Source organism: Vicia villosa, linkage group LG5 (genome assembly GCF_029867415.1).
Source record: "Vicia villosa cultivar HV-30 ecotype Madison, WI linkage group LG5, Vvil1.0, whole genome shotgun sequence".
NCBI classification, from domain to species: domain Eukaryota; kingdom Viridiplantae; phylum Streptophyta; class Magnoliopsida; order Fabales; family Fabaceae; genus Vicia; species Vicia villosa.
This window is the reverse complement of record NC_081184.1, coordinates 83,506,447-83,578,535: the sequence shown is the minus strand read 5'-3', so window position 1 is coordinate 83,578,535 and position 72,089 is coordinate 83,506,447. Positions and strand designations below refer to the sequence as shown.

General features: G+C 37.2%; 4 protein-coding genes across 5 annotated transcripts; 3 read left to right on the top strand and 1 right to left on the bottom strand.

The window, feature by feature from the left end:
• Window positions 1-3,486: 3,486 nt before the first annotated feature.
• On the bottom strand, window positions 3,487-6,363 carry LOC131606794 (peroxidase 5-like). Of its 2 annotated transcripts, none has more exons than XM_058878920.1 (6): window positions 5,674-6,363; window positions 4,858-5,580; window positions 4,583-4,700; window positions 4,295-4,432; window positions 4,007-4,198; window positions 3,487-3,931 (listed from the first exon to the last, which is right to left on the bottom strand). In XM_058878920.1, exons 3-6 carry the CDS (start codon window positions 4,616-4,618, stop codon window positions 3,782-3,784), a joined length of 516 nt encoding a protein of 171 aa, XP_058734903.1. In that variant the 5' UTR covers window positions 4,619-4,700; window positions 4,858-5,580; window positions 5,674-6,363; the 3' UTR covers window positions 3,487-3,781. The 2 variants fall into 2 exon arrangements, with proteins under 2 accessions (XP_058734903.1, XP_058734904.1); XM_058878921.1 differs by having other exon boundaries at window positions 4,858-5,815; window positions 6,126-6,363.
• Window positions 6,364-25,645: 19,282 nt separating this feature from the next.
• On the top strand, window positions 25,646-27,586 carry LOC131606793 (uncharacterized). Its single transcript, XM_058878918.1, has 3 exons — window positions 25,646-25,995; window positions 26,613-26,670; window positions 26,795-27,586. Exons 1-3 carry the CDS (start codon window positions 25,758-25,760, stop codon window positions 26,832-26,834), a joined length of 336 nt encoding a protein of 111 aa, XP_058734901.1. The 5' UTR covers window positions 25,646-25,757; the 3' UTR covers window positions 26,835-27,586.
• A 24,535-nt stretch (window positions 27,587-52,121) lies between these two features.
• LOC131604917 (uncharacterized) lies at window positions 52,122-52,751 on the top strand. The gene has a single exon (XM_058877333.1). The coding sequence runs from the start codon at window positions 52,122-52,124 to the stop codon at window positions 52,749-52,751; it is 630 nt and encodes a 209-aa protein (XP_058733316.1).
• Window positions 52,752-70,289: 17,538 nt separating this feature from the next.
• On the top strand, window positions 70,290-71,026 carry LOC131606792 (uncharacterized). The gene is made up of 4 exons (XM_058878917.1): window positions 70,290-70,395; window positions 70,495-70,576; window positions 70,669-70,764; window positions 70,850-71,026. Exons 1-4 carry the CDS (start codon window positions 70,376-70,378, stop codon window positions 70,952-70,954), a joined length of 303 nt encoding a protein of 100 aa, XP_058734900.1. The 5' UTR covers window positions 70,290-70,375; the 3' UTR covers window positions 70,955-71,026.
• Window positions 71,027-72,089: the final 1,063 nt, after the last annotated feature.

The window sequence follows — 72,089 nt, the reverse complement described above, 5'->3', positions numbered from 1 at the left end:
CCTTTTCCAACATTCTGATGTCAAATGTTAAATTGTATATTTGATAGTGAACTTATATCTTGACGCAACATAAATCATTTCACTCTTTTGTATGGATTAAGAGCAACTTCTAATTTATTTAAAAAAATAGAGTATGAAATAAATGACATGAAATGTATTATTTAAAAAAATAATAGCATAAAATACACCAAAAAACACGATAGTGAAGAATATACTAATGAATATAATGTTTTAAAAAATAAACATTATAAACTGATCATCCAAACCAAATCAAACTGAACCAAACCGGTTAGTTTGGTTCGATTCCATTTTTGAAAATTGTTGAAAATCGAACCAAACCAAATCGATGGAAATATCATCGGTTCAGACATTTTTTTGACTAAAAATCAGTCCAAACTGATCCGATTACACCCCTATATTTACTATTTGAGATATCCTATACTAAGAAAAATTAAAAATAAAAAATTATATGAAAAATAATAATTATACTTTTGTAATTGTAAATAGAATTCTCATATAATCACTTAAAAGTAAACAATACAAGCAATGAATAGATGTCTAAGTATGGTAAAATGAAATAATACAATCTCTACAAATATATTCTTTGATAATTTTTACATTATCGCAACACACATTTCTATAATTTATTCCAAGCTAACATCAATCCATTAAAAATGGCTAAAAATTAAGGTAATAGATTACCAACAAAATTAATATGTCCACTAAATTTTAACAGTTACAATTCTGAGATCTCCCTTACAAAAGCATAACTTACCCTAACGGAATTTTTATAAAAACTTCCATCAACATTTAAAGAAACTTAATTATTCAAAATTAATTTTTGTTTCACTTACTTTAACGACCATGAATACAAAATATCATAAAAATTAGATAGGCATAACTATGACATCTTATATATTGCCAATATTTTACTTATACTTTTAAAATTATATGATACATTAAATCGAACTTCCTCATTAAAATTTAAAAATTATAATAATTTATTAATGTGATATATTCAATAAGAAATATTTATTTGACGATTAAATTTGTAAAATTTATTATTTTCGTAGAGTTATTATGTTATTCTTAAAGTAACTTGATTTGTCATTTAAATATAAATTAAAATATGATTGTCCTTTTTTTAATTAATCAAATTTAAAGTTTTAATTTTTTTTAATTCATAAAAAACAAATACTATATATTTTTCAATTTGTAATTAGGGGTGGCAAAGCGGGTGGCCCGCCCCGTTTAGGTCCGCCCCATTTAAGCCCGTCCAAAAGCGGGGTGGGGCGGGGCGGGCCTACTTAGGTGTTCGAGCTCAAAAGTCATGCCCGCCCCGTTTACTAACGAGTTGGCGGGTTGGCGGGCCGGCCCGCCAATTTTTATTAATTTTTTTATTTTACATTTTGATTTACTACATAATTAACAAAAAAAATTAATTATTACCAAAAATGTCGATAAAATATTTTTTTAATAACGCACAATAGAACTTCAACATGTCTTAAGTCCAAACAGTTCAAAAAATAAGACAAATAAAGATCAATTATAACAAAATAAACTCGACCACAATAAAAAAGCGTATCAAAATAAATAAATAAATAAATAATACATATCACTCTAATTCTATTTAAAAACTAGCTACTAGAAAACCCAATTAAGAATTTACATAAGACAGACAATGATAACAATTACACCGCATAATACATCTCGGTGCATAAAATATCAACACCTAACTTTCTCACTAATTACTTCATATAAACTTTTATATTAATCGATTCCTTAATAGTTGAATCCAGAATTTGTCACACTTATAGACTCATCAAATCCCTCATTTACTTAAAATTCTAAAGAAAACATGTGAGATAATGTATTAACAACTTAATAATTATGCATGTTATACAACTGTTCTTTTATTTCAAACTTTTCCAATCTAAGAGAAGAGTGTTATATTTATAGTTAAAGTTGTTTTAATTCTAAATAAAAAATAATTTTTTTTAACAAAAAGCCCGCGGGCAAAACCCGCCCCGCCCCGCCTCGGCCCGTTTTTTTAAGCGGGTTAGGCGGGGCGGGCCAACTTAAGGTACCGAGCCGAAAACCTCAGCCCAGCCCGCCTAAAATGGCGGGTCAAACGAGCCGACCTGGCGGGCCTGACCCGTTTTGCCACCCCTATTTGTAATGATTAACGTTTGAGATATTAGCCGATGTTAGGCCGAATTTAATTTTTTTTAATAAATATTTGGACATGATTATTCAGTTGGAAGTCAAGATTAAATATTGAAACAAATTAGTAAGAAAATATTTAAAATAAGATTTCAAAAAAATTCAGTATACTACGCAACCGAACACCAAATAAAAATACAATTTTAAATCTGCTGCTTATATTATAACTACTTAATTCAATATATATATATATATATATATATATATATATATATATATATATATATATATATATATATTACTAAATATTAAACTTTAACTCTAGCTTTTCCATTTCAAGTAAAAATGAATTAAAACTATATAATATTATATAATATGATTAAATTATTTTTCGTGATTGTGTGATAGACTATTTTACATTTAGGTTTACTAGTTGCTTGTCATGTGCGATGCAAGAATATATCTGGAAATCACATATTCTTAATTTGAAATTATAATAATATAATTGTTTTATTGTTAAATTTACTTAAAAATATTCTTATTTTTGTTAATATTCATAGACAACATAAATATTATTAAAAAATAAATATTATAAAACTAAAAATATATATATAAAAAAAAGTTATACTTATTATTATCATTAATATAATGATATTTAATCATGGTTTTTTTTTAATAACTAACGTAGTTAGTGGAGTAATTTAAATATTATTATTATTATTATTATTATTATCATTATCATTAAGATAATTAAGTAAAGTATATTAATATAAAAAATTTAATATTGGTTGTCTTGTAACTTAAAGTATAAGGTAATTATTTTAATGCTTCATAGTATGATTTCATTATTTAAAATGAAATTAGCATAAAATTAGTAAAAAAAGTCAAATAGACAACTTATTGTATTATATTTTACATTATTAATTTAAATAAAGAAAAGGAAGGAATGTGAGTTTAAAATAAATGATAAAATTCACCGAGATCAATGCAATAATTTACGACCTATCACTACTAGAAATACACGTACACTACTAGAAATACTCTGTTTTTCCTGCGGATTTAAGCTAAATTTCCGCAGGAAACACATTTCCTGCGGATTTTCCTGCGGTTTTGTGTCCCCAGCTAAAACCTTCATGGATAATATTTTCGGCAGGAAATTCCGCAGGTAATTCCGCAGGAAAATCCGCAGGAAATATTCCGCAGGTAATTCCGCAGGAAATATTCCGCAGGTAATTCCGCAGGTAATTTCTATCTTAAATTAAAAAAATAATTTAATAAATTTTTAAAACATTATAAATTATATATTAAAATAACCATGTCGAAGAACCTGTCCGAAACCACGACTTAGACATCAAGTGTGAATAATAATATAATAATAATGAAGTGATGATAATTGAAAGTAACCTTCATCAAATGTGAGTTTTGAAATGAATCAGGGCCCAATTGGAAGGCATCTCTAGAAGAAGCAATGAAAGAGGAATCAGAATTAGTTCTCTTGTTCCCCACTAGTCTGTTGGTTATCTCATTGGCAGAAAAATCAGTTGTTGGGCCATAGTATGGAACTCCCTCCAGATGATTTGATACCTGCTTTTCTACCAAATTGATGAGGAGGAAAACATTAACTTACCATAAATAATGTGTGTTGCAAAGAGTTGAGTGAGTTGGTTAACATTGAAAGTTGGAGGAGGTAAATCTGATCTGTATCAGAAGCTAGTGATATTTTTCCATCTCTTCTTCCTGCAGGAACATCATAGCCAAGTCCTCCAGCCTGCATATGATGTAGGGTCATTTTGAAATAAGTATTTACCTTCAAAAGTTTCTAGCACAAAGTAGATGGACTTACCAACTCTACACTGTCTCTTGCTGCAAATGCAACTATGTCGGCGCATGAAACAATTCCTTTGCATGCTTCTTCAAGTTTAGCTTTGGCATTATCAATAACTTCAAACCCTCTAAGAATCGGTTTATTGGCTGGAGAGTCTGTCTCTGTAGTGTTTGAGGAAGTCGAATCAAGAAGTACCGACGCATCACACCCCTACAAATAACAACACGATTAAAGTTAAGGACTAAGATGATACCATCTATGACCTCTATCTTAATCAAGTAGTATTATGACTGTATCATGACTTACTCTGATAAAGGAATCATGAAAATGCATTCTTACAAGTCCAGCAGCAATTCCAGGATTCTTATAGAAACTTTTTCTGACCTCATCTTTTACCATGAACTCAGCCATACCACATGAATAACTATAAAACCCAACATCCAGCTGAGAACAAACACTTTCAAGTTAATCAAACAAACAAGGTTGGTATACCATACACACTTGAAGGCCAGTTTGTCACATGTACTGTTTTATTCACACATATAACTTAGCAACTTGAAATAATTTTAAATTTCGGTTAGAAGTGGATTATACCAGCTCCTTTAGCAGCAGCAGATTTGTAAAGAACATGTAATCTGGAGATGGCTTGCGACATGTTCCCTAATGATTCCTTCTACATTCATCAAAGCTACTATTTATCTCGAAAGAGCCTCTGCAACAACAAAGCCGAAGAAAGAATCTTGTATTATAAAGCGTTAGTTTCTACTTAATTTCATTAAATAATTCATTAGACAACAAAGAAAATATCAATTTATTCATACATAACCACCACAAGGACAATGAGTTTCTAGTGAAAACAAAAGAATTACCTTTGACAAAACATCAGAACCAACAATGATACCAGATATACCAAAAGTTTGTGTCAACGCCTCTACGCCACTTGCATTATTACCCTGAAGTAAAAAAAAAGCTAGCAAGCTCACTGCTATAAACAGCATTCCAAAACAATTGATTCTAAAGTCTAAAAAATACAAAAGAACCGATTTTTGTAGCTTGTAATGCTACACGCCTGGAAAATCATAGATAAAGAAGACCAAAGTAGAGTTGTATTCAGATGCATATATTTACCACCAACATGATAAAGAAGACCAAAATAGAAGTCAAGAACATTTTAAAAAATAAATTCAAGTGCTATGTTCATTTCTACTCACATCATTAAATCACAACCACACTTGAGCATAATAAAGATAACGTCTATATTTCATGCCCAATGAAGGAATCATGAAAGCCATAGGCTCGTAGTATAGTTGTCATTTAACCCAGAGCTGCAAGCCATAGGCTCGTAAAAAACAAACCCAAACAAGCTGATTAGAACCAGCACACCCAACCACCCCAATGACCCCACCACCTCGCAGATTCAGGAGAAAATGAGTGCCACAGTATGCTCGAGTTTGAATCTCCAATTAAGAATCTTGAACAGGTGTGATGCAAACATAGTTGACAGATGATAGATAATTCACACAACGTATAGCAAATTGCCGACGGCATTTCAGAAGTAGAAAGAAAAAACACATGTGCGGATGCTCTGGTTCCTGTCAGAAAATGGAAAGCCAAGCTGATAATATGGTAATACCAGCAGCAAGGCTGCCAAAATAGCTTGAAAGCATAAACTATCCACATCAGACCTGCACCAACACATCAAGCAAACAACCCAGCTAAAGTGGAAAAGCTGGACAACAAGAAGCCTCCTCTGCACTATGAGTTGCCAAAATATTTTCATGTCATCTTCGGAAACACTGTAGAGAAGCTTGCGATGCGCAGGTTAAACTGAAAACGAGAAACCGGTAATTTTCTTCGTGATAATAGAAGCTATTTAACAACACTGAAAACAATGGTTCAAAATGGATTGTGGAAGGAAAGTATAAACAAGTTATACTCAAAATCAACATAAGTAAACTCATTGTGGCATTTCAACAAGCACCTTGTTCACAAAAATACCTAAGTTTATAATCAATCTAACTTAAAATCAGTAAAAACCCTACCAATTGAATTAACTCAGCAACTAACTAGGCTCAATAATAGATATAAAAAACAAAAACGTCAAACCGAAACTAAGAAAATCAAAAGATGAATTTACCTGAGTTGAAAAGGGAAAAAGTACAAGCTAGGGTTCGGAGATTCGTTCAGTGGTTGCAACTGCAAGAGTTCAGATTGTTATGAAGAAGACTGGTCGTGGTGGAACTGGTGATGGCTTCGTCAACTCCAAACGTGACCTATGCTCTAAGGATTCCGCATTTTCTGGGTTACGAAGTCTTTGTTTGAGAGAACTCCAAACATTTGTTAGGTTAGGGTTGAGTTGAAGTATATAGGCTTTTGTTTACTTGAAGCATTTGAGAATTTAATTTTAGTATATTGTTTAACTTGAATCACCATTAGCTTAATGGTTAATATTCACACTAAGTTATAATATGATTTTGGTTTAAATAAAATTTATATACACCAAACTTTTCATAAAATATCTATAAAACATTTCTTTAAATTTCATGTTGCAAATTTTAGAGAAGGAGTCTAACAACGAGTCTAACAATTCTCACCTCTATCCTAGATCTCATCAAATTAATTTTTTTTTATAGTTTTTTAATTTTATTTTCTAAAAACTTTCATACCTATTATTTTTTTATAGTTTTTTAATTTTACTTTTTAAAAACTTTCATACCTATTATTAAAATATAAGTTCAATAATTAATAACATTGAAAAATTAAGATTAAAAATTAAAAATAAACGAAATATAAAAACACCATAAATATAATTAATAAAATAGAAAATATAATGGTTAAATTTTTTTAAAAATCTAATTAATAAAATGTCAAATCCGCAGGTAAATTCGCAGGAACGTTTCCTGCGGAATTACTTGTGAATATTGCATTTACAGTTTGGTGTTAATAGAAGTTGATAATCGCAGGAAGATCCGCAGGAAAGTTTCCTGCGAAATTACCTGCGGATTTTATATTTTTGTTAGAAATTTTGTTTAGAATATATTTTTCGCAGTAAAATCCGCAGGTATTCCTGCGGAATTTGCTTCCAACGCTGGATCCGCGAATTTTTTTTTGAATAACCAATTTTTTTTAAAAAATTTCAGAAATAACCAACTTTTCAAAAAAATTCCCCAAATGTCCATTTTTTGCTAAAAAATAGACGTTGTCGCCAGGGGGGGTGGCGACAACACTGGGCTTTAAGAGAACTCGCCAGGCCCACTGGCGCCTATGTGCATTTTTTAGGTGTTGTCGCCACCCCCCCGGCGACAACACCCCCCCTTATTTTTTTTTTCTTTTTTTTTTTGTAATTTTTTTTCTTTAACATTAATTTCTCTTAATTTTTTTCAGTATTTTTTTTTTAATAACTACAATTTTTTAATAATTTTTTGTTAGTTTTTTTTTTAGTTTTTTTTTAACAACAATTTTTCAATAATTTTTTTATATTGTTTTTTTTATCTATCTTGTTAAAATTATTTTTGGAATATAAATGTTAATTAACTTATTTATAATTTAGTGTCTGAACATGGTTAATAATATATATTTTATTGGTCAATGAAGTAGTGGAAGTAGTTAATGAATTATAAGTAAAATAATTAATTAATAACTTATATTTTTGTGGTTAATATAGTTGTGAAGTTGGTTAGTAAAACAATGTTATATCTATATTATAAAATAAATTTTAAGATTAAATATTTTTTTAAAAAAATAATATTATTTTAAAAAATATTAAATACATTAAAATATAAGTTGGACATTCGTTAAAATAATTATATATTAAGATACAATAACGATACATTGACGATAGAAATACATTAAAATTAAAGACATTTCAAAAAACATTAACGATACAAATACATTATAATTAAAAACATTACAAAATACATTCAAGATACAAATAAAAATCTTATTGCGCGCCACGTGGACCATGGTACGATCCACATTGAGGTTGCCGAATGGGTCGTGTAGACGGGTCACGAGTTGGTAAAGCCCCCCTATTCCCGCGACCACGCCCCCTTCTATTTGGTACGTCTTGTGCCATAGTCGACGGTCCCTGAATGAAACCTGGGTCTTCAACATCTTGACCTATAGAATTCCCTCCATAGGATAGGCGGGTGCCCGCGGCGCTGTCGAAGCTGTGTCTAGGCGGATTAAAATTTCTCCTAGTGGGTGCAGCCTGGAAGTTTTGGAAGTTGGTGGTGGATCCGGTTTGGTTAAAATACAATGGTTGTGGCGGTGTGTTGAAGTCAAATTGTTGGCTGGGGTACTGTGATGTGTGTTGGTCGAATGTGGTGTATTGCGGGTATTCTTCTTCTATGCCCATGTCGGGGGTCATTGGTGGTGATCTTGAAGAGCCCCCCGCATGGAATTCCTGGAAATGTGATCTAGAAGAGCTCCCTGCATGGAATTCTTGATTTTGTGGTTGAGTTTGGGATGAAAAAAACGGGTGGAGTTGTTGGGAATGTTGTTGGTAAAAAGGTGTTTGTGGTTGCATTGGTTGTTGGTGGTAACTTTGTTGTTGTTGTTGTTGGTGTTGTTGTGGGTAATGTTGTTGTTGGTAATTTGGTGGTGGTTGTTGTTGTTGTTGGTAATTTGGTGGCGGTGGTTGTTGTTGTTGTTGGTGGTAATTTGGTGGTGGTTGTTGTTGTCCTCCAAAATATGGAGGTTGTGCTCGCGGGTCAGCTAAATAGAAAGGGGCAGACACAATCATTTCAGGATTTGTGACGGACCTGTACCAGTTTACATACTCAACATTTGGCTTCATTTCTCCCGGCGCCACAGGAAATTCTAGAACCGTTTTTGATCGACGAGCCCATATTTTACGCTGCTCTATGGCAAAGGACTTGTAATTTTGTACGTACCACTGTTCGCTAACCTTCGCAAGATGCCAACGTCCCAAACAGTCAGGCTCAGGTGGGTCAGGGATACCTTGATGCATGCCGAATTGGAGCTTCACACGGTCACTCGGGTGCATCTCCACAGTGGTGAACCGTATGATGGGTGATTTTGCTGTCCAAATAGCCGCCTCGTCAAGGTCGGGTACGTGGTCCAATTCCAAGTAAGGACGCCAAATAAATTGCAAAGCAAATAATATTAATTTCAGAATATAGAAGATAGTTATTTTTAAAAATATATTTAGAAAATGGACATTTTTAGAGGTATTACTTCTTGGGGTCCTAGTCGATCTAATAGCTGGCGGTAGAAAATGATTTTGGAATCAGGCGTTTTGGACCAATCCATTCCGAGTGCATTGAACCTAAACACATTAAAAGATATAAATCAATATAGTTACAAATAATAATAGAATAAAAAGCAATAATTAAAATAAGATCCAAAAGTTACCTTGAAGCGTAAGGGAAGGCGTAACTGTTTGGATTTGCAGGGGCCAATACCGGCATCCTCCACCATGCCCATGCTTGTAGCAAGAATGCACATCCACTAAATGTACAACTATCCTTTTTTGCACATTTGCATAAGGAACTATATAGGTATGCCAACACAGCCGAACCCCAACTATATGTCTTTATTGCATCAATGTCCCCAAGTAAACACAAGTACATAAAATTAACACTATTTCCCGTGCCTTCGGGAAATAGAAACCTACCAAACAACAACATAATATACATCCTAGTTTTCCGCAGTATAGTTTCTTCGTCAGAAAACTGATCCAATTTAAGCCCAACATAAGCTTCCTGAAGGCCAGCAAGCTTTATACCTTGGCCCCTACCCCTTTGTTGCCCCTCACCCTCTATTAAATCCACACCCAACAATTCGACGCATAGGGCGTTTGGTTGTTGGACATTTCCATACACTGCCTTTCCATTTGTTTTGAGACCCAACAACATGTACACGTCCTCTAGAGTGACGGTACATTCACCCATTGGAAGGTGAAAAGTATGAGTCTCAGGCCTCCAACGCTCACACAATGCTAATATAAACTTCATATCAACTGAGGTATGTGTTAAGTTCATTACCTCACAAAATCCCGCACGTTTAACGTAGTCCACAATCAAAGGGTCAGGAGCATTCATCTTACCAGCACGGGTCCTAAATCTCGTGACATCCTATAAAAAAAACACCTCCCATAAGTATTTTGAAATTAGTAAATTTAAGTAAAAAAAAATTAAGTGTTTACTCAAACTTACATAAGTGGCAATGTTTGCAATGGTGCCTCGATGCTCTTGACCCATAGTTAGGAGAGACATGTTTGTTGATGATGAAACACAAAGTTGCTCTGATGATAAGTTGCTCTGATGAAAGTATAAGAGGTGATGAAGAAAATGAACAAGTTTGGGAACATATTTATAGCCAAAATGCATAGGTTATTACGAGATTCCCTGCAGTGTCTTGTCCCGTCAAGTCTGTGGTGGGGACGAGATTCCCTGCAGTGTCTTGTCCCGTCATGTCTGTGGTGGGGACGAGATTCCCTGCAGTGTCTTGTCCCGTCAAGTCTGTGGTGGGGACGAGATTCCCTGCAGTGTCTTGTCCCGTGAAGTCTGTGGTGGGGACGAGATTCCCTGCAGTGTCTTGTCCCGTCAAGTCTGTGGTGGGGACGAGATTCCCTGCAGTGTCTTGTCCCGTCAAGTCTGTGGTGGGGACGAGATTCCCTGCAGTGTCTTGTCTTGTCATGTCTGTGGTGGGGGGACTAGATTGCTATAGAGGCATGCATTCTTGTCATGCTAAATTATGTTAAACCATTGCATGCACCGATTTATCATATACTTTTATTTTTTATTTAGATGTTGAGAATTTTATATTATAATAGATTTTAATTCATTATCATAATTTGTGACATGCATTATCATAATTTTTAATTCATTTAAAACATACAATTATAATAGATTTTGAGACTTTTATATTAAACTAGCGCAGATATATATTATGGAAAACATTAATTCATTCATTAATTAAAAAGGTACATTGACAATAACCAACACAGAAACCAAAACATCTAAGAAAATAACACATAACAACTTGTAGTACACGCTCGATCATTGCAACAAACACAACAACACTTAATCTAAACTACTCGAGTATCACTGCAAGAACAAGTGGATTTTCAACGCTGTTAGAACAAGATTTGTTCTGATCAATTATCTTAGTTTTGATGATAACAATAATATGAATTTTGCTTAAGATAATATGGTACTCTAATCCAATGCAATTTCCTTTTCAGGAAATATATAAAGAGTATGCATAATTCAACGCTCAGAAGCTTTGTCTCAAGGGTTCAGCATGCAACATCAGAACATGGTCTGGCAAGACATCAGAAGATGGTCGAAGCAGAATCAGAACATGGGTCTATGGAAGCATCAGAAGAACAAGAGAACAGAAGCACTGAAGTTCTAATGGTATCACGCTCAGAAGCACTTCAAGGTCAGAAGATCAGAAGATGCTTTGCACCAAGCTGTTTGACTCTGATGATATTCAAACGTTGTATTCACAAACATCAGATCAGAAGGAAGTACAAGTGGCAAGCTACGCTGACTGACAAAAGGAACGTTAAAAGCTATTAAAGGCTACGTCAGTAGACACAGCGTGTACAAGGCTCGAGGTAGTTGACAAAAGCGTATAACATTAAATGCGATGCTGTACGGAACACGCAAAGCATTAAATGCACTCAACGGTCATCTTCTCCAACGCCTATAAATATGAAGTTCTGATGAGAAGCAAGGTTAACTAATTCTACACCTATTCTGTGAACATCAACTTGCTGAAACGCTGTTCAAATCAAAGCTCAGAATCTTCATCTTCATCAAAGCTCACTACATTGCTGTTGTAATATATTAGTGAGATTAAGCTTAAACGTTAAGAGAAATATCACAGTTTGTGATTATAGCTTTTAAGAAGCAATTGTAATACTCTTAGAATTGATTACATTAAGTTGTAAGGAACTAGAGTGATCGTGTGGATCAGAATACTCTAGGAAGTCTTAGAGGTTATCTAAGCAGGTTGTAACTAGAGTGATCGTGTGGATCAGTATACTCTAGAAAAGTCTTAGAGGGTATCTAAGCAGTTGTTCCTGGAGTGATCAGTGTGTGATCAGAAGACTCTGGAAGACTTAGTTGCTGACTAAGTGGAAAACCATTGTAATCCGTGCGATTAGTGGATTAAATCCTCAGTTGAGGTAAATCATCTCTGCGGGGGTGGACTGGAGTAGTTTAGTTAACAACGAACCAGGATAAAAATAACTGTGCAATTTATTTTTATCTGTCAAGTTTTTTAAAGCTACACTTATTCAAACCCCCCCTTTCTAAGTGTTTTTCTATCCTTCAATTGGCATCAGAGCGCCGGTTCTAAGGTGCAAGCACTTAACCGTGTTTAGAAAAGATTCAGGAAGAGAAAAACGCTTCAGTAAAAGATGGTTGATGAAAGTGAAAAGTCTACACCTGCATCTACATCTGGCTCTGCTGAGCAACACAACGGTAACAATGGTTATACTAGACCGCCGGTATTTGATGGTGAAAACTTTGAATACTGGAAAGATAAACTGGAAAGTTACTTTCTTGGTCTAGATGGTGATCTATGGGATCTTCTGATGGATGGTTACAAACATCCAGTAAATGCCAGTGGCGTAAAGCTGACAAGGCAAGAAATGAATGATGATCAGAAGAAGCTTTTCAGGAATCATCATAAATGCAGAACTGTTTTGCTGAATGCTATCTCTCATGCTGAGTATGAGAAGATATCTAACAGGGAAACGGCCTATGACATATATGAGTCCTTGAAAATGACTCATGAAGGAAATGCTCAAGTCAAGGAGACTAAAGCTCTCGCTTTAATCCAGAAGTATGAAGCCTTCAAGATGGAGGATGATGAAGACATTGAAAAGATGTTTTCAAGATTTCAAACTCTTACTGCCGGATTGAGAGTTCTTGACAAGGGATACACCAAGGCTGATCACGTAAAGAAGATCATCAGAAGCTTACCCAGAAGATGGGGTCCTATGGTGACTGCATTCAAGATTGCAAAGAATCTGAATGAAGTTTCTCTGGAAGAGCTTATCAGTGCCTTGAGAAGTCATGAAATAGAGCTGGACGCAAATGAGCCTCAAAAGAAAGGTAAGTCTATTGCATTAAAATCAAATATCAAGAAATGCACTAACGCTTTTCAGGCTAGAGAAGAAGATCCTGAAGAATCAGAATCTGAAGAAGAAGATGAACTGTCCTTGATCTCCAGAAGGCTAAATCAACTCTGGAAGACCAAGCAAAGGAAGTTCAGAGGCTTCAGAAGTTCAAAGAAATTTGAACGTGGAGAATCTTCTGATGACAGAAGATTTGACAAGAAGAAGGTCATGTGCTATGAATGCAATGAGCCTGGACACTTCAAGAATGAATGTCCAAAACTTCAGAAGGAAAATCCCAAGAAGAAGTTTCATAAGAAGAAAGGTCTTATGGCAACCTGGGATGAGTCAGAAGATGATTCAGACTCTGAAGATGAGCAGGCCAACTGTGCGCTGATGGCGACAGAAGATGACGGATCAGAATCTACATCAGAATCAGATTCTGAAGAGGTATTTTCTGAACTTACTAGAGATGAGTTAGTTTCCGGTCTAACTGAACTTCTGGAACTCAAGTCTCAGATCAGTCTCAAATACAAAAAGCTGAAAAAGCTATTTGAATTTGAAACAAAGAAGCTTGAGTTGGAGAATTCTGAATTAAAAGAAAAACTTTTAAAATTATCCAATAATGTTGGATCTCCTTCTGATTCAGAAAAATCCACTCCTAGTCTAAACCATATTCTGAAAGAATATGATTTAAGTTTCAGGAAGTTCTTATCTAGAAGTATTGGCAGAAGTCAGCTAGCTTCTATGATATATGCTGTGTCTGGAAACAAAAGAGTCGGCATTGGTTTTGAGGGTGAAACCCCATACAAACTTGAACCTGTTGATGAAATGAAATTCACATACAAGCCATTGTATGATCAGTTCAAGTATGGCCACTCCCATGATATTAGGCACACTTCACATGCTCAAAATTTTCACATAACACACACCAAAAAGCATGTGACACAACCTAGGAAATATCATGAAACTCACATTAAAAACTATCATGATGTTCCTCCTATTGCTTACAATGTTAAACCCAAGTTCAATCAGAACTTGAAAAAATCTAACAAGAAAGGACCCAAAAAGATGTGGGTACCTAAGGATAAGATTATTCCTATTGCAGATATCCTTGACTGCAAAAAGGACAAAGCACAACATGTCATGGTACCTGGACTCTGGATGCTCACGACACATGACAGGAAGAAGGTCTATGTTCCAAGACCTGGTGCTTAAGTCTGGAGGAGAAGTCAAGTTTGGAGGAGATCAGAAGGGCAAGATAATTGGCTCTGGAACTATAAAGTCTGGTAACTCTCCTTCCATTTCTAATGTACTTCTTGTAGAAGGATTAACACATAACCTCTTATCTATCAGTCAATTGAGTGACAATGGTTATGATATAATCTTTAATCAAGAGTCTTGCAAGGCTGTAAATCAGAAAGATGGCTCAATCCTATTTATAGGCAAGAGGAAGAACAACATTTATAAGACAGATCTGCAAGATCTTATGAGTCAGAAGGTGACTTGTCTTATGTCTGTTTCTGAAGAGCAGTGGGTCTGGCACAGAAGATTAGGTCATGCTAGTTTGAGAAAGATTTCTCAGATTAACAAACTGGATCTTGTCAGAGGACTCCCTAATCTGAAATTCAAATCAGATGCTCTTTGTGAAGCATGTCAGAAGGGCAAGTTCTCCAAACCTGCATTCAAGTCCAAGAATGTTGTTTCTACCTCAAGGCCATTAGAACTCTTGCACATTGATCTGTTTGGCCCAGTCAAAACAGCATCTGTCAGAGGGAAGAAATATGGATTAGTCATCGTAGATGATTATAGCCGCTGGACGTGGGTAAAATTCTTGAAACACAAGGATGAGACTCATTCAGTGTTCTTTGATTTCTGCATTCAGATTCAATCTGAAAAAGAGTGTAAAATCATAAAGGTTAGAAGTGATCATGGTGGTGAATTTGAGAACAGATCCTTTGAAGAATTCTTCAAAGAAAATGGTATTGCCCATGATTTCTGTTGTCCTAGAACTCCACAGCAAAATGGAGTTGTAGAACGAAAGAATAGGACTCTGCAAGAAATGGCCAGAACCATGATCAATGAAACCAATATGGCTAAGCATTTCTGGGCAGAAGCAATAAACACTGCATGCTATATTCAGAATAGAATCTCTATCAGACCTATTCTAAATAAGACTCCTTATGAATTGTGGAAGAATAAAAAGCCCAACATTTCATATTTCCATCCTTTTGGATGTGTATGCTTTATTCTGAACACTAAAGATCATCTTGGTAAGTTTGATTCCAAAGCACAAAAATGTTTCCTTCTTGGATATTCTGAATGCTCAAAAGGCTACAGAGTATACAATACTGAAACATTGATTGTAGAAGAATCAATCAATATCAGGTTTGATGATAAGCTTGGTTCTGAAAAACCAAAGCAGTTTGATAATTTTGCAGATTGGGATATTGATATATCAGAAGCTGCTGAGCCAAGAAGCAACGCATCAGAAGCAGAGCTTCACAGAAGCAAAGAATCTGAAGATCAAGTATCAGCTTCTCTGGAGAATCTAAGCATTTCTGAAGAACCACCTGTCAGAAGATCATTCAGACTCATCTCTGATCATTCAGAAGATGTCATTCTTGGAAAGAAGGATGATCCAATCAGAACAAGAGCATTCCTTAAGAACAATGCAGACTGTCAATTAGGTCTTGTATCTCTGATCGAGCCAACTTCTGTTAATCATGCTCTAGAAGATCCAGACTGGATAATTTCTATGCAAGAAGAACTGAATCAGTTTACAAGGAATGACGTTTGGGATCTTGTTCCTAGACCAGATGGATTCAATATAATAGGTACAAAATGGGTCTTCAGAAACAAGCCCAGAATGAGAAGATGAGAAGTTCTTATGTATGACTATCTTCTGAAATGAAATTTTTTTTAAGAAGTTCTGATTGAAATCTATTAGAAATTGTGATTCTGTTATTACTAACGTTTCATTGTCTAAGTTGATTCAGAATCTCTTTAAAAGCAAAACAGCTGTAACTGGCTATCCAGATGGTAAACACGTGTTCACTATTCCTGGACAAGCGTGCGTGCAGTTGAGGGGACGTCTACTTAGGTAACTGTGCAAATCACGTCTTTTGTCATTATTATCTCTCCTCACGTCACGTAACATTAAATGCTTTTCATCATTTACTCTCTTTCAGTTTTCTTTTTATATTCTTCAAACGTTTCTTTTCCCTCTTATATTTCTCTCACTTTGCATTCAGTTTCTTTTTCGTCTCTCTCTTTACATTCATATCATAAACCCTAGCAGTTTCCAATATCTGCAACTTCATCATGATTCCATCGTCAAGCTCTGGGAATCAAGATAATGATCGGAAACAAAAGAGAAAGGCAACTGCTGAACCAGAAACCAAACCAAAAAGAGTAAGGATCACTTCCTCTTCAAAGACCTCCACCACCTCTTCCTCCTCATTCATCCTCTCGGAACCACCTTCTTCACCATCTGATATCTCCTCTCCTTCAACCCATCCATCAGATATTTCTTCATCTCTCTCACACCCTTTTCCCACCAGAACACCTAATCCCTATAGTGTTGTTCTTCCCGACTCCAGGTTCACTGTCAACCCTCCAACCCCTACCACTCAATCATATCTGGAGCTGTTACATTCTGATGTAAATGGCTGGTTGGAGATTCTGGGTGCTGCTCACCTTAACCATTTGGATGAGTATGCTACAAGCAACCTTTGGAATACCTTTCGTCAGGATTTTCTGGATAGGGCTACAGACACTCAGAGAAGGATCATGTCTGAAGCTCTTGGTATTCGTAGTCTTCGGTTGGAAGCTGGTGAAAGCAGCTATCACCATCTCATCAGGAACAGAAGTGTTCTTGAGAAGAAGATACCTGCAGATGAGTTGGAAGAAGAAAATCTCTGTAGAGACATCGTGGTGTGGAAACCATGGTTTCCAGTGCTGACTGGAGATTTTCAGTGGCTGTTTAACTGGTTCAGAATGAACCCTTCTGAAAAAGCACCTCACATGGTCTTTCCAGTAGTGGTTTATCCTGCTGAAGTTGCTGGTCCTACTCCTCCAACAAACCTTGCAGCTATTCTTCAAGCGTTGGAAGCTGGAACCTCTGAGCTGCCTGAACCAGAATATGCTAAGGCTAATTCTGAGTCAGACTCAGATGAGGAAATGGAAGATGCACAAGCTGAAGATCTTCCAGAAGATCACCCGGCTGAGATTGCTGTCCCTTTTGGCAGAAATACTGGTGCCTCTTCTTCTGGTGAAACCTCAGCTCTGATGGAGACCTTGGAAACTCTTCATCAGAATCAAGCTATGCTGGCTTCTCGTTTGGACGCCCAAGAAGTAGCCAATGCTGAGTTTCGCTCCTTCATGGCAAGGCAAGCTACAAGCACTGACGGGATTCATGATGTTCTGGCGCGGATTTTGCGTAGGCTAGGATCTTAGTCCTTTGGTCTTTGTAGTTTTCTTTCCTTGTTGCATCTGTTTTCCTGCATTCCCCTCTTGTAATCTTTCTTTTGATTATCAATGAAAACTTTCTTTGTTTTTACATTTCAGTGATTTTATTTGTCGTTTTATTCATCTGAATCTTTTGAAATATTCTTTTTGATGTTATGACAAAAAGGGGGAGAAGATAAATGATAAATGATTTGATTAATCTATCAGTTGCTGGGTAAAGCTCCCACACATTTACTAACAAGAACTGCAAGTTCTATATGGTTTAAGTGTTTTGCAGGTATAAAGAAGTGAAGAGAATCTTCAAAGCAAACACAACAAGCAAAACCATAAGAAGTGTTATTCTGTAAAAAGAATAAACTCATGGAAACTGAAGCAAGCTGAGTGCTGTCAAGCTTCAGGAATCAGAAGCAAGAAAGAAGAATAAATCAGAAGCACTGATAATAGAATTTGATCCATATTTGTCTATTTGCTTTGACAAAATTCTATTTGCTCTGATACATTATTTTAGCCTATATGGCTCTGATACATATAATGTGTTCTAATATACATTTTATGTTCTGACTCGTTCATGCTGACTTTTGTCGTTTAGTTTTTGTTCTGTAACATTTCAGGATGTAGAGATGCTCTGATGATGCTCTGGTACATTCAACAATGTTCTGATACAAATCTAGCATGAAGTGATGTTGGTAGAAATTCAAGCTCTGAAGTTATCCGAGGGAAGCAGAAATCAGAAGCTGTGAATGTTCTAAAAGGTCCAGAAAACTCAAGTTCTGAAGCTGTCCTAAATGGAAGCAGAAATCAGAAGCTGTGAATGTTCTGAAGATCAAAGAAATTCAAGCTCTGAAGCTGTCCTAAATGGAAGCAGAAATCAGAAGCTGTGAATGTTCAGAAGATCAAAGAAATTCAAGTTCTGAAGCTGTCCTAGATGGAAGCAGGAATCAGAAGCTGTGAGTGTTCTAGGGATCCAAAGAAATTCTAGTTCTGAAGCTGTCCAATGGAAGCAGAAGTCAGAAGCTATGAATTCTCTGAAGACAGAAGCTTATGTGATCGTCTCTACCGAAATAATCAGGGAAGTCTTTTATTAAAGTTCTTCGAGTATTTATTTCAGGGGGAGATTATTTATCTCAGGGGGAGATTGTTAATCTCAGGGGGAGACATATTCATATGCTTATGCTATAGCTGTGTAATTTGTCTTTTGCCGTCTACTCTTTCTGATCGCAAATTCATATCATTTATATATGTTTTTGTCATCATCAAAAAGGGGGAGATTGTTAGAACAAGATTTGTTCTGATCAATTATCTTAGTTTTGATGATAACAATAATATGAATTTTGCTTAAGATAATATGGTACTCTAATCCAATGCAATTTCCTTTTCAGGAAATATATAAAGAGTATGCATAATTCAGCGCTCAGAAGCTTTGTCTCAAGGGTTCAGCATGCAACATCAGAACATGGTCTGGCAAGACATCAGAAGATGGTCGAAGCAGAATCAGAACATGGGTCTATGGAAGCATCAGAAGAACAAGAGAACATAAGCACTGAAGTTCTGATGGTATCACGCTCAGAAGCACTTCAAGGTCAGAAGATCAGAAGATGCTTTGCACCAAGCTGTTTGACTCTGATGATATTCAAACGTTGTATTCACAAACATCAGATCAGAAGGAAGTACAAGTGGCAAGCTACGCTGACTGACAAAAGGAACGTTAAAAGCTATTAAAGGCTACGTCAGTAGACACAGCGTGTACAAGGCTCGAGGTAGTTGACAAAAGCGTATAACATTAAATGCGATGCTGTACGGAACACGCAAAGCATTAAATGCACTCAACGGTCATCTTCTCCAACGCCTATAAATATGAAGTTCTGATGAGAAGCAAGGTTAACTAATTCTACACCTATTCTGTGAATATCAACTTGCTGAAACGCTGTTCAAATCAAAGCTCAGAATCTTCATCTTCATCAAAGCTCACTACATTGCTGTTGTAATATATTAGTGAGATTAAGCTTAAACGTTAAGAGAAATATCACAGTTTGTGATTATAGCTTTTAAGAAGCAATTGTAATACTCTTAGAATTGATTACATTAAGTTGTAAGGAACTAGAGTGATCGTGTGGATCAGAATACTCTAGGAAGTCTTAGAGGTTATCTAAGCAGGTTGTAACTAGAGTGATCGTGTGGATCAGTATACTCTAGAAAAGTCTTAGAGGGTATCTAAGCAGTTGTTCCTGGAGTGATCAGTGTGTGATCAGAAGACTCTGGAAGACTTAGTTGCTGACTAAGTGGAAAACCATTGTAATCCGTGCGATTAGTGGATTAAATCCTCAGTTGAGGTAAATCATCTCTGCGGGGGTGGACTGGAGTAGTTTAGTTAACAACGAACCAGGATAAAAATAACTGTGCAATTTATTTTTATCTGTCAAGTTTTTTAAAGCTACACTTATTCAAACCCCCCCTTTCTAAGTGTTTTTCTATCCTTCAAACGCCTCGGTTAACCTCTCCACTGTGTGTCCAAAACATTAGATCCACGTCCACATCGTCTTTCACACGGTCCCAGTAATACATGTAGGTGCCTTCTGGATTATTATCCGTCAACGTAATGTATGGACAACGGTAATCTATCTGTTTAACTTTTCTGCTCGGACCATCTAGTTGACGAAACCCAGTGTTGATGGCTCTAACAATTCTCTGGAAATTCCAATGGGGGTTAAGGCAGACACGCATGTGACTACCTTCCTCAAAAAAAACGATAGCCCAAACTGAGTTCATTTTTAGTGTTTGCAGTAAGAATGAAGAAAGAGTTGGTACTTCAACTCCACACACACACACACCTTTATTTATAGTGGGTGAAATACCGCGGAAAATAATTTTGCTAATTATTAATAACTTAAATACTAATTGGAAACTTTGTAATGTTAACAAAACATTTCATTAATATATGCTCAGAGCATTTAATTGGACGGTACAGAAGTAGCTGAAATGATAAAGAAACTGCAACATCTAGGATATTACAACGGTTAGGACAATGTCTTCTCTGTCCTCCATCATTCGAGTGCATTGAATGTCGTCCTCCATTGTCTCCCACCAACGCTGTCTTTCAAGAAAAGCACCTCCCCTTGTTCTAAGTCTCTTGATAGATCTGATTTGTTCGCCTTGACTCCACTCTCCCTCCAAAAACCTGAGAAGGGTTCTCTTAAGCTGGTCCATGGATTGAATGTTCCAAAACATTACCTGCATGGGAGGTTTGACGGCAGAGAAAATAACGTATCCGTTTCTTCGAACAATGGGAGGTTGATAGTCCAAACGCCTTACAGGTGGTGGAGGCTCAGTAGTCCGGTGCGTGCTATCTGGCCTTATTCGAGATCTCATTTTTTTCGTGTGTGTACTGATGCACACAAGAAACCCTAATTTATAGAGGGACAATTAGGGTTTCATTTACAAGGGAAAAACATAAACAATAATTTTGAAGAATAAAAATTAGGGCCCCACATGGTCCCCATCTGTTTTCTGTCCCTAGCATGCGTCCGAAACGAGTTCCTATACCCTAGCATGCGCCTGTAATGATTCCTGAAGCGATTCCTGATAGATTCCTGCAACGATTCCCCCTATCTTCATGCATGCAGCCCTATCTTTTGTGGCATGCATTAGTCATGTCAAAGTTACTATCTTGTGCAGAATTATTGGTTCATTTCTTGCATGCATTACCCTTGTGTAAGAGGTGGGGACGAGATTCTCTTGTGGCATGCATTAGTCATGTCAAAGTTACTATCTTGTGCAGAATTATTGCTTAATTTCTTGCATGCATTACCCTTGTGTAAGATTTCTTGCATGATATATAGGAACTACTTCACATACTATTTTTTACAACCATCACAACTTTCCCAAACATTTCTTCCTTTTACAACACAACACAATTCTCACATTTCTTCTTTCACAAACACATATCAAAATTATGGCATCCACCTCGCAGTTCAAAGTTCGTGTTCATATGAATGGTGAGACATACCACTGCGACACAAACGGTTTTCTATTTAGAAACACAAACTCAACACGTTTTGCTCTAAATAGACAATCAGATTTCTCTTATCTAAAAAGGAAAATCGAATCCAAAATAAGAGAACAAGTTTCTCAGATATTTTACCGACAACCTCTTCTTCAACCTAACAACTCAGTCATATTTTGTCAATCACAGATAACAACTGACTTAGAGGTTCAAAACATGTTCCTCACCCATGAGCATTTTGGTTATGATTATCTGGAACTGTACATAGTGGTTGAACAAAATGCTCCTTCGCAAAATATTCAGTCACAAGTTATTGATCCTGTTGTTGATGACGAACAACAACCCGAGCATGTCATTGACGAAGAAACTGATATAGAAGATGTTGTTGATGAGTTGGTGAATCGTGAATCCGAAGATGAAGGTGACGAAGAAGTTCCAGTACCGGATCGAGTACCGGATACACATGCATATTCACCTCCGGCACATTTCACAACGCTTAATTTAGGAGAGGACGAGCCATCGTCCGATATGTTCTACAATCCATACATGAGGTCGAGCGAGGAGTTAAAAGAGGGTGACACGTTTCGTTCGAAGGATGATTGTCTGTTGGCTATAAAAAATTGGCACTTAGCAAATTGTGTTGATTTTAAAGCCGATCGATCAAATCCAGAGAGAGTCACTATTGCATGCAAAAACCCGGAATGTGGATACATGCTGAAGGCATCGTTCAGAAAGAAGTTTAACGCGTGGGTGATACGTTCGATATCTCAAGCCCACACCTGCGTCACCACTAACATGGCGCAAGATCATCGAAAACTCAGTCATGACATGATATGTCATACCATCATTCCTCTGGTCGAAACTGACCCATCCCTGAAGGTGAAGACAATTATTTCTCATTGCGTTTCTGTGTTCAAATACAGACCTTCGTACAGAAAGGCTTGGTTGGCGAAACAGAAAGCAATTGAAAGAGTCTACGGCAACTGGGAGGAATCGTACCAACAACTTCCTCGCTACCTGGCTGCACTGCAATTGTATTCACCTGGGACTGTTAGTATATTGGAGACACTGCCGGCACAGTCCCAGGACGGAACCCCTCTCGAAGGTAATGGAATCTTCCATAGACTATTCTGGGCGTTTCAACCATGCATCGTCGGTTTTGGTTTTTGCAAGCCGATTATTCAAATTGATGGAACGTGGCTGTATGGGAAATACAAGGGAACTTTGTTGATGGCGGTCGCGCAGGATGGAAATAGCAACATTTTTCCAATAGCATTTGCTTTGGTAGAAGGCGAAACAGCTGCTGCTTGGGGTTTCTTTCTGAAGAATCTCCGAGCTAGAGTCGCTCCACAACCTAATCTTTGTTTGATTTCTGACAGGCACGCTTCTATTGACAGCGCATACAACAATCCGGCAAATGGTTGGCACAACCCTCCGTCTAAGCATGTCTACTGTATTAGGCACATAGCACATAATTTTATGAGAGAGATCAAGGATAAATTTTTGAAGAACCACTTGGTGAACGCGGGGTATGCCTTAAACCAACCTGGATTTCAATACTACCGCCGAGAAATAGCATTGACAAATCCAGATGCAGGGAGGTGGATTGACAGCATTGATAGAGCAAGATGGACTAGGTCATACGACGATGGGGCTAGGTGGGGCCACATGACTACAAATCTTGTGGAATCAATGAACGGGGTTTTCAAAGGCATACGAAACCTACCTGTAACTGCCATTGTTAGTGCTACGTATTTTCGGATGGCAACTTTGTTCGCCACACGAGGTAAGAGGTGGAATTCAGTGTTACAAACACAACAGGTATATAGCGATGTCTGCATGAAATATATACAACAGGAATCTGCCAAGGGTAACACTCATCGGGTGACCGAGTTCGACCGTCATGGCCACACCTTTAGTGTAAAGGAAACAATTGACCACAACCAGGGACTTCCACGACAACAGTATCGCGTCAATATCCCAGATCGTTGGTGCGACTGTGGCCAATTTCAAGCATATCGCATGCCTTGCTCCCATGTCCTTGCAGCATGTTCACATACTCACTTTGATGCATTATCTTTGGTATCAGAAATTTACAAGGTATCAACGTTGCTCAACGTATACGACAATTACTTTCCGGTGGTAGCAATGGAAGCATATTGGCCTGTGTACGAGGGGGAAACAGTTTGGCATAACGATTTAATGCGTCGGAATAAAAGCGGTCGACCAAACAGCAGGCGTATTAGAACCGAGATGGACGTAACTGAAAAAATGCAGAGGAAGTGTAGTATATGTCGTGAGGTAGGACATAATAGGACCAAATGTCCCAATCGTGGATCTAGTTCCACAACATAGTTATTAGTTTCGATGATGTTTGTAATTTACTCTTTCAATGAAATGAACTTTTTTTTTTAAATATTTTTTATGGGTTACAACACAAAAAAAATTACTAAATAAAAAAAAGTTCATGGTACATATTGAAAGAAATTACCAAATATTACCATGGAAAAAATATTTGGAACCAATAAAATTTACAAAGATTTAAGAGAAAATAGTACCGAAAACATTAATATTGAAAGTAAAAAATTACCGAAAACATAATACCATGAAAAAAAAATTATTTAAAAAATCCATTTTGAAATAATAATTGAAAAGTATAACATAAAAAAAATTAAGAGAAAATAATGTTAAAGAAAAAAAATTACAAAAAAAAAAAAGAAAAAAAAAATAAAGGGGGGGTGTTGTCGCCAGGGGGGGGTGGCGACAACACCTAAAAAATACACATGGGCTCCAGGCCCACTGGCGAATGCTCTACAGGCCCAGTGTTGTCGCCACCCCCCCTGGCGACAACGTGTATTTTTTAGCAAAAAATGGACATTTGGGGAATTATTTTGAAAAGTTGGTTATTTCTGAAATTTTTTTTAAAAAAATGGATATTCAAAAAAAAAATTCTGGATCCGCAGGAAAGTTATTTTATTTATAAAATTCCCAGGAAATTATGCAGGTATACCTGCGGAATATTTTCCGCAGGAAATTCCGCAGGTAATACGTGTATTTCTAGTAGTGGTATTACCTGCGGAATTTTCTGCGAAAAATATTCCGCAGTTTCACTGCGGATTTTGCTGGGACTTTCTTAAATAAACTAAATTTTCCTGCGGATCAAGAATTGGCAGGAAATTCCGCAGGAATACCTGCGGATTTTTCTGCGATTTATACATTTCAAACAGAAAAGGAAACTATAAACCAGTAACCGCAGGTAAATCCGCAAGAAAGTTTCCTGCGAATTTTGCTGCGAATATCTATTTTATTAAAATCAAACTATTATAAAAATATCCACAGGTAATTCCGCAGGAAAGTTTCCTGCGGATTTTACTGCAAATTTTACTACTTTCTTGAAATTATAGTAATTTTTGTCTAATTTTTTTTTAAAATTAATTATTTTATTTAATATTATTATATTAATTAATGTTTTAATGTGAAGTGTATTATATTAACAAATGAAAGATTAATTATTATTATTTTACTACAAATTAAAATTATAGTTAATTTCAATTTAATAGACAATTATTTGTATAAATTACCATCTATTTAAACACTTTTATTTATATATATATATATATATATATATAATATTGTTTACATTTTATTTAAAAAGTATGTACCATTTTTTGGTTATTAATATTATTATTATTATTATTCTTATTATTATTAATAATTAATAATAATAAGTTACATTAGTGTTTTTTTTTAAAAAACAAAGGTTATATATAAATAAAGGGTCATGCTAACGAGTGCCCCAGGGGCACTCTTTAAGCATTCCATATAAAGAAAACATTCCATAAATAAATTAGTCATTTCAATTTTCAATGTATTGAATACAAGTAATTTTAATAAAACAAACTTTGTTATTCCTTAAAAAAAGTCAGATATTTCCATTTTTAAAATATTAAATACAAGTATTACTTACCTTTTTAAACTCTTAACCAGTGCCCCTGGGGCACTCGTTAGCATTTCCCATAAATAAATTATAAAATATTTTCTATATATTGTTTATGGGTTTAGTTTGTATAATGTATCTCCCCATGTTAACTTCTGAAAATATTTTCTTTCCTCCACAAGCACTTATGAGAAGTGCTTTTTCATTCTAAAAAACATTTATTTTTAAAAGTCATTCTCTCTGCTCTCCTGATCATCATGAAACAATGCTACCAAATAATCAATCAGTTGATTCACTCCAAAAGAATGATTCACTCCCAAAGAATTATCGGCGAAAAATATGGATGATGGGTGACGGGATTCCGGCTGGGAGACGTTTCCGACGGCACGTTCAGTTTGTGGAGCCGCGGAAGTCGAGATTGAGAGTGCGGCGGAGCTATGAGGTAATCGCGGAGGTCGCGATGGAGTTTCAAGGTTGTTCTCGTGTTTTCGTCGACAAATCCGGTGAGACAAGTATTCTGCGTTTTTGATTTTCTCTTCTTCTCTTATGTTCAATTCTTGGTCGCTTAATCATAGCTGTGTTATCATTGATGATTGTTGCTCAGTTCTTGCTATCGAATTCTTTCAAAGTGAAGAGTTTTTCATCTTACACAGAAGGTGTTTGATGAAAAGTCTCAACCAAGCTCTTAGTCTTAGCATGTAATATTAGTATAAAATAAATTGCTTGGTTTGCTTAATAGGTTTGTTTATTTAAATTATTTGAATGATTGTTGTCTAATTTGAGATTATGGACTGTGGTTTTAAAATGCGGCCGCGATTACATTGGGGCTACAACACTTGAGTGCAACAAAAAACTGTATATACATTGTAGTGAGAAATTAAATTTCAGATGAACAAGGTCTTGCAATTGGATTCTATCAACATAAGTCACACACAAATAGACCAACAATAAAACAAAACTTTAATGTAACATAATTTATTTAATTTCAGTTCTTATTTCTCAAGGCATTCTTACTAACTAAAATGGTATTCAACTAATTCAAATGTTTTGCATTGTTTGAAGTTCAATAACTAGTTTTGGAATACTTATATCTACCAAAAATGTGCACACATTCTTACAGATCTCATCAACCTTGATCTCTCAGACACCACCGAGAAAATCATCTCTGAATACATATGGTTAGTTAGTTATCACTTTCTTCACTCTTTCTAACACAGTATCGATGATGTTGTTTTTGCTTCTTCCGTACGTACGAAAGACACTACTAAAAACTAGTTTGTTCGATGTCTTTTTCTGTTTTAGTTACATTATGACAGGATTGGTGGCTCTGGTTTGGACGTGAGGAGCAAAGCAAGGTTAAAAATTGGAATGAAAATAAATGGTTTACATTTGTCAATTTTTGAACCAACATACTGAAAGTAAAAAATACTAGTTTATCCTTAGTATTGCTATTAATCTTAGCTCTGAAATATCCTATACTATTGCAATTTTTTACGAACTAGTGTAAATTGAAGACTAGCTACAATAATTGCATATTAACTTTGTGATGTTAAGCATTATCCTACTGATAAAACTATGAATATCAATTGTCATTGTGTTAGATGCCTTGTAATTGTCATTGTGTCATATGTGTGTAGGTTAGAGAACTTTAATAAGAAGGAAGTTTTATTTTTACATGTGTGTCATATGTTTCTTTTATATTCATCAATGTTGATTTATTAATATCTTTCAATATTTTGCATTTGGTTACTGTCATACCCCAAAATTTACCCGGTGCAATTCCCGTTTTAATTTATTAAGGGCGTTAAAAATTAAGAGCCATAGGGTTTAACATACCTATTATTAAACTCGCTCTCTTATGAAATGCCCGTATAAATTAGTGGGGGTGTGAATGGCAAATATTTGAGGTCCAATTTATTTTGACCCATTTATTCCAATTAGCCATTCCATGTTTATATTACTACTAACTATGCAATTATTAATTCCTATTATTAGTTCTAAAAATAATATTGAGGTTATTAAGATTAATCAAACATTATTATTAGTACTAATTAAGTGGTGTTAATCATTATTATTAGAGTAGTATTAATTAGTTTGTGGCTAAGAGTATATCATTAGTTAATTAAATTATTAATTAATTAATTAATTAAATGATTCATTTGAAGTCATTGGATTCATTTGTTTCTTTTGTTTTTGCTGTGAAAAAAAAAAAAGAGAAAACGAGCTAATGGAAGCATTGGGCCAAAAAATGAATCAACAGCAAGATGGGCCATAGATTGGATTTGGGCCACACATGTGCCAGACTCGATCGGGTTTGGACCGGGTCAAGGACCGACCCGGGTTCCTGTGCATCCTCTTCCTTTCAGCGCTGCAGAAACCCTACCTCATCTCCATCCGCGCCGCTGCAAACAAGAAACCCTAATCATCTAGCAAATGCCCAGGCCCATGGATTGATTGAATCACAAATCAAATATTCACATTCGTAATCAATCAAATCTTAAGACAAATCTTCAATCAAACATTGAATCACATCTTAACAAATATAAAGTAAAATCTGATTATGTTTTATTGAATCAAAAGTGTAATTTACACAATCAATGGCAAACGAATCAAAATCTAATCTAATTTTTCCTAAAGCAAAAATCGAAAAACCTAACTATAAATTGAAAAGAAATTAGATGAGGAGGGAGGAGATTTTCTGAAAAAAAGATTCTTGGAGCGCCGCAAACGAAAGAAACCTTGAGCCGTATTCATTCAACCGAACCTGCAAACAAAAGAAAGAAGGGAATCAGAAGGGAGCTTACACGATCCAACCGTCAAGAACGAAAGGTAAACCTTGATTCACTTAGCTTTGAGAACCAAATAATAGCTTGTTGTTTGTTGTTTGTGATTCCGGGTGACCACGGAGATGACGCCGCCGACCGTCGTGCCTCACCATGAGCGCCGCCGTGCGTTCTTGATTTCCGCCGCATGTTCATAAGCCTTGCCGCGGCTATTCGCGGCTGACACCATATTATTGCTGATTTATGCATTTATTCTGGGTTTTGTATGCATGAGAGTGGTAGAATGGGGCAGTAAGAACAAGGGAGAGAGAGAGAGAGGACCGGAAACAAGAAAAAGGAGATCACCCCACCGCCATCTGAAATCAGCCGCTTCAGGTTCCGATCCATGCCGTACAGCATCACGCACACAACTCCGACCACCGCGCGCACACCACTGACGAAACTCCCTCTGATTCACCCCCTAGACGCGTGCCACGTTCAACAACAGCCGCGGCGTTCACACTCAATCAACTGCACCGCCAGAGAAGAGAAATTGAAAGAGGAAAGGTTGAAGTTTTGTTTATGCTATTGAAGAAGATGAAGAAAAGCGAGAGATTAGAGACCGCATGGAAGAGGAGATAGAAGTTTTTTGCAGATCTGGTTTCTCTCTTTCCACGTTTTAACTTCTTTATTCTTTTGTTTACACTTTTATATTTTTTTATTTATTTATAACTAATAATTAACTTTTGGGTTAAGGTTAGATATTTAGTGGTTTGCCATGTGAATGATGAGTCTTCTTTGTTTATTACTAACACCTACATATCCATTGCTAACAGCACCCATTGAATTTATCATTTTTTAGGATAGTGGTTTTATTCTATTTCACTAATTTGATCTTGTTCTTATAGGTACATAACTAGTTAGGTTAAATTAAATTAAGTTCTATTAAAAGAATAATAACAAGAAATATAAAATATCAAAACGATAAAATTACGCATATAATCAATTTACTCTAATTAAATAATATAATTAAAACAAACCTATTTTGCTAAATGGTCTTAACCATCTTATTGGTTACGATGATTAGCATATTTCCCTTTATCAAATTTATTATTATTTGTAATCGAACCTATTGATTACGAGGGATAATGATAAAATTAAATAATTAAAATAATCAAAACACATCAATTTGCTAACGGTGATAATCGAATCAATCGATTAGAATAATTAGCAATGCTTTTGTTAATCTGTTAATTATGGTGATCAAACCTATTGATCATCGCGATTAATGGTACAAATTAAATCAGGGTTGTACGCCCAAATCTCAAAATACACTAAACCACGATACTACGGATTTTTATCCTAGGCAACTCAAAATGTCTTTCATCCTTATTCAAAACTACGATAGGCCATTCAAAAAGCCTTCAAACCATCTCAAATCAAAATTCTAATTCTAAGGCGTACAACCCTGGCCCGAACTACGTAGACTCTGATCCTCCATAAGGAGGTACGTAGGCACTTGGCAACAAGGCGAGTCCCCCTCTTTCAAACTCTAATCATGTTCAAATAATTAGCCTTTAACTTTATTTACTGTCTGTCATATTTCTTTATGTTTTGCCATAACCCTTATCTTTGCAATGTTAACCTTTAGGAAAGGGTTGAGGGTGCCTAACACCTTCCCTCGACCCGAATATAGTATCTTACCCTGATCTCTATACTGCGTAGGGTTTCCTATTCGCCCTTTAGAATAGGTGGCGACTCTCTAAGTTATAAATTTTTAGGGCAGGTTGCTACAGCTGGCGACTCTGCTGGGGAAAATCATCGATGGTGAATTATTATGCTCCTAAGGCTTGAGAGGGTTTAGGTTTGGCAAATTACTTAGGTTTGTGGCGAGCGATTAGGGTTTGGCAATTTGCCATTTTTAGGGTTTTGGGGAAGGTTTTTTTTTTAATAATAAATATAATTCTTTATTTATTTATTGTTTTCATTAAATGTTTATTTGTCATATCTGTATAAAATGCTTAATTGTTATAATTTGTACTGTTGGGTTTTATATCTGATTGCTGTTAAGCCTAAGCGTTGGAATTATAATAATGACCAGAGGGGAATTACATCCCCTACGAGTCTTATTATAATTCCACTCAGAGTGGGTTGAATATCCGGAAAGGTCTGATACGAGGCTCGACCTTGTTGAGGGCTGGACTTGGTATTTAGCTGATCTCTCTGGGAACCAACCCCTAAAATTCGAACCTCATGGACCAATGAGTTGTTCCAAAATCCAAAGAGACAAAAAGTCTCGGCGGCTACGAACAATCCCATGAGACCTTCTAGAACATTCCCGTGGGAAGGGTAGGCCCCTGAGCCGTTACGTCGAACCTATGAACCTAGGGCTTATATGCTTATGTGTTTAACTGTACGCTTTCATTATTTGTTACATATCTCATATAATTGTGGCATTCACCATGAATCATGTGCATTCTTGCATCATGTCTTATCCAAAAAATAATGAGAAAGATAAAAAAAAAAGGAGTTATTACATCAATGGATGTGGATAAGACATAAGCACGCATAAAACATATCATTCATGGCATGCATATCATTGTCATGGCATTGAAAGAAGATTTCTCTTTTATCTTCAGAGCAAGAGACCATTGGGAAGGATAATCTAACATCCCGACCGTCTTACCAGACAAGATTTCAGCAAAAGAAATCAATGGATCAGCTAGAACAGAATCAAGCCGCCCTTCGTGAGGAGGTGGATCAACTGAAGGTTAGTGTGGAAGAGGTTAAAGGAGGTATGACTCAGATGCTAGGACTCATGAAGGCCCTACTAGATAAACAAGAAAAAGCAAAAGAGGTTCAGTCTGGGGATACCCTGGTTCAGGATGAGATTCCCAATGACAAAAACCCGCTGCTAGGATTTGTTTCAGGCTTTGGCCCGGCTAGGGACAGACCTCAGGTCCGATCAGTCAGAAGGGCTATCCAATTCCAAGAGAAAGGAGAGGCCTCTCAAGAGGGATTTGTCCCCACTCCACATACTAAAGGGACAACCCGCATAGTTCGCATTCCTGCTGACAATGTCCCTAAGGACGAAGATTACCTGGACCTACAATACGGAGTACAAGAGGTGGACAACACAGACCAAGCACCTCAGACACAACAGTCTAATCCCGACTCTAGGGAAGACTCCAAGGATAGTGAACAAATCAAAGCGCTGGAAGAAAGACTAAAACTGGTAGAAGGATACGATGCCTTCGATGTGGATGCCTTCGAAATGAGTTTGGTCTCAAACTTGACTATCCCTCGCAAATTCAAGATTCCCGATTTCGAGAAATACAAAGGACTCACATGTCCGAGGAATCACTTGCGCATGTATGTGCGGAAAATGGCTGCCTACGCCCACGATCAAAAGCTAATGATACATTTCTTTCAAGAAAGCTTAAGCGGAGCGTCTATTGACTGGTACATGCAACTGGAGAAATCCTATATCAGAAGCTGGAATGATCTAGCTAACACATTCTTGAAGCAATACAAGTACAACTTGGACATGGCACCCAATCGGATGCAATTACAAAACATGTCACAGAAGAAGGATGAATCATTCAAGGAGTATGCCCAAAGGTGGAGGGAAATGGCTTCTCGAGTCCAACCTCCCCTAATGGAAAAAGAACTGGTGGACATATTTATGAGCACCTTGCAAGGACCATACTACGACAAGATGGTCGGAAGCATATCTTCAGGGTTCTCGGACTTGGTAGTCATTGGTGAGAGAATTGAAGATGGAATCAAAAATGGGAAGATACAAGGGGCACCCTCAGGTTCCTATCACACAAAGAAGTCATATGACGGAAAGAAGGAACCCAACACCGTTGGAGCAATCCTGGTTAATCAGACACCAACACTACAACAGAAGGATCAGCAAAAACAACAGGGTGGCCAACGCCCCTGGAGGTCCAAGCCAAAACGATCATTTACTCCATTGCACATGCCACTGTCTCAAGCTTTGCAATACCTGCTCAGTCAGAATTTGATAACTCTGCTACCTCCATACTCGGCTCCAGCTAACCCCGCTCCTGGGTACAAGCATCATGCTAGGTGCGCTTATCATTCAGATAGTCCTGGTCATGATACAGAGGATTGTGGGCCGTTGAAGCACAAGATCCAAGATCTAATTGAAGAAGGGCTCATTGAGTTCGAAGAGCCTCGCAAGTCTAATGCTATAAGTGGCTAGAAGGAGGGTTTCTTAGATCATTAGTTTTTGTTTTCATTTGCAATTTCCTTTCAGTTTGTTTAAACATTGGTTTGCGGTATACGCTATGTACTTTACAATAATCATTAATGCATTGCTTACGTTTGTCTTGGTTTATTCCTAGTGTTTTCACTATATTCAAAACTGTGTTTTTACTTGGTTTTATTATTTGTGATATTCAACTTTTGTTCAAAGATGTGTACCTTTAGAGGGAGAATAACGAAAACGATACCACAATACCATACAATATGCTTTCGAACAGACCGTGTTGACGATGTACAGGCATTGTTTCAATTCCAATACAGTGGAGATATAAGGATGTTAATCCCTCGTCAACCCTTTTGAGCCTAAGAAGTAGGAGTTTTCCTTCACTACAAAATAAAAACCCTCAAAATATAACCTGGGGTAGGGTAGCTGTTCAGTTAACTTGATTATCCCAAATTGTTCCTTTGAACATAACCACTGATGGTTCTCCGTCATAATTAAACCTGGCAGTCAATGACCGTAAAGAAAAAGAAAAAACAATGCAAGGCCTGCCAAGTCAAAACCTATTAAGGAGGCTCAGGCGAAATGGGGGGGCATCCCGCTGACTGTAATTTTAAGCAGTTCAGGCAAAAATTAGGGATAATAAAGTGAAAAAAGAAGTCACTACATGCCCTCGACAAAAGGAAGATATTACAAAAGGAGGATGACTGCCTTTGCAGATAAACCTTTGGTTTTTGAACCATCATAAATGTCGATGTTATAATTCCCAAATTCTTTTGGAGCGTAAATGCATAGTTAACTGAGCGTAGGACTGGAGAACGTCACGAAGATTGGGGTGGGTACAAATGAACTTTGAGCCATTATCCTTTGTTTCTTAAAACCGTGAACCAGGCCACGTTACAACCCTTAAAAGTCCTAACTGAAACATGGTTAGTTCGAAAGCATACCGTTACAAAAAGGTATCCCGACTCCTTAAGGTCTACTATAACTCTTGAGTTGATATCACTTTCTTACAAAAAAACTTTGTTTTCCTAAAAAAAAATGTTTTTTAAGCTTTCAAGACAGACATATGCATTCGCATCTTATGAGTTTCATCGTAAAGCACACTGGTCTATATATATTCCAATATTTTAACATCGGGGAGAAGTTGCGTGGGGCATGGCTAATGGCTAAAAACCTACTGGCAGGCGAGATAACTTTAAAAGCATATCAAAGAAGAAATATCTCTTACGCCTGACTCGGATGGCTACTGTATACACGGGGCATAGCCCATTGTTGTCCTATCAATCTGGGGCAATCTAATCAAGATCCATGGGATCTCTCAAGGACTCTGAATAGCCCATGGGGCAAGTCCATTACTAGGGGGCACGTTGCAAAAGGTCACTCAGTATCGAATGTTGTCAATACCACTCGCACGTCCTTTCCAGTAACGTCTATAGAACATCTCTCAATTTGTCCATGTGGTCTTCTTTAAGACATGTTCGAATATCTATTACCCTTTCTAGGAACCCTTTTCAAATAGTCTTCTTTAAGACACATTCTACAAACCTTTCCAGGTGTTTCTCGTCATTTTTCAGAAATCTTTTCAGATAGTCTTCTCTAAGACATATTCCTTTCTAAAAACCTTTTCTAGGTAGTCTTCTGTATGACGTCTCCTAACTTTTTCAGTCTTCTTTAAGATATTCCTTTTCAGGTAATGCTCTCCAAAAAAACCCCTTGTCCTTTCTAGGAACCTCTCTAGGTAATATTCTCAAAGACACCCGTCAATCTTTTCAGACATGTTCAAATTTCTCCTATAAACCGTGTCAAACTTTGTTTAAAGGTACAGTCTTCTTTAGGACGGTCTCCTATCCTTTCTAGGGTAGTCTTTTTCAAAATGTCTTTCCCTGAGTTTTGTTAAAAACACCATGTTCTTCAAAATAGTCTTTATCCTCTCTGGGATTCTTTGACCCTATTTGCGAACGTGCCTCCCTGAGCTTTGTTTAAAGCGCAATCTTTGTTCAAGACAATTTCATATCCTTTCCAGGATCCTCTTCAGGTAATCTCATAGAAGACATCATCTCATTCTGAGTATTCAGTGAACTTTTGTCCATCGGACACGATCAAGACGCATGACTAATTCTGAAGAGCATCTGCTTCACATTCGAATCAATACTTAACATCATGGAGATTGAGTTAATCAAAGGCGATCATTGCTAATAAAGACCCCTGAACCGGGTAAACCACATCTAGGGGGTTCTCCTAAACAGGGGCATACAATCAATGATCCTATCGACTGGGGCATATCTTTCAAGATTTCAAATATTGGGGCAGTGCATATCAGGCTCGTGGCATGACATGGTAATATTCGAGTTCCCTCTAAGGATATTTCCTTCAAGTCAAATGGTGCGTCTCTCAAGATTTCGGGTATCAGGGAAATCACGCAAGTATCACACAAAGAGCATTGCTGCGTAATTGGCCTTCTTACGCCTGTATTATTTACGACCTACAGTGGGGGTCATCGAACATACATAATTCTCATTTATTTTGAGAATCTCATTACATGACGCATGCATCATAACATTGCATAAATTCAACATTCGCCTTTTCAGGTCACTTCATAATCAAGAGGATGTTATCATCACATTACAAGCGCAAATACGATCGTATCAACGGTTCAATCTCAACATATACATTCCAAGTCTTTCTTCAAAGACAACCCAGAAGCAACCAAAGAATTTCTTACCTCTCCAGGTAGTCTTGTCCAAGACAAATATCCTAATCTTTCCAAGCAGTCTTGTTTAAGACATATCCTAACCTTTCTAGGTAGTTTTGTTTAAAATCTTTCATAGCCTTTATAGGAACCTTTCTAGGTAGTTTTGTTTAAAACGTCTTATGTCCTTCATAGGAACCTTTCTAGGTAGTTTTGTTTAAAACGTCGTATGTCCTTTATAGGAACCTTTATAGGTAGTTTTGTTTAAAACATGCCATATCCTTTATAGGAACCTTAATAGGTAGTTTTGTTTAAAACGTATCGTCCCCTTTATAGGAATCTTTCTAGACAGTTTTGTCTAAAACGTATCGCGTCCTTTGTAGGAACCTTTCTAGGTAGTTTTGTTTAAAACATATCGCGTCCTTTATAGGAACCTGTCTAGGTAGTTTTGTTTAAAAATATCGCACCCTCTATAGGAATCCTTCTAGATAGTTTTGTTTAAAACGCTTCATATCCTTTATAGGAACCTCTCTAGGTTAGTCTTGTTTAAGACATATCATCTCCCGTCTAAGAGCCTTTCCAGGTCAATCTTGTTTAAGAAATTTCATATCTTTTTAGAAGCCTCTCTAGGTAATCTTGTTTAAGATATCTCATATCCTTTCTAGGTAGTCTTGTTTAAGACATTTCATATCTTTTTAGAAGCCTTTCCAGGTAATCTTGTTTAAGAAATCTCATATCCTTTCTAGGTAGTCTTGTTTAAGACATTTCATATCTTTTTAGAAGCCTTTCCAGGTAATCTTGTTTAAGAAATCTCATATCCTTTCTAGGTAGTCTTGTTTAAGACATTTCATATCTTTTTAGAAGCCTTTCCAGGTAATCTTGTTTAAGAAATCTCATATCCTTTCTAGGTAGTCTTGCTTGAGACGTTTCATATCTTTTTAGAAGCCTCTCTAGGTAATCTTGTTTAAGAAACTTCATATCTTTTTAGAAGCTTCTCTAGGTAATCTTGTTTAAGATGTCTCACATCTTTTTAGAAGCCTCTCTAGGTAATCTTGTTTAAGATATCTCATATCTTTTTAGAAACCTCTCTAGGTAATCCTGTTTAAGACGTTTCATATCTTTTTGGAAGCCTCTCTAGGTAATCTTGTTCAAGATACTTCATATCTTTTAGGAGCCTTTCTAGGTAGTCTTGTTTAAGACATGTCTCAACTGCTTTAGGTAATATTCTGCAACTATTTATCCAATCTTTTCTAAGATATATCTTGCTCTTTCAAGGTGTTTCTCAGTTAGTCTTCTCTAAGACAGTTCTTCCCGAGCTTTGTTTAAAGCCTAATCTACTTCATATCTGCCAATGATCTGCCCTGTTCAGGAAACCTCTTCAGGTAGTCTGACATTACTTCATCTCCTCAAATACAATCCGAACAAGGATTCGCACACACCTCAAAAGGGTGAAACAAACTCAATGGGTGATAAGGAGATAAGACGTTGGAGTTACCATACATACATACATACTCATCTGCATACACGCGACATCTACATGTGTAAACATTCATACATCTGCAATGCATACGCATTTACAAAGCGATTTTCTATACAGGTAGACTTGTCCGAATCAAGGCAAGTGACTCCTATTGGCACAGGAAAAGCCTGCTAGCACTATGGCGAACTGATTACAACTAACTGCAAGTCCTCGCTATGTAAGTCTCAAGCTTTAGCAAGGAGAATATTTTTTTCTCACACTAACTGCAAGATAAATTTAGGGGTCTTCCATTATTTAATAACTCTTCGATTCGAAAAGCGTGAGACCTGCGTATTCTCACGCCATTCAATCCAAGGTAATTAAATAGGGGCAGCTGTCATACCCCAAAATTTACCCGGTGCAATTCCCGTTTTAATTTATTAAGGGCGTTAAAAATTAAGAGCCATAGGGTTTAACATACCTATTATTAAACTCGGTCTCTTATGAAATGCCCGTATAAATTAGTGGGGGTGTGAATGGCAAATATTTGAGGTCCAATTTATTTTGACCCATTTATTCCAATTAGCCATTCCATGTTTATATTACTACTAACTATGCAATTATTAATTCCTATTATTAGTTCTAAAAATAATATTGAGGTTATTAAGATTAATCAAACATTATTATTAGTACTAATTAAGTGGTGTTAATCATTATTATTAGAGTAGTATTAATTAGTTTGTGGTTAAGAGTATATCATTAGTTAATTAAATTATTTATTAATTAATTAATTAAATGATTCATTTGAAGTCATTGGTTTCATTTGTTTCTTTTGTTTTTGCTGTGAAAAAAAAAGAAAAAGAAAACGAGCTAATGGAAGCATTGGGCCAAAAAATGAATCAACAGCAAGATGGGCCATAGATTGGATTTGGGCCACACATGTGCCAGACTCGATCGGGTTTGGACCGGGTCAAGGACCGACCCAGGTTCCTGTGCATCCTCTTCCTTTCAGCGCTGCAGAAACCCTACCTCATCTCCATCCGCGCCGCTGCAAACAAGAAACCCTAATCATCTAGCAAATGCCCAGGCCCATGAATTGATTGAATCACAAATCAAATATTCACATTCGTAATCAATCAAATCTTAAGACAAATCTTCAATCAAACATTGAATCACATCTTAACAAATATAAAGTAAAATCTGATTATGATTTATTGAATCAAAAGTGTAATTTACACAATCAATGGCAAACGAATCAAAATCTAATCTAATTCTTCCTAAAGCAAAAATCGAAAAACCTAACTATAAATTGAAAAGAAATTAGATGAGGAGGGAGGAGATTTTCTGAAAAAAAGATTCTTGGAGCGCCGCAAACGAAAGAAACCTTGAGCCGTATTCATTCAACCGAACCTGCAAACAAAAGAAAGAAGGGAATCAGAAGGGAGCTTACACGATCCAACCGTCAAGAACGAAAGGTAAACCTTGATTCACTTAGCTTTGAGAACCAAATAATAGCTTGTTGTTTGTTGTTTGTGATTCCGGGTGACCACGGAGACGACACCGCCGACCGTCGTGCCTCACCATGAGCGCCGCCGTGCGTTCTTGATTTCCGCCGCATGTTCATAAGCCTTGCCACGGCTATTCGCGGCTGACACCATATTATTGCTGATTTATGCATTTATTCTGGGTTTTGTATGCATGAGAGTGGTAGAATGGGGCAGTAAGAACAAGGGAGAGAGAGAGAGAGAGAGAGAGAGAGAGAGGACCGGAAACAAGAAAAAGGAGATCACCCCACCGCCATCTGAAATCAGCCGCTTCAGGTTCCGATCCATGCCGTACAGCATCACGCACACAACTCCGACCACCGCGCGCACACCACTGACGAAACTCCCTCCGATTCACCCCCTAGACGCGTGCCACGTTCAACACTCAATCAACTGCACCGCCAGAGAAGAGAAATTGAAAGAGGAAAGGTTGAAGTTTTGTTTATGCTATTGAAGAAGATGAAGAAAAGCGAGAGATTAGAGACCGCATGGAAGAGGAGATAGAAGTTTTTTGCAGATCTGATTTCTCTCTTTCCACGTTTTAACTTCTTTATTCTTTTGTTTACACTTTTATATTTTTTTATTTATTTATAACTAATAATTAACTTTTGGGTTAAGGTTAGATATTTAGTGGTTTGCCATGTGAATGATGAGTCTTCTTTGTTTATTACTAACACCTACATATCCATTGCTAACAGCACCCATTGAATTTATCATTTTTTAGGATAGTGGTTTTATTCTATTTCACTAATTTGATCTTGTTCTTATAGGTACATAACTAGTTAGGTTAAATTAAATTAAGTTCTATTAAAAGAATAATAACAAGAAATATAAAATATCAAAACGATAAAATTACGCATATAATCAATTTACTCTAATTAAATAATATAATTAAAACAAACCTATTTTGCTAAATGGTTTTAACCATCTTATTGGTTACGATGATTAGCATATTTCCCTTTATCAAATTTAATATTATTTGTAATCGAACCTATTGATTACGAGGGATAATGATAAAATTAAATAATTAAAATAATCAAAACACATCAATTTGCTAACGGTGATAATCGAATCAATCAATTAGAATAATTAGCAATGCTTTTGTTAATCTGTTAATTATGGTGATCAAACCTATTGATCATCGCGATTAATGGTACAAATTAAATCAGGGTTGTACGCCCAAATCTCAAAATACACTAAACCACGATACTACGGATTTTTATCCTAGGCAACTCAAAATGCCTTTCATCCTTATTCAAAACTACGATAGGCCATTCAAAAAGCCTTCAAACCATCTCAAATCAAAATTCTAATTCTAAGGCGTACAACCCTGGCCCGAACTACGTAGACTCTGATCCTCCATAAGGAGGTACGTAGGCACTTGGCAACAAGGCGAGTCCCCCTCTTCCAAACTCTAATCATGTTCAAATAATTAGCCTTTAACTTTATTTACTGTCTGTCATCTTTCTTTATGTTTTGCCATAACCCTTATCTTTGCAATGTTAACCTTTAGGAAAGGGTTGAGGGTGCCTAACACCTTCCCTCGACCCGAATATAGTATCTTACCCTGATCTCTATACTGCGTAGGGTTTCCTATTCGCCTTTCAGAATAGGTGGCGACTCTCTAAGTTATAAATTTTTAGGGCAGGTTGCTACAGTTACTACGAGGCTCCACTTGAGGAGGATTTGGCACTGTTGAAAGAAGAGACTGCAAGAAGGATAGAAGATGTTCGAAGAAATGTCGAGGAGAAGCTTCAGACAGAGGAAGTCAAGTTGGAAATAGAAGGATAGTTAATTTTTAATTTTAATTTAACCATAAACATCAAGTATGGATTATAGGATTGAAGCTTACACTTTTCCCCTTGTCTTTTCTCTGACTATGTTCTGCTGGTTGAGATTTATGTTATCTTTCCTCCTATGCCAAAGAGTTTTCTATGAGAAGTTTCTTAATGAAAAGTTTTGTTCTGAACAGGGCATACAAGAAGCAAGAAAGCATCAATAGAATAGAAGCTCAGGTTCGTCTTTGAACCCTGCTAATTCTGCACACTGTCAATTTTCTGTTTTTGCCAGTGCCACCTAATTGTATGAGTGAAAGGACCATGTCTCCAAATTATTATTAAATTATTGTGACTGGTTGTGTACAAACTCTTATAATAGTCAATTATATATAGAAAAGTTAATGAAAACTGAATGTGTTTGCAAATAATATTGGAGAATATTTAATAAGTGAAACATCTATAGATTAGTCAACCACCATTTCTATTAAAGCACACAACACATTCTCATCATTTTTCAATCCTCTTGCCTTGGTGAACCTATACCGATAGCATGTCCATTATCTACGAACCTAAATGCGCCACAATCAGCATTCCTACTCTATGTATGTTATGTTGTGAATAGTTTAGTAATATTCTCTTTCTAACAATGACTATTTTGTTGAATAAAAATACATAGATTTCACTATTTTATTGAGTATACATATATCTTAGTGGCTTCAAATGTCCTACATTAGTGACCATCTAGTGGGATTGTATAAGTGTGTGTGACTATGAAGAGATAGTTCTTGTTGATGCAGTAGCAAAATAAACAATTAATTATGTGATTCCTGATACAGTTGACAATTTAATAGTTTAAAAGCCGCAGACAGTTTACAGTGGTGAATGTTATCTTCAGATTTGTTTAACTAAGTAATCTTGAAAAGTTATCCCTGACTTGATTAGATTGTAAGACTATTTTATTGAAAAGTTAAGTAGTAGATACCATGTTTCTAGTCCCTTCATGTATTAAGAGTTATTCTAGTGCTGAATGTTATCTTTAGATTTGTTGTCTGAGTTTCCTCAAGGAACAGATAGTCAATAAATTCTTCAATTTTGCTACTGCATGGGCTATAGTCAATATGGATAAATGTATGGGTGTGTATTGATACTGCTACTGCATGCAGTTTTATTAAGATTTTGTATATTTTGTTAGGGTCCCCTATTAAGATTTGTTGCACTCTAACTTTTCAGGTTTTGCATTCGTTTGAATTCTCTTAAACTATGCCGCCAAAAAAGTACAAGAAGAATATATCAACTCAACATGAAGTCACACAACCTCAATTCACTCAACCTCAACCCAAACAATCCCAACCTATTCCATATCTTATTCAACCCCAACCCACTCTACCTCAACCTATTCCATATCTTATTCAACCTCAATTCACTCAACCACAACACACTCAACCCCAACCTAGTCCTCATATCATTATACTCACTCAATATCAAGCTCAAGGTCAAGCTCAACCCCAAACTATTCCATATCCAAGTAGGCCTCAACTCACTCAACTCCAACCACAACCACAACCTATTCCACATCCAAGTCGGCCTCAACTCACTCAACTCCGGCCTCAACACACTAAAATGAATTTTGATTTGTACCTTTTTTTTCATTTTGACTTAGTTTTTGGATTGTATTATCTTTTTAACTTGGTTGACAAATGATTAGTAATAACTTGATTTTTTGAATCATTATTAGTAATGACTATGTAAATACTTCTTACCAATTATGTTCTATGAATTCAAGTTTAATTTAAATTGAAAATTATAATTTTATTTTATATTATAGTTATTTAAATATATATAATGGTTCAAAAGTTTATAAAAATAAAAAATTATTTAATTTGAGAAAGAAATTTCCTGTGGATTTTCCTGCGGATATACATTTCTTGCGGATTTACCAACGGATTTATCTACGAATTCTTTCCTGCGGATTTAGCTGCGGAAATACCTGCGGAATTACCTGCGAAAAATATTACCCACGAAGGTTTTAGCCGGGGACATAAAACCGCAGGAAAATCCGCAAGAAACACGTTTCCTGCGGAAATTTAGTAAAAATCCGCAGGTAATTCCGCAGGAAATACGTGTATTTCTAGTAGTGTATGGTAATGAAATTAATTTAAATTTCTTTTCAAAACAATAATAAAAATTCATCCTCTAATCCATTATATCATATAACCCAATATTTTCAAAAATTCTAATAAAATAATTATTTTATGATGCTTGAAAGTCAATATTTTTTATAAAAAATCCATAAAATTAGAGAAAACAAAATGTTACATTTAAAAAGAGGAGATTTTTTTTTTTTGTCAAGACCAATAATAAGAAAGCCATTACTTTAGCATTTTTTTCTTCATTTTATTATTTTTAAACCTTTATATTTTATCGTGTTTAAACTTTTGTATATTTTTTATTTTTAAAACTATATTAAAATACAAACTATCAAATTATTCTTAATCTTTTTATAAAATCAATCAACATAAAAACTCATATTAACTTATTTTAAATTTATTTTTAAACTTTAATACTTTCTCGGACAATAGATACTTTTATTTATATTATATCTCACCCCATCGATAGCCTAACTTCTTCAATTACAATTTTATTAAGAAAAAATATATATTTTTCTCTTTTTTAAAGCCTATATCTAGAAAAATAATATAGAAGATAATTAAGAAAACAATAAAATTAGAAATGAAATAAAATAGAAAAAAATTAAGCAAGACACATTAATAATAACTATTAAATCTCAACCTCAAAAACTAGCTTTAAGGGTGAAGTTGTCACCACATTTTTATACACCCAACAACCTAGAAACCTACTTAAGGTGAGATTTCAAACCCCAACAACACAACTATTAATTTCAACAATAATGAAAACATGATTTCGAAATTAGTAGTTGCATGATAAATATATGATTTGAAAAACATGACTAAGAATTAGCAAATTATAAGTAAAAAATTTAGTAAAAATATTGTTGAAGAAGTTGAAATATAGAGAGAGTGAATTAGATGAAGAAGTGAAATATGTATTATGACATATAAATTTGTATCTTTTGTGGCTTCAAAATTTACCGCTACAAAAAAATATAACTAAAAATTAATAAATATTAACAAAAAAATAAAGATATATTTTTTGTTGCAAGATGAATAATTAAATTAATAAAAAAAAACAACACTGATATTTGGAACGAATGTTAAAAATGACGAATCATACAAACACATTTTTTAAGGCACGTTCTATTTCATTAATTATAATTTTTTATAGATAAATAAATATTGTTCACATAATTACCATCTTTAGTAAAAGATTAAAAACTTCCCGCTAAATTTTAGCGCGTTAATTCTGCAACTTCTACAACCTATAACCCTTGTACAATATAGTGACGATGCCGTAATCCCTCATCCTAAAAATAAATTAATTCTCAATCGTTTTCATGGTATCTTTTCTGTTGTTTTTCGCCGCCAAAGAGTAAACTGGGCACGAGGCCTTTCCAAATTACGAAAAAATACCGTTCTCTAGAAAACTTTATCAGTACCACTGACCAAGGCCAAATATATTTTCTTTGACTTGAAACCATCTTGCATAAGCTGAATGTGCTGCTGATAGAGAGGTCGTAGTTTCAGTATACACTTAAAAATCCAAGAGTGGCTATTCTTAATGTCTAAGCTCCATATAGATTTATCTTTGACATAATAAGAATGAAGCCACTTTATCCACAGACTATCAGATTTTTGAGAAATGTTCCACAACAGCTTTAGTAAATTAACCTGGTTCCAAAAAGAGAGATTTATAATGTTCAAACCTCCATTTTCTTAGGGGCTGCAAACTATCTCCCAGGCTATCGGAGATTTACGGGAAATCTCTATATCACCTATCCAAAGAAAACTTCTACAGGAAGCATTGATCTTCTGAATAACTCCTTTGGGAAGAGGCAAACACTGCATCCAAAAATTAACCGTGGCAAAAACGACACTTTGAATAAGTTGGACCCTTCCTGCATAAGAAAGGAGACGGGAACTCCAGTGAGTGATTCTGCACATAATTTTCTCAATAAGGACATCATAGTGCTTTATTGCTAGTTTCTTATTAGACATAGGGATCCCAAGATAGCGAAACAGAATTTCGCCTTCCGAAAAGCTAGTGATGTTCAATATGTCATCTTTTGTTTCCCAATCAACAGCCCCAAAGAAAATAGAGCATTTTTAGGGTTGACCTTGAGACCCATGGATTTTAAGAAAGAATTGATTTTCTCCATCAAGAGGCTAATCGAAACCGCATCACCCTTAGCAAACAACAACAAATTATCAGCGAAGCAAAGATTAGTGATTTTCAAATTTTTGCATTTTGAATGGTACTTAAAATCAGGAATCTTCTCCAACTGGCAAAGAATTCTATTTAGATACTCCATGACCAAAATGAACAGCAGGGGGGAGATGGGCCCCCCTGCCTAATACCTCTCTTGGCTGACATCTTCATAGTGTGTTTACCATTAACCTTAAACACATATGACACATTTTTAATAGTAGTTATTATCCACCCTATAAATTTTCCAGGGAAACCAAACTCACTTAGAATTTTCTCCAGAGCATCGCAATGCACCATGTCATACGCTTTCTGAATGTCTATGTGAAGCATACATTTTGGAGCGCCATGCTTCCTTTCGTAGCCCTTCAGCAACTCGAAAGCCAATAACACATGATCATGCAGATGCTGGCCAGGCACGAAGGCAGCCTGATTCTTACTTACAATGCACCCAATTAGACTTCTCAGCCGGTTGTTTAAAATTTTTTAGATCACCTTGTAAATCGTAATGCAACACGAAATGGGCCTATAATCTTTCATCATTCTCGCATCTTTATGTTTTGGAATTAGAGCAACAACAACACTGTTGAAACCTTTATGCAGCCTGTTATGAGTGAAAAAGTCTTGAATAGCAGCAGTGACATCATTTCCTACAATGTTCCAAGCATCCTTGAAAAAGCCCGAACCAAAGCCGTCCATCCCAGGAGTAGTGTTGATTCCCATCTCCTTAATAGCTTTGGTTATTTCACAGTTTATAACAGAACCCTCTAGGAAATCCCTCTGAAGCTGGTTTAGAGTATTTCCTTTTCTAATAGCAGGAATATTAATTCCCAACAAGTTGCTGTTAGTGGAGCCAAGAAGACCTCCATAGAACTCCAACACCTCCTTTTCAATGTCCTCTTGACTAGTTATAATACTGCCATCTTCCTTATGTAAGAATTGGATGGTATTTTGTTTAAGTCTTCCTCTAATAGATGCATGGAAGTACCCATTGTTTCCGTCTCCAAGCCTAATCCAATCCAACTTAGCCTTTTGTTTCAGGTCGCTTTCCTCCACCGCATTAAGAGTCATCAAATTATTAGACCAAGTTTGAACATTCTCAATTTTATCAATATTGAATCTGTTAGTGCAAAGCTCAATTTGAGCCTTTTCAAGATCCTGCCTTGCTGCATCTATTTTCCTCTTCATATCATGGAAATTAGTGCAAAGAACTCTTAACACATCTTTCAGCCTCTTTAGTTTCACCCATAACACATACATAGGGTTCCCCGATATAGGAATCCTCCAATTTTTCTCAACAGCATCATGAAACCCTGTGATCCTAGCCAAACTATTTCTATACTTGAAATTGCCTCTGAAATGGTTATGCTTTACTGTAGTTTTCAGACATAATAAACTGTGGTCAGAAATGCTAGGAGGCATGATGATTAAAGAAGAATCAATGTTCTGCTGCAGCCACGTTAAGTTCCCCAAAAACCTGTCAATTCTCGAATAGATGGTGTTCTCAACTTGCTTATTCGACCAGGTGAAGTAGTCACCCGTACTGTCTCCTTCGTACATCCCAACACTTTGCATCATCTCTTTAAAATCACAAGTTTCAGCTTCAGTGACATCTCTACCCCCAATTATGTCTTGGGCATGAATCACATTGTTGAAATCACCAAGTAAGCACCAAGAGTCATTATTCTGAACCTGCAAATTCACAATGTCTTTCCATAGCCTTCTCCTATCCTCCAAGTGGTTCATCGCATAGATGGAAGTAAGCCAATTAAGGAACTCACCATTTTTGGTATAAACTCCACAGTGTAGCAACTGACTAGTACTGCTAATTGGTTTAACATCAACTTTGTTGTCATCCCAAAGTAACCAAATTCTCCCATTTTCATGATGATCATAATTGTCAAGGTACTTTTCATGCACATTAAGCTTATTTCTAATAGCCACTGCCTTATTTATTTTCACTCTAGTTTCCAAAAGAACTATGATTGTAGGATTTAGACCCTTGAGACGGGAACTAATTTCTCAAGTCTTTCCTACCTTATTGAGTCCACTAACATTCCAAGAAACAATCATGGCACCTTGTCTTGTACCAACAAGGAGGCATTCAAATCTCCAAGTGGTCCAAAATCATTTGTGCATTGAATCCTAGGTGTACATGCTTCTGTCACTGCTTCTTACCACTCCTTTGCACTTTGGTCCAGTCAGTATCATCATCCTTGGTAGTAGTCACTCCCTTATTACTTGATTCAGCTGCATCAGTGCTGTTCAAATTAGGAGGAATTTTTGGTTTCCATACTTTCTCCTTCTTCACTAGAGGTTTATCATAAATGTGGCCGAATTTCTTGCATTTACCACAAAACTTCGGCTTCCATTCGTATTCCAAAACTTGATTCATCTTGTTCCCTTCTGTGTCTTTGATAACAATCTCTGTAGGAAGCTCTTGAGTGATATCAACTTCTATTAGAATTCGAGCATATGAGACTCTGAGCCTTTGTGCTGTGCATTCGTCAGTAACAATTTGTGTCCCCAAAATACTTCCAATTCTCCCTAAACTTCTGGCTCCCCATAGATATAAAGGTAGATGAGGAAGAGTGACCCTAATTGGTATAGTTTTGAGCATGTCTCTCTTCAAATTAAAATTTGGCGACCAATCTCTGATTAACATGGGCATATTCAGTATAGTGTAAGGCCCTTTAGATAACACAACTTCTTTCTCCTAGAACGAATGGAATCGCATGATGAAGTACCCTTCATCATTGTAGAATAAGTCTAGAAGCTTCACAAAATTCCAGTTCCTTTCCATGAATTGTTTAACTGAAGTCATGCTAATATCAACTACCGTGACCACCAAGTTTGCGTTATTTGTTTAATAAAGGGTTGTATAAATGCATTTAAGTTTGTAACCACCTAATGTTTATTAAGTTTGACTTGGATTTGGCCTCTTTCTTCGATCTATCAATTTAATGCCAATCAAAAACTTGACTAAGAATCATCACACAATGGGATTTCATTTAATACACAGTCCATCAATTTCTAACTACCCCTAAAGTGTTAAATAAGTGTCACTTTAGCACAACAAGTGTGTTTTAATATCATTTTATTTTTTCAATATACTATTTATTTATTTATAATTTACACCTAAATTATTATTATTATTATTATTATTATTATTATTATTATATATATATATATATATAGAGTTTATATTTTACTTTTTCAAGCATCATGTTTTTGCCCTTAAGCATTGACCGAACCATGTCAAGGACTGTTCGATTCTTACTTTCAGCAACCCCATTTTGTTGAGGTGAGTATGCTGCAGTTAGAAATCTCCTTATGCCTTGCTCTTCACAATACTTCATAAAGGTTGCCGAGGTATACTCTCCTCCTCTATCAGATCGAAGAGTTTTGATGTGTCAATTAGTTGTCTTCTCCACCATTACTTTAAACTTCTTTAATGTGTCGAGTGCTTCATATTTTTCTTTCAGGAAATAGACCCAAGTCTTCCTAGAAAAATCATCAATGAAGGAGATGAAATACTTCTTGCCACTAAAGGATTCTGGAGTGATTGGTCCCCAAATATCAGTGTGAATTAATTCAAGGATGTGTTTAGCCTGATATTCTGACTTCTTCTAAAAGGAATTTCTTGTTTGCTTACCAAGTATACACTCTTCACAAAATTTTCTTTCATATTCCATGCTAGGTAGTCCATGCACCATGTTCTTCTTTGCTAATCTCTTTATCCCAGCATGATGTAGATGACCAAACCGCAGATGCCGCAAGGTCGACTGGTGTTTGACATTAACTTTCAAGCATTTTTCTCGAACGCTTCTTAGATTCAGTTTGTACATTCGATTTCCCTCCATTTTGACTTGGGCAATCAAATCCCCTAATTTATCCTTCAGATGCAGTATTCGATCCTTCATGAATATCGAATAACCCTTCTCTGTGAGTTGTCCCAAACCCAAAATATTTGCTTTGAGTTTTGGCACAAAATAGACGTCTTGAATTGACCCAAGCAAGTCATCCTTTTGCAAGTAACAAATTGTTCCTTTGCCTTCAACCTTCACCTTTGATGCATCTCCAAAGGATACATGACCATATTCGATCTTTTTTATTTCTTTGAATAGGTGTTTGTGACCACACATATTGCTTGCCCTTGAGTCAAGATACCACATAGTGTCATTCCCTGTGCTTACCTCCTTTTGAGTCATCAATAGGAATCCTTCATTCGATTCTGTCTCAAGGATAAAATTTGTTGTCTCTTCCACTTTTCTTCTGAGTTGACAATCCTTTGCAAGATGTCCTCCTTTACCATAGTTATAGCAGCTTAGCAGCTGTAGGAGTTGCATTCCTTCGCATAGTGCCCTTGTTTGTTACATTTGTAGCATTCGATGTTGGATTAGTTCAATCTACCACCTCTCTGACCACGTCCTCTACCTCGCCAATTTTGTTGGCTTGCCTGTCTTCTCTCAAAGTTGTCATTTTGATAACTTCGACCACCATCTAGACCTCCACGGCCACGTCCTCTCCCACGCCAATTTTGAGAAAAGAGTGCCCTTTCGTCTTTAGTGGATTCCGTTGTTAGATATGCATTATCAAGTGTCTCCTCCTTCCTCTGTATTTTGCGATGTTCATGTGCCTCAAGTGAACCAGCGATTGCTTCATCAGTTATTGTCGAGAGATCCATCGACTCTTCTATTGCACATACTATGTTTTCGAATTTGTCTGTCAAAGATCTTAGAATCTTTTCGACAACACGAGCATCGGTCATTGCTTCTCCATTTCGTTTCAGTTGGTTTACAACTATTTGTACACGCGTGATGTAGTAGACTCCGACTCCTTCATCTTCATTCTTTCTGATTCTCCTCGAAGAGTTTGTAATCGAACTTGCTTAACTTTATCTGCTCCTTTGAACGCCTTTTCTAAAGTTTCCCATGCTTCCTTTGACATAGTTGAACCAGCAATCTTTTCAAATCCTGATTCGTCTACAGCTCTAAACAACATGTATAATGTTGTTTTGTCCTTAGACCGCGTCTCTTTCAACGCCTTGTTCTGGGATGTTGTGTTTCTCGCCGTGTTTTCTGGTTCTTCAAACCCAACATCTACTACTTCCCATACATCTAACGATCCAAGCAGCGCCTTCATCTGGATGCTCCAGTTTTCATAATTTGATTTTGATAATGGAGGCAGTGGCATTTGACTCATCATATTTTCCATAAGCTCTGATGCCAACTTGAAGGAAGCAAAACTCCTCTATTGATAATGATAGTTTTCACAATATGTTAAGAATTGTTACAATGAGGTCTTTATTTAGAGACCAAGAGATAAGAGAGAAAGGTTATAGCATTTAATAAACTGTTATTTCCTAGGAGAAACAAACTTTTAACTACCCAAGAGAATCTAACTTTTTTGCTGCCCAATGCAGCATTTAAGTTTATCCAACAAACTACACAAGATACAAACTTTGATGCTTTTGCCTCCAATGCCACTAGGAAATTTTCCTTAATCCGTTGTGAGATGGGTACCAACCATGCTGAGGGACCAAAGATGATTTAGGGGTTAAAACAGTTCAGCCTCTACGAGTTATCGTGCTTAAAGGATCATGACGTGGTATGATTTAGAAAGACATTGGGGATCGGGGCGAGTGAACACGCTTACCCTTCACCCTTCCAAGTCTCTCTCACACTAGTTCAAGCGCCACCATTTTGGTTCGAGCTCTCTTTGTCCAAATGTGTCTCACTGGAATCTCCAGCTTTCATGTCTGTAAAGTGCAATCATGCTGATAATGGTTGCTAAATTATAGGGAGACTTGATTCACTCGATTTGGACCATTGACAGATAAATATATCAATACCATAATACTAAAAGAGGGTTAATAACATAGAAAAATACACCTTTATAGTAGCTTCTCACCTCATTTGAGTTTAGGTCTCAATATCCTAACCACTTTAAAGCCTCTTATATCTCTAGTACATTAGGGAACGTCACACTTGCTTATTGTACTTTTAGCAAGTACAAATATTAATATTGATTACACACGGTAAACAATCTTAACCATCAATTTTTGATTTGTGAACTAGATTTGTTAAAGCATCCATTAGTTAACGTAAAAAATCATATTTGTGATCTAAACTAACTATTAAAATTGTGAAAAATTTATGTATTCTAAGCAGTATTTGTTGTTAATATGAAACTCCTTTCTTAAAGATATGGGTAACTGTTACCCTAAGAAAATTCTTAGAGGCAAAACAAGACACGTGCCCTCATCAGAGGACTCCCACATTCAAACAGGAAACCTGCACAAAAGTAAAACAAAGCCAAAATCGACAGTAGATGATGTCGAGATGGTTAGGAGTCGAAGCAAGAGCAGAAGTCGAACCTGGAGGTTCCGCACTTAGAAGTTTTTATAGATGAAGTGTTCGATGGTGGGACGCAGTGTCGACAGAAGACGGTTATCAGGAACAAATGAAGCGCGAGATTTCAAAATTCAAAGTTTGAAATATCAAGGAAACGGTTACAAGACCAAAATCGTGTGCCAAAGGCGCCAAAACACAAAGAAAGATCCTGTGAGACGGTTGTTGATTATTTGAATCTTGGTCATAGATTGTACTAGGTGGTTACTTCATGTAAAGCATATAAGTGTTCACTATTACAATCAAACTACTTGCTTACACTCTGCCTAATTTCCGCCCTTCAGGAAACAAGAGTTGCTAAGAGTTCTGATGTATGTGAATCACCATCTTTAATTTCAATGCAATCCTTTTATTGTTTAATCATATGACGAAAACACCTAACCAAAATAACGTTGATGAAGTCCCTTCACACTCTTTGGACTCCTCCAACACAGTGCTTACTCCGGTCGACCCAGTGACTGGTGCAGAGGCAGATGTTGTAGTTCTGAGAATGGTATCAGCAGATATCCCCGTGATACCACCAGGGGGAACTAGAGTAAGAGGTACACCATTTCGACACAATGTACCTCGTTTCGGAACCGCTGACCCCACATATGGAATGCCGTATTCCTTGATAGTTGGGAGTCAGTCGATGTCAAGTCCTGCTTTAGTGTCAGATGCACAAGGATCCACACCAGGTGCCCAAAATAGGACAAATCAGAACAGAGCTGTACCTTTGTCGACCACGTCCGTAGTTGTGCTTAGGCAACAGATGGATGATAGCAATCATGAGTTGGTAAACATGCTGACTAACTAAAAAGGAACTGTCTTTAATCCTATAATGTAGGAATCAGCAGAGTCGAATAGACAGGTGGTCGATCAACTCACTCGACTATGCAACTACCTGGGGGCACCTCAGACGACTGGTCGACAACATCCTCAAGCTCATAGGCAGATGGTTGTGCACACACCTACAGAAGACGATTCGTTGGATGAAGAAATAGTACCACAAAATCAAATCCCCATGTGGCGACCAAATCGATAGTCGGGCATATTGCTAGATATCTGATTGAATCAGGGGACATGGCGAATAACGAAAGCCTCAGAGTTAAGCATTTTCCATTGTCTCTTACAAAGGAAGCGTTCACTTGGTTTACTATATTACCCCCAACTCTGTCGATTCATGGACAAAATTGGAAAAGCTTTTCCATGAGCAGTTTTACGAAAGCCATTCGAAAATCAGTCTGGTCAAAATGTCGAGCATCAAAAGGAGGTTCGCAGAGACCATCGACGACTATCTGAATAGGTTTAGGTCACTTAAAGCAAAATGTTTCACGCAGGTGCCTAAACATGAACCGGTTCAGATGGCGGCAGGAGGGTTAGATTATTCCATTAGGAAGTAAATAGACCCAACTTTTGTCAAAAGTATGTCGCAGTTAGCTGATAGGGTTCGACACCTTGAACGCTTAAGACTAGAAAAATTCAGGCATACCAAGGCAAAAGCTAAAAAGGAAAAGGTAGCCTACGTTGATTATGATGATACATACCCTATATACGAAGCTGACTACATCTCACCAACAGAGGCAGAGATTGATCTGGCCGAAATGAAACCAGGGCCAGCATACGAATGTAAATCATTGTTTCCGTCGAAAGGAAAAAATGTCTCGGTTGATAACAATTCGAAATTCCCTACTAAAACTTACACTTTTGATATTAGTAAATGCGAGGAAATTTTCGATGTATTAGTTAAAGATGGTCAGATTTTAGTACCCCCAAATGCCAAACTACCACCATTAGAACAACGACAAAAAAGAGGTTTTTGCAAGTATCATAATTATCTTGGGCATTCAACCTCTCGATGTTTTCTTTTCAGGGATCTGGTCCAGAAGTCACTTCACGAAGGTCGACTGAAATTTGCTACCAGAAGGGTGAAAATCGACGCTGACCCACTCAAACAGGAAGAGGCTTTGTTTGCTGACGCTGTCGATATCAACATGGTTGAACTGACTGAGATACCTGATGACATGCTGGAAGAAAGCACCGGCGAAACTCCCTAAGTTCGACTTGCTGATGTGTACCCCAAGCATGATGAAGATTTCTTGGATTTCCTGTTTTGATGCAAGAATCAGGATTCCCAAGTGGGGTTGTGCCCCAGATGTAGTGCTTTGACTGACAAAGTTGCTGCAGAGAGTTTCCAAAAGCTGCAGTTTGAACGAGGCAGAGCCCAATGGGAAAGGAGGGACCCTAAAAAAGCGTATCCAAACAGGCCAAGAAGCTATGTGCCTCCAGCTGCTGCGCCCAAAGGCACTTGGATCAAGCCTCAGATGTCGCGGGAAAAACCTGAATTCGTCGAAGTTGAGAAGAACAGGAAGGGAAAAGCTCCAATGAGTTATCATTTGGAGATTCATTATGAGAGAAAGAGCCACATATCTGAGAACTACATGGGCAAAAATCCCATGAGTCGAACCCAGTGGAGGCGTTTTCAAAGAAGGAAGCAGGCTGAAAGGCAAGCCGCTGCTGCTGCTAGGCAGGCTGCAAATGAAAAGGTCTACAAAAAGAAGCAATATAAGGTGAAGGTCGATTCAGCTGTCAAGCAACAAATCAAGGAATTTATTGGTAAACCTGCGACCAAGGATCCAAATGAAGCAACAGATGGCTTTGCTTCTGACTCAGGAGAGAGTCTCGATATCCTAGTCAATATGGTGTCGATCTTGCCCCAGGAGTTCAACGTCCCGACCGAAGCTGAGGATGTGGACGAAACTGTTGCTGCTGAAATGGCTTTGCATAGGCCTACATGTTACTTTGTGATGAACAATGGTTCCATAGAGAACCAAGATGCGTTTTTCGAACGCCCAGATATGACGATGAGAGGCCATTTGAAACCTTTACTAATAAGAGCTAAAGTAGAGGAGGTAGCTGTGAACAAAGTGCTGGTCGATTGTGGTGCGACAGTGAACATTATACCACATCACATGCTGAAGAAAATTGGAATGTTTGACACTGATATTAGATCTCATAACGTGGTCCTTTCAGACTACGAAGGAAGCACCAAAAACACAATGGGTGTCATTCAACTGAATATCATTGTCGGCTCGGTGACTCGACCAACCATCTTCATGGTTATCAAAGGAAAGCCCAATTACAACCTGCTGATTGGAAGGGAATGGTTACATGGTGTAGGAGCTGTACCTTCATCCATGCACCAACGGTTAATTATCTGGAGGGAAGATGGTATTGTCGAGAATATTGAGGCCGACCAAAGCTTTTTCATGGCTGATGTTAACAATATTGGTCAAAAGCAGTTCGACATGAAGCTGGCCAACATAGCCCCTTTCCAGCCAGCTGAAGATGTCTACCCAAACCTTAGTGAAGCATTTGTCTCCTTAAAATTACACGAGACCCATGGCTTTATCTGGGATGTGGAGCCTTTAGAGGATCCATACCTGTCGGACCCTGTACCATTAGGCTGGGGAAACACAACTGGTGATGTCTGAACTAGAAGCTCTAAAAAGGATTTCGGCATATATTGCTGAAAACAAAATCAATTCGACTTTAAAAGCTGAAACCGACATGGTTGACAAAGAAAATCAAATACAAGATATAAATGATAGTTCGACCACAAGAGCAGAAACATCAAAAGAAGACATTGATAATCAGCGTTTCGACTGCATATACGACGACGAACCTTTAGGGTTCGAAAAGGACCCTATGGCGCCAAAGAAGATGCAGCCACAAGATCCTTTGGAAGAAATCGATCTGGGCAGGGAGATAAGAGACCCACATTCATCAGCGTCAACATAGACCAAGAACTCAGGCCGCAGGTAATTTTATTATTAAAAGAATTTAAAGATTGCTTCGCATGGGATTATAATGAAATGCCTGGATTGATCAGGGAATTGGTTGAATTAAAATTGCCAACACAAGCTGTCAAGAAACCAGTAAAACAAACACCTCGACGTTTTGCGCCAGCAATAATGTCGAAGATAAAGGAAGAGGTGGAACGACTTCTTAAGAGCAAGTTCATAAGAACTGCATGGTACGTTGAATGGTTAGCAAACATAGTACCAGTTATGAAAAAGAATGGGAAGCTAAGGGTATGCATTGATTTTAGAGATCTAAATGCTGCTACCCCAAAAGATGAGTATGCCATGCCGATAGAAGAAATGTTAATCGATTCAGCGGTAGGTTTTGAATATTTAAGTATGTTAGATGGTTATGTAGGTTATAACCAAGTTTTTATTGCAGAAGAAGACGTCCCGAAGACGACATTTTGATGTCCGGGGGCATTAGGAACATATGAATGGGTGGTTATGCCATTCGGCCTGAAGAATGTCGGAGCCACGTACCAAAGGGTAATGAATTCTATGTTTCATGACTTTATCGAAGAATTTATGCAAATATATATCGACGATATTGTCATAAAGTCGGCCTGCAGGTCGACACACTTAGAGCATCTTAGGAAATCTTTCGAAAGAATGAGGAAACATGGTTTAAAAATGAATCCATTAAAATGTGCTTTTTGTGTGCAGGCAGGAGATTTCCTTGGCTTTGTAGTGCATAAAAAATGTATAGAAGTCAACCAAAGCAAGACCAAAGCCATTATGGATATTAAACCTCCATCGACAAAGAAGGAACTTCAATCTTTATTAGGGAAGATAAATTTCTTAAGGAGGTTTATATCTAACTTAAGTGGAAAGACGAAGGCATTCTCACCACTACTTCGACTGAAGAATGAAGACTTCATCTGGAAAAGTTAGCATCAAGAGGCTTTCAACAGGATCAAAGAATATCTGACGAAAAATCCAGTATTGGCACCACCTGTCAGAAGCAGGTCCATGAGGCTATACATTGCAGTCTCGGAATCGACTATAGGAAGTATGTTAGTTCAAGAAAATGAAAAGGGTATCGAAAGACCGGTGTACTACCTTAGTCGAATGTTAAATGATCCTGAAACTAGGTATAACGATATAGAAAAACTATGCCTGTGTTTGTATTTCTCTTGTATGAAGTTGAAGCAATATATAAAACCAGTTGATGTGTATGTTTCTTCGCATTCTGATATTATTAAGCACATGTTGTCTAAACCAATTTTACATAGTCGAATTGGTAAATAGGCATTAGCATTAACTGAATATTCCCTAACATATGCTCCTGTGAAAGCACTGAAAGGGCAAGTGGTAGCAGACTTCCTGGTCGACCATTCTATGGTTGAAGTTCCTCAATATTATGTCGACTTGGAACCCTTGAAATTGTATTTCGATGGGTCCAGTCACAAAAATGGAACGGGTATTGGAGGAATCATAATTTCTCTAGATGGAATTCTAGCAGAGTTCAAGTACTCAATAGTTGGTATGTGTACCATCAATGAGGCTGAATATGAAGCCTTAATAATTGGACTTGAACTGCTGCTAGAATTGGGGGCAAGGAATGTCAAAATTATGGGAGATTCTGAGTTGGTAGTAAAGCAAGTCTCCAAGGAGTACAAATGCGTTAAAGAAAATCTAGTTATGTACTTCGTAGTGGCGAACAGGCTGCTTAGAAGATTCAATTCATCGAATATTCGACATATGCCCAGGCAAGAAAATCAAGAAGCCAATGATCTAGCACAAGAGGTGTTAGGATATAAGAGAGGCGCCGATGAAGAGCCTGTTAAGGTGAGAGAAAAAATTCGAGCAACTATGTTATCCCTCTCAGACTTGTCTGTGATAAAATTAGAGGCAGCCGACACCGAAAATTTCGAAATTTTTACAGTCGACAATGGTCGAGAAGAAGACTGGCGTAAGCCATTGTTGGAATAACTGCGAAACCCTACAGGTTTGACAGATCGGAAAATAAAGTATAGGGCTCTTAGTTTCGTCTTGTTGGAAAATGAACTATTCAAGAAAACACCCGAAGGAATGTTCCTCAAGTGTCTAGGAGAGAGCGAAGCTTATCTAGCCGTGTCGAATGTACACAGCGGGGCTTGCGGAGCACATCAGTTTGGCCATAAGATGAAGTGGACTCTAATACGCTCGGGAGTTTATTGGCCATCAATGTTAAAAGACTGCATATAATTCAAAAAAGGATGTCAAGAGTGTCAGATGCATGGGGGCATTCAGCACGTCCCTGCAAGCGAGTTGCATGCTATTGTGAAGCCTTGGTCGTTCAGAGGGTGGGCTTTAGACGCAATCAGGGAAATAGAACCAGCATCCTCGAAGCAGCAGAGATATATTTTGGTCGGTATTGATTACTTTACAAAGTGGGTCGAAGCCATAGCTTTGAGAAACGTAGACCAAGAAGCTGTGATAGATTTCATACAAGATCACATTATATGACGATTTGGGATACCAGAGACTATCACAACCGACCAAGGAACCGTGTTCACTATAAAGAAAATGCAGGAGTTCGCCCAGGAGGTTGGTGTAATACGGTGAACTCACTTTTTTATTTGAAATGTCGCGGTAAGCAAGAGTCGCCACCGACTTTTATTTTATCCAAATATCGGAAAGGCAAAAAGAACAGGAAAGACCTTTGAAAAGAGATTGAGTTCGGGGGGTAGATTATACAAAGGGAAGGTGTAAGGCACCCTTTGCATCCATGGTTATCCATGGAATCTTAATTGCTTAGCTCACTTGTTTGTTTGAATTGTTTGAAAATGTCGTGTGTGAATAGTAAAAAGATTTCGTTAAGGACTTTAGCTTATAAATAAGCGTAGCCTTGTTTTGAAAGTATTTGAAAAGGAGGTGTGAAAAGCATTTGAATTTGTTTGTATTGAGCAAGCAATTAAGAACTACCTACCCTAAGTTCGTCTTTCTTGTTCTTTAAGTCTTTCGTTTGAAAGGGTCTATCCATACCATGAGAGGGCAGGAAGTCTTTCAATTGGATGTGCGGGTCATCGAAGGGTCATCGAGGATAGTATCGTTCGCCATAAGATTGTCCCTTGCCATAAAGAGACAGGTAGTCTAAGGGAAGAATATAATAGTCATTAATCTTTTTAGGCATCATGCGAGGAAACCTTAGCAATTGGGACAATCATTTTTTACCGAGGCAGCTTCGAGGGAAAAAATTGATGATATCACTGAATAAGGCAACCTTTGCTTTAGCAATTGGGACAATCATCTTTTACCGAGGCAGCTTCGAGGGAAAAAATTGATGATATCACTGAATAAGGCAACCTTTGCTTTAGGTATCCTCGGAATCAAGGGACTTTGACTATTTAGTACAATTAGAGGCAACAGGCAACAAAGGCAACAAGATGGGTTACCCTAAAGGTCAGTGTGTGCACCAATCACGTGATTGTATTCAAATAATATTTATCTTATAATTATAGTTATTCTAATTCTGTTAAAGGCTTGCACTCCCTAAGATTAATAACCACAGCAGAAAAATAAAGGCATAATGAAAATCCTACGCTATTACAATAAACACCTGCGGGGATGGGGGAATTATAACAGAAAATAAGAAGTATAAATAATTAATTTAATTATCTTGATCTCCGCCCTGATCTTCCTCGTCGAACCTTGATTGACTCTGATATAAACGGAAAATGATAGCGGTAAGTGTATGAGTAATTCATTGACAGTTGAAAGTAATTTAAACCATGAGGCAAAAATTAAAATCAAAGGTAAAAATAATTTAAATAATAATAAAGAGGGATCAGAACTTAGCTTTTGATTGCCCTGGCGCGTAGTCGGAGAACTTCTGATTAACCCTGAAAAGAAATTACATGAAGAAGAGAAGCGTTAGTGCATTTAAAGTCCTCAACAATTATAACGTGGCAGATCAAAAATTTAGGCAGACAAATAAAAGGCGAGGCAAAAGCCAAATCCCAAAGGGGACAGAAGTTAATTATAGTTTAATAGAAAACATAGGTAAAAAGAAACTAAGGTTAATGAACAACGCCTACCAATAACAATGATTAGTGATCATGAGAAAATCAGAGTTTTAAGGCATAAAACATTTAATTAGCCCAAAAGTAACTATTAAAAACCTTAATTTAATTATTATTGTAAAAGAAATTTTGAAATTATGAGAAAAATAAATAATTTATTTTATTAATGGAAAAAACAAATTTTAGAAAAAAAAGAAATTAAAGAAAATAAAGAAAAGAAACAATAATTAAATGGAATTAAAAAAGAAAAGAAAAAGAGTTAATTGAGACTTAGCTCTGATCCACTATGGTGGATCTGTTGAGGGAGCATGGTGGGTGTGCATATTCCGGATCCTTGGATTTGGATTGGTGGAAATCCAATGGTCCATGGGCGAGGGTGCATGGTGAGCTTGCGTGGGCGTGTAGCGTTGGATCCTGCCAGGAAATTACACACAAAAATATTGTCTTCGCCTGGGTTTGAACCCAGAACTCATAACTCAATCCACACTTCCTTGGCCATTTATGGTGCAATCACAATTCAGTTAAGATATTCCCAATAAATATTATATAACAAAAGAAGACCAGTAAATCAAACAGAAAATCATGTGAGTACGTGTGGGACCCATTTGTAGGACATTCAGCCAATCATGTTGGAGATGAGAGGGGAGACTTTTGACCAACGAATCTAAGGGCTCCACGCGTGGCTGAGAGAAAAAGTGGAATCGGACTGGCCAATGACAGCAATTGCAAACGCCACGTAGGAGGGTCAACAAACCACCCAAACCAGAGCCGCCGGACTGTGCTTCGCCGGGCTTCTTCTCCGGCGGGTAGGTTCCGAAAACCTGCAAAAAATCCACGAAAACGCGAAATATAATAACCCAGATACACTAATTAAGGGTCTACGGTTTCAATGGAGTCGATATTTTGGCCTAAAAACGCCTGTAGCTACGGATACGAAGAGAGTGACGTCCATGGCTTCAACAATGGCACCTAGAGATCCACACGTTCCTGGCTCCATGTACTCGTCTGGATTTACTTTAAATGACTCCAGAAACACATTAGCATGTTCAAATCACGTTAAATTGCCCTAGTCTATGGAATACGAAATTCATAAATATGCATGAAGATAATGATCAATATATGCGTGTTTTATGCGTGACCGATGGTCAAGAATTACCTGGGCTTACCATATACTACCTCGGGAAGATGATTCAGTGCTTGGGATTGATTGAAAGCAGCTGTAACGAAAAAAATCTCTTGCCCTAGTTTTTTGGAACTTTTGTTAAGCTCTTGCAAGTTCTTGGAGATTAGGATTCGTGTCCTTGCTAGCTGCATGTTATGAGTATATATAATGGAACAAATTAGGGTTAAAAATTGACAAAGAATCAAGTGATTAGTGGGAGAAAAAATTGAGAAAGATTTGATTTAAAATTATATGAAATCTTGCTTTTTTTTTTTGGCCAATTTTATTCCTCTCTTTCCAATCCCTATTACCACGAAATTTGATCATATTATTGGCATATGGAGTGATTGGAATTGATTAAAAAATAAAACCCAAGCAAATCTTTTCATATTTTTCATTTATTTGATTTAAATTGCATTTTTAATGAATAAAAAATTCAATAAAAATAAAATAGAAATCAAATGGACGTGGTATTGGGCTTGATTTAGTTGATGAGGCCTTCATATGATTTTATTTGGACTTTCTTTGATTTTATTTGATTTAAAAATGAATTTATATGAATAAATTCAAACATAAATAAAATAAAACCATAAAATATAGTCCAAATGGTCCTTCGGCCTATTTTGACCTTAAAATCACATGTGTAATCCATAATTCATGGCCCATTATTTAAAAACACAAGATTCTTCACTTTGCATTAGGTGTAATTTCTCAAGATCGTCCAACTTGCGCAAGCCATAACTCTTTCAATTTTTATTGTATGGAAGTGTTCTTGAGCTTTTTAGAAAGCTTATTGTGTCCTCTAAATGATGCTTTTGGTTTCATCTCAATTGAGTTTACCATGTTCAAGTTATGAGCTTTGAGAAAAAAATGACTTTTTGCGATCCTTTAGAAGGACCTGTAATGTTTTTGCTCATATCTCTCAAATGAAGCATTTTTAGCCTTGGCATGTGAGAGGCAAAAAAGTATAGAATAAAATTTCCTTCAAGATGAGCTTTGAATGGTAAATTTTTGATGTCCCATGTGAAAGTTATGGCTGGTCAAAGTTCAGTTGACTTTCTCCTATAAAACCCTAATTTTAGAATTTTGAGTTTTGTTGATTTCTGAAATTTTCTTGATGAACCATGATCAATAATTGATCAAATGGTGAATGATACTTCATAATGAGGATGTTGACCAAAAATCAGAAGTTTTGACTGTGGTTTGACCATAGTTTGACTTTTAGGTTAACTAGTCGATCATTGATCGTTTGGGCCATTGAGTGAGCAATCTTATGAAGCAGAGCTTGAAACTTGGCATGAGGATCCTTTGTGGCATATAAGAGACCATGAAGTCCACTTGAGGTATCAAAATCTGATTTTACTTTGAGAAATACAAAACCCTAGTTTAGAGGCACTTGTTTAGGAGATAGGTAGCTTTGAGCAATTGGAGATCTTTGAGCATTTGAAAGGTGCAACGACATGGATTGAAATATGAATAAATATGTTGGGCAAATTTTGGGGTATGACAGTTGGCATAAAGTTATTGACGCCGACGCCATACTATGCCCAGGCTAATGGTCAAGTCGAAGCTCCCAACAAAGTAATAATCAGCCTAATAAAGAAGCATGTAGGAAAAAATCCGAAAACTTGGAAATAGTCTTTAAGTCAAGCCCTGTGGGCATGTCGAACATCTCCCAAAGAGGCAACTCGCACGACGCCGTTTAGATTGACATATGGACACGACGCCGTGTTACCAGTCGAAGTATATGTTCAATCAGTAAGGATACAAAGACATCATGAGATACCATTCGAAGACTATTGGAGTATGATGACAGATGAGCTCGTCGATTTAGATGAAGAAAGAATGTTGGCTCTAGATTCGTTGAGAAGAGGAAAAGAGAAGGTAGCCAGAGCTTACAACAAGAAGGTGAGAAATAAAGTGTTCGCTATTAACGATTTAGTTTAGAAGGTAATATTGCCTATGGACAGAAACGACAGGGTCCTAGGGAAATGGTCACCAAACTGGGAGGGACCGTTTAAGGTAATTCAAGTTTTTAACAATAATGCTTATGAGTTAGAGGAGTTAGCTCCAGATCGACGGATCATCAGGGTAAATGGTAAATACTTAAAGGAATATAGACCTACTCTCCAGGAGCTCACTATTTCAACAACGTAGATTAAAAATGCGAAACAGAGTTGGTTAGATGAATTAAAAACCAGCAAGTAAACACGAAAAATATGGCATTAAACGGTTGGTACGGAGACCAATTGTCAAAGAGTTACAAATAATGCTAAAAAAAAGAAATTACATCAAAATTAAGCCATACGCAGATGGTCTCGACAAGATTACAAACGGCCATAATATTTTTGAAATTCGCGCAATAAGGTCTTAAGGTTTGAGGCTTGGTTCTCTAGGGTGTCAGATTCCCCCTTGAGTGTCTTAATCTCTTGTTTAATCTGTTCTGTTGCTTTGCTGACAACGACAACATCAACAGTCATCCTCAACATGTGCTCTTGCTGGGGGGAAATCTCCTTAGAGAACTCCTCTTCCTCTTTGTTGATGGGTTCTAGTTCTCTGTTTAAATCAGACATCTCTTTCGACAGTTCTGCAAGCCTATGGCGAATTGCTACATACCTCTTAGCCTTAGGAAGATGCTCTTGGCGCTTTTGGCTAAGTTGATTCTTTATTCCTTGAATCACCTGCTTCGCCTTGATCACCGTGTCGACTCTACATTCTCAATAAGTGAAGGAAGAAGTTTGGTGAAGGCCTCTACTGCTTCTCTGCAGAAATCAAAGATCTCCAACTCTTGCAGTTGAGTACAAGTTTCCTGAAGCTCTTGACCGAGATTAGGATCATCATGTAGTGAATCGACCAGTTTGTGGCTGAAGGCATGAAGTTTGAGCTTGTCGGTTAGCGATTTAACCTTAGTAGCTTCAGGTCCTATTTTGTTGGAGTATTCCATGGATTGATCTGAATCAGAGAGAGGAGAATATTGGCTCACGAAGTTGTTCAGCCTCGCTAATGCAGAATCGATATCAATATCCATCGAAGAAGGCTGAACGTTGTCTTCAATGGGAACTGTCAAAGCCAAGTTTTTCTTTGCTGATTGATCAGCTTTACCATTAGTAGTTGGTGGAGGAGAAGGAGCCTTCTCGGTAGTTGGCAAGACGACTATGGGTTCGTCGACCTGAGGAGTTTCAGCAGTGGTCAAAGGAGTAGATGTGACAGCCGAAATGTCACTTTGCACGCCATCAGGTTGAGGGGGAGCAGTTTCGACAAGGCCAACATTGCCTTCGGCAGTCCCCAGAGTCAGTGAGCGATCTGAAAGGCTAGAGTCAGAACTAGTCGAATAAAAAGCATAGCATGTAGCAGCACTAGTGACAGAGTTAGAATCACTTTGAATAGCCGTGACAGTTAAGTCAATGAACTCACCAGCGGCTGAAGCAGGTTCTCCTTGAATGGAAGCATCATTGGAGAGAGGAGTTTATTCAACCACACCGGCAGCATCACCTTGTGGGTTAGAGGGGTCAACCTAAAATGAGCAGAAAAGGTTTCAGAAAAAAATTTGATCTTGGCTAAGGTTGCAGACCCATCATTGAGTAGTTCGCACCTGAAGCGCCGGGTTGAAGGTCCATTGTGACTCATTCCCTTTTGAAGCTGTTATGACCATGGGAGAATCTGGGTGGTCTGGCAGAACTTTCGGAGAAGGAGTTGTAGAAGCTACACGAGAAACTAAAATTTAGTACCAAACAAAGCTGAAAAGAAGTTATTGTGAACAAAAACCTTACTTTTCCGTTTCAGAATTAAGGACGAATGAGTTTCCTCCGACTCCTCGCCCGATTCGACAAGAAGCACAGCTCCTTGAGACTCGGGGGTCTTGGGTTTTGGTTTTTGTTTTTTAGTCACCCCATCTTCAGCAGAAGACTCCTGCTTTCTTTTATGAGTGGAGCGAGAGGATTGGTGAGGGGTCTTAGCATCCTAAGATGGTTGGAAAAATATTGGGTTATGCAAAGACAAAATTTTAATTCGACACAGAGGGTTAGGTCAGAGAAAGTTACCTTCGATCCTTCAGAAGCATGCATTTTGTCCTTTTTGGACGATTTGGATTGGGGAGACGGAGCAGTCGAAACCAAAGAATGCTTTCGACTCTGGTAAGAAACAGACAATCAAAGTCAGATACGGAAAGAAATAAAACCTAATAGCCAGATGTGAGACGAACAAATCAAACCTTTATAGCAGTCGAAATGGGTTCATCATCATCAAAGTTGGGGGTGTCAGTCTTTGGCTGCAAAATAAATGTCAGAACAAAGTAAAATATGAAGAAAGAAATCTACAAAAGTCGAAAACATACCTTTGTTTTGGAAGTAGCAACTTTATCAGACTTGGGGGCAGGATTGTCCCTGACAGCTCTGCAAGAGGAATAGCTAAAGAAAAAGCTAAGTTAGTACCAAAAAGAGTCGAAGAAATAAAAGGAGTTTTCCATGTTGTTACCATTGGGGATGGCGGTGAGTGTTCTCACATATCGAGGAGCAATATGCAAAACACCTGGATAATTGTCCAAACTGTACTTCGTCGATTCCACTCTAGCGGCCTTTTTCTTATAAGCATTCTCAACATCCGACCAAGGACAATAAAACCAATCCGGAATTGGTGGTCGAAATGCTAAAGCTAGAGGGATAGTAGGTAAGGGAGGAAATTTAAATTTTGAAAAATGAAGTGCGAAGAGATATTTGTCTTTCGCGTAACCAGAGATCTTTAAAGAAGGGATCTTGCTGGTTACCTTCTCCCTTAATACATCGGTCGCTTGGGCGATAGTTCGATGAAGTTCAGTGGGCAAATATACCACCCCAAAGTACTTATAGAAAGCTTGAATTTGTTTGATATTGGTAACCTTACATTGAGTGGGTTTGCCCTGCAAATTAGCAATAGCAGGAGTCAGTTCTGAAACCTTCTTGTTAGGGTCGCCAATAAAAGTAACAAAATAAGTTCGCCACCAGGTGTCGAACTCATAAGTACAGTAGAATGAGGGTTTAAAATTTGTGAAGACAAGAGATGGCCGTTTCTTCCATATGTTGTCATAATCTTCTTTAACATGTTCCCATGCTTCGTCGTTAAGAACGTCCAGCAATCACTACGCCAAATTTGGCTTTTAGCAGCACCCCTACGAAAGCGCTTTTAGGAAAAGCGCTGGCATAGGCTTCGCTAAAGACAAAATTAAAAAACACGCTAAAAAAGCGCTCTAATAGTGGGGGGGTATGAAAGCGCTTTTAAGAAGCGCTCTGGTAGGGGGGGGGTTATGAGAGCGCTTTTCAAAAGCGCTCTGGTAGGGGGGGGGGGGTACGAAAGCGCTTTACAAAAGCGCTCTGGTAGGTGGGGGGAACGTGGGGGGAACGAAAGCGCTTTTCAAAAGCGCTCTGGTAGGGGTGTTTAATGAGAGCGCTTTTTGTCAAAAGCGCTGGTATAGCCCAGGCTATGAGAGCGCTTTCCAGAAGCGCTTTAGTAGCCTTATTACTAAAATTAAAACCAAAAACACGCTTCTACTGTTTCTCACTTTCTCTCTTTCTTTTTCTCTCTGCACGCGAACCAGAAACCCCACCCCTCACCGTCGTCGGTCCTCCGTCAACCTTATCGGTCCTCCGTCAACCTTATCGGTCCTCCGTCCACCACCATCGCGCGAACTTCTTCTCCTCTGTCCACCACCATCGTTTCGTCTCCGTCTCTTCTCCTCTGGTAGCAACTTGCTTTGCGCCACCCAGGTATCACACTTCTCATAGCTTTTAACAAAACCCTAGATGTATCAATGTATCCTTGTGATTCTGAATTTGATGGAATGCTCTTTTCTTAAGGCCTTTGATATATATATATATATATACATAATATTTCTGTTAGCAATTGCCTAGTTCCAGAAACGTGTGATTTTAGGTGATAGGGTTTGTTCCAGAAACTTCTAAGTGATAGGGTTTTGAGTTCTGTTGAACTGTGAAATGGTGGCTGTTGGATTGTTTGGGGTCTGCTTGTATGGTTTTCACAAAATATAAATTTAACCTCTTCTTATCTTTTGAGTTCTGTTCCATAGAGAGGCTCTTATTCTTAATTTGTGGTCTCCATTTATGTCCTTAGCCTCTTCTTATCTTAGTACAATTGAAATTGTGAGTCTCTTGTTATCTTAGTAGAATTGAAATTGTGAGTAAAGTTTCTTGACTGTTGTATAAGATAGTGGAGGAGGTGCAATATTTCTCTACCAATGATGATATATGTAGTGGATTTTGAGGCATGTCGGTATATACATACGTGTAAAGTTATATAACTAGCTAGTGGCATAACCGATGCCCATCATATATTTGGGCATAAAACTGAATATAAATTAAATGATATAAAAATGAATATATAATAGTATCAGTATGAACATAATTAAAAATGAAACATCTCATGAAACAGAGACCAGCACTAAAATCATACCATTCCCTCCATATGCCATAAAACTCACATTACAGACAGTTTTTCATTCATTAGAATTCACATGAAGTTATCCTACAATATTTCTTAATTTAGTGAAAAGGTAGTTACTACGAAGTTTCTAAGAAATAGCGCAGTTTCTAACTGTTACTACGAACTATTTGATGAATACATATCTGGAAGTTTGAGATGGACAATACTGCACCAAACAGTATTATGCATATATATAAACTATATAATATATAATATATATTATATATTATATACTTTTATTTATATATAATAACAACAACAATAACCCTAGCTAGTACATACATAGCTATATAGATTTTGGAATTTGATAAAATATATATTATATACTTTTATTTAACTGCATCATGAGCTATTCACCCATTCTTATTATAATCATACATTGAATTGAATTTCTTGTATAGGTCTGACTGGATTGATAACTTTGGATCTCTTTGGAGCTCGTATCATTGACTCTGGTACTACATATTTAGGAGTATGTACACACATCAAACTATTGTTGATTTCCTTTGTTCAATCGATTTTGTCTTGGTGGTTACTAACTTTGTGAATTTGCTATAGGGGTAACTTGTGTATAGTGAAAGTTTGATCGTTTCCCAGCCTAGTTCGACGTTTGGCGTTTTCTTGAGTTCGGTAACATCCGAGGTAAATTTCTTTCTCAAATTACTGGTATTATGATGAATTTGTCTGAAATTGTGTGATTATATATGTTACGTTTTATTGCTTCGGATTCATTCCGTTTATACTTTGCGTTTTGACAGAAACACATTAGTTTTATGTGTTTAGAGAGTTAATATAGGAGGTACTTACTAACTTTGTGAATTGAATTCGCCATAGGGGTTACTTGTGAAGAGTGGAAGTTTGACCGTTGTTGTTTAGCTTAATTAAGACATGGATAAGACATGGATGAATTCAAACCGATTGTCGAAAGAGTACGAGAAAGGGGTATGGGAATTTGTTGAGTTTGCGGTTGCGAACTCCAAAGACCCGCTTCGAATGCCGTGTCCTTGCTTGGGTTGCTGTTATGCCGGGGGTAAGGTTAACGGGAATCAGTTGGGATCTCATTTACTACGGTTTGGAATTGATAGAAGTTATACATGTTGGACAATGCATGGTGAGAAAAGTACCGGGAATGCTGGGTCGAGGTGTAATAGGAAGTATGCTTCAAACGACGATTGCACAGACACATACGATTGTGATCGTGTCGAAGAGATTGCAGAAGCGCTGGAAGAAGATCTAGCGGATTGTCCCAAAATGTTTGAGAGGTTGGTAAGCGATGCAGAGAAACCGTTGTATGATGGTTGTTCAAAATTCACAAGATTGTCTGCGGTGTTAAAGTTGTACAACTTAAAGGCGGACAATGGATGGTCGGATAAAAGTTTCACAGAGTTATTAGCCCTTATGAAAGATATGCTACCAGAGGATAATGTTCTTCCCAATCGAACGTATGAAGCCAAAAAGATGTTGTCTTCTATTGGAATGAGCTATGATAAGATACACGCATGTCCAAACGATTGCGTTTTGTTTCGAAACGAGTATGCAGCGTTGAATGAGTGTCCTAAATGTGGTGCCCCTCGATATAAGAAAAAGTTGTCTCCTGCTAAAGTCTTATGGTATTTTCCTATAATTCCGAGATTTAGACGCATGTATCGTAGTGAGACCGATTCAAGACACTTGACTTGGCATGCAGATGAAAGAATTATTGATGGAAAGTTGCGACATCCGGCAGACTCACCACAATGGAGTAAAGTTGATACTGAATATCCTGAATTTGGAAAAGAAGCAAGAAACCTTCGGTTGTCATTGTCTACTGATGGAATGAACCCGCATGGTATTCAAAGTATCTCGCATAGCACATGGCCTGTGATTCTTATGATTTATAACTTACCTCCGTGGCTATGTATGAAGCGTAAGTACATGATGTTATCTATGCTAATTTCTGGGCCTAAACAACCAGGGAATGACATAGACGTATACTTGGCACCCTTAATCGAAGATTTAAAGTTTTTGTGGGAGAGAGGTGTGGAGGTTTACGATGGGTATAGGAAAGAAAGTTTCAACTTGAGGGCGATGTTGTTTGGAACAATTAATGATTTTCCAGCATACGGAAATCTATCCGGGTACAGCAACAAGGGTCAAAAGGCGTGTCCTGTTTGTGAAGATGAAACCGATACGACACGATTGGCGCTTTGTCAGAAGAATGTCTTTCTCGGCCATCGTAGATTCTTAAATTCTAATCATCACTACCGTGGGTGGAGAAAAGCATTCAATGGAGAGGCCGAACATCGTACAGCCCCGCCTTTTTTGTCAGGTGATCAAATTTTTGAAAAGGTGAAAGATGTGAGCAAGAATCACACTGTACATGTGTTGTGGAAGGAAGCTCGTGTGGGCAAGAATCACGCTGTCGATCCCGATGTTCAGAGAGTTTATACTGAATGTGTAAGTATAATACTGTGTCTTTAATTAAATCAAATGTTTTTTAATATATAAATGACTTTTTATCTCCACTAATAGTTATTTAAATGTAAATGAATTACAGGAGACCTTGTCGCAATCGGCATCCACCGGTGAGGAGAGCGTACTTAGTAGAGTACTAGATGCTCCCGAGTATCCCGGTCGGGTGAGGGGTAAGGGTCATGGTGTGACTCCAACCTCTTTTTATAAGAGTTCTAGGAGAAGATCAAATCTTACCAATGAAGAAGTGTTGCAAAAGTTGCAGGAATTGCAAGCACAGGTCTCTGAATTGCAAAGAGACAAAGATATGTATATGAGAGAAAAGTGCAACACTTCATCGGTGAGAGAAACTAGTGATAAGGCTAGTATCAACTATCAAAAGAAATTTCCCGAGGTAATTATAAGTTTTTTTCCTTACAAACTGTTCTATTTTATTAATGATAATGACTTTATATTTACTTTTGGTTTAGGGCATTTCATCTTGCCAACTATACTTATCGGAACCGAATTATCGACTAGTTGGCAAGGGAAAAGTGCACAACACTTCGGGAGATTTACTTCACCACAGACCGCTCCCGGATGGACACCTGAAAGTATCGGTGGATGTTGTATTAGATCGTGATGCGATTCTACCGGTACCTGACATGGTCTCAGAGACGACATTGCTGCGAGATGCAATAGGATCGTTTGTTGCATGGCCCTCGGAGCTCATTACCATTAGTGATGAGGTAAATTGAAAACGATTATGAATCATTTAGTTTTCGAATGTCAATTCTAAACCGTTTATTAATTATGTTTTACATTTTATTTTTAGACTGCTCCTATAAAACCCGCAATTAAGGGTAAAGGGATTTTACAGGAGGAGGAGTCTGTTGCATCGCTAAAAGAGGTACATTTAAAGTGTTAATATATAATCTGAATCAAAATATGCATGATTTTATATTTTACCTAACTTATATGATTTTTAGGCATCCGCTCGGGAGTCACAACAAGTGACGCAGCAGGTTCGTAGCGTACCACCCAGTGGTCCTCCGAAGCAAGCGGCAAGAAAAGGCGGTGCTTTTGTGCCTCGATACCGGGCGACACTCGCAACAATGGTTGATATGTCCGATATGAAGGATGGTGCTTTACGGGAAATCGATATGGATGAAAGTGTCTTCGGTATTGAGTTCAAGTCACATATTACAATTGACGACTTGCAAGAGATTTTTGACCAGGATCAACTAGGCGTCAGTAATATGCAATCATACATTCGGTAATATTCACTCATCCGATATATTATTTAATTAGTCCCACAATATAATTTATTTACACTTTTCAATAAAAAGAATCTAATGTTTATTATGTTTTTATTTAAGGTTGTTGTATGACAGAGTGTTGCGCGGGACTGCATTGTCTAACAGATTCCGGTTCGTGTCTTCCGCCCATTGCAGCGGAATGGAAATTGTTTCGGATCCGGAATCTGTTAGACAGCGCTTAGTCGATAGATTCATGTCCACCGGCAATACAGAATGTCTGCATCTTTGGGCGTATAATACCCGACCAGTAGGGTTAGTTTCTCATTCTTTATTCATCTAATCTCTGTTTCTTTAGTGTATAGCAATATTTTCATATAACCTATTGTTTTAATTTATAGAGCACACTGGTTGCTGCTTGCTATCAACCCGATAAGGGAAGTCGTGTATTATCTGAATTCGGTAAAGGGTGAATGGACCAATTATCCGGCCATGAAGGAAATCGTTGATTTGTAAGTGGGATCGTTCTAAATATATATTCGTGTATATTTATATATTTACTTATTTGTGGGATTGATCTAAACATATGCTTTTATATATTTGTTAATTAGATCAATACAAGTATTCCGTAGTCAACGGGACGCACAGGTATCCCGGACTAAATCAAACAACATCACCTGGATCGAAGTGCAGGTACATTACTTTTCACAAATTTGCTTATAATATTTATGCTACTTGGTAAAACAAGACAACTTATATAGAATCTTATTTGTTTTTCTATGTAGTGTCCGATACAGCGTAACAGTTCAGACTGCGGATACTTTGTATTGAGGTTTATGAAAGAAATCATTCAGGCGAATCAATTAGAGATTCCTCCCACGGTATAAAGTTATAACTTAAGATAATTTCATATAATTTATTACATTTACCTAAATATATTATTCATATTATGTTTTTGTTTTATAGTACCTTGACGAATTCCGTGCTGCTGGGTACTCGAAGCTAAAGTTAGAAGAAATCAAAGAGGAATTGTGTCAATTTTATATTAAGCAATTTTTCATGCAGATTTGAACTATAATATTGTTGATTTTGTAATGATGTATATATATAATTTTGTAATGATGTATATATATAATTTTGGATATTATAATGGTATATATTAGTATATATATTGTCTTACTGATGGCTGAAATAATATAGTCGAAAATATATTACAGGTCGAAAATATATTACAGGTCGAAAATATTACAGGTCGAAAACATTACAGGTCGACTGGGAGGATTAAATTATAGGCTGCACATAAAAATACCTCATTTAGCAACTACAGCGCTTCTAAAAAGCGCTCTTAAAGGTCCACATACTAGAGCGCTTCTTAGTAAAAGCGCTGGCAAAGACCAGTAAAAAAGCAAAAAAAACTAAAAAATTACGCAGCATACAAAAGCGCTTTGGGAAAAGCGCTCTGGTAGGCCCCCCTATGAGAGCGCTTTGTCTGGAAAAAGCGCTCTCATAGGGGGGCCTACCAGAGCGCTTTTCCAAAAGCGCTTTTGTATGCTGCGTAATTTTTTAATTTTTTTTGCTTTTTTACTGGTCTTTGCCAGCGCTTTTACTAAGAAGCGCTCTTAAAGGGGGGGTCTACCAGAGCGCTTTTTCCAGGAAAGCGCTCTTATAGGGGGTCCTACCAGAGCGCTTTTTCCAGGAAAGCGCTCTTAAAGGGGGGGTCTACCAGAGCGCTTTTAAAAGCGCTTTCGTAGCCTACGCCAGCGCTGGCTTTGGCAGCGCTTTAAAGCGCTGTTAAAGGCCAAAAAAAGCGCTGTGAAAGCCCTTGTACGGCGTAGTGAATAATTCATGAGAGGTGTACAGAGATTTTGGGACCAACTGACAAAGGCCAAATTGTCGAGATACCACATTAGGCTGATAAGCTGTCAAACTTGGGCTTGTGCTTGCAATGGAGTATTATAGAAAGTTGGGGACCAGAAATCGACGCCAAGTGTTGACAGAAAGTTTTTTGTGTTCTTCCCTCACTGGCGGAAAGATATTGGCCATCCATTTAGGACCAGACTTGCCATCAACGAAAGGAGCCATGGATGGTTGAAAATCGAACCTTTTAAGCATCAGGTCGAACATCAATTTAAAAAGGGCAAAGTTGGGAGCACCCTTGTCGACAGGAGTCAACATTGACAAACGCTCCCAAACATTGCAGATTCGG

Bases quoted from the DNA above. Each gene is read 5' to 3' on its own strand.
- LOC131606792 (XM_058878917.1), top strand. From the start codon at position 70,376: ATGAAGGAAATCGTTGATTT. The intron at 70,577-70,668 runs GTACATTACTTT...TTTTCTATGTAG, and splicing joins TCACCTGGATCGAAGTGCAG to TGTCCGATACAGCGTAACAG. The intron at 70,765-70,849 runs GTATAAAGTTAT...TTTGTTTTATAG, and splicing joins AATTAGAGATTCCTCCCACG to TACCTTGACGAATTCCGTGC.
- LOC131604917 (XM_058877333.1), top strand. From the start codon at position 52,122: ATGTCGCAGTTAGCTGATAGGGTTCGACACCTTGAACGCTTAAGACTA.
- LOC131606793 (XM_058878918.1), top strand. From the start codon at position 25,758: ATGCTACCAAATAATCAATCAGTTGATTCACTCCAAAAGAATGATTCA. The intron at 25,996-26,612 runs GTGAGACAAGTA...ACATTCTTACAG, and splicing joins TGTTTTCGTCGACAAATCCG to ATCTCATCAACCTTGATCTC. The intron at 26,671-26,794 runs GTTAGTTAGTTA...TTTCTGTTTTAG, and splicing joins ATCATCTCTGAATACATATG to TTACATTATGACAGGATTGG.
- LOC131606794 (XM_058878920.1), bottom strand. From the start codon at position 4,618: ATGTTCTTTACAAATCTGCTGCTGCTAAAGGAGCTG. The intron at 4,433-4,582 runs GTATAATCCACT...GTTTGTTCTCAG, and splicing joins TGCTGCTGCTAAAGGAGCTG to CTGGATGTTGGGTTTTATAG. The intron at 4,199-4,294 runs GTAAGTCATGAT...TGTTATTTGTAG, and splicing joins TTCATGATTCCTTTATCAGA to GGGTGTGATGCGTCGGTACT.